General features: G+C 41.1%; 1 protein-coding gene across 1 annotated transcript; it reads right to left on the bottom strand.

Moving 5' to 3' along the window:
- Positions 1-43,059: 43,059 nt before the first annotated feature.
- si:dkey-87k14.1 (leucine-rich repeat transmembrane protein FLRT2) lies at positions 43,060-46,632 on the bottom strand. Its single transcript, XM_046413491.1, has one exon. It carries the CDS (start codon positions 46,264-46,266, stop codon positions 44,227-44,229), a length of 2,040 nt encoding a protein of 679 aa, XP_046269447.1. The 5' UTR covers positions 46,267-46,632; the 3' UTR covers positions 43,060-44,226.
- Between the last annotated feature and the right edge of the window lie 25,457 nt (positions 46,633-72,089).

Raw genomic sequence — 72,089 nt, 5'->3', positions numbered from 1 at the left:
TTCTTCCCCATGAACCTTTGCGTAGCCACATCAGGCAATGAACTAGCTCCATGGCTCTGCTCCAGTTACCTCTGTCCCAGGAGCAAGACACTATTGCCTCTCATTTTTCACTCTACTCAGGAATGATGAGGGAAAAATGGATAAGGGTGGAGGATTAAACATGCACTTTCTTATGTCCATAGTGTCACATACTAATAAAAATGGATATTCATTAAACAGATAAATGTTTATGTTGTTTCTCTGATAAGATATAGAGCAGTATACCAAAATTGCAGTTGGTTTAAGATTTGTACTTAGAATTTTGATCCAAACATCAAAAATGTCATTGTCTGCCCTGTGTGTGACCTTAATAATAACAGTATGTATCTAAATAAGGTATAAATAATTGATTGATTTGCAGTTTAGTTAAAATAATTAGGTGTTTTCAATTGATACGAAAGTGTTGAAGTCCCTGCATAAAATCAAGGCAAGCTCTAACCAAATACATTTTGTAGCATAAAATGGGTGTCACATGGTGTGTCACTATTATCTATATTTTGAACAGGCAATCACACGGAGACCATCAAGATGAAGAGGTCCATGCTCAACCAGAAAGCTGCAATAACATCTCTGGAGTGGTCTATAATGTCAAGAGGTAATTTCTGTCTTTTTGATTTTCAGTTAAAAAGTTGTGTCACTGACATCACCAATAATGATCAGTGTTTTGTATCTTATGGTGTGCCATTATTTGCATAAATATTTTTTTCCACAAATCTCACTTATTAATTCTTAAAAATCATTTCTTCCATGTGGCTAATTACATGGCAAATACAGGCAAGCTACTCTTAATCAGCCAGGAAATTTGCTTAACTGAACAAAACATCATTGAAGTATGTCCATGGAAGTGGAGATCTTCAGACACCTAGAGATCTGCTCAATTATCTTTGCGGTAACACAGACAAGGTCATTGTCAAATGGGTTGAAGAAGATAAAATCTCTGATATGGATAGCTTGCTTCCTCCAACAGTGTGCCCTGTGGTTGGAATAATTAATACACACCAAGTGCTCTCCTTTTCACCTGCGGAAATACAATACAGATGCCTTAGCTGCTTTTGCCAGCACCCAGACATGTGTCCCTGCTATCAGCTAAAGAAACTGCAGTTTAATATCACTGCTTATCACTCTGAAACCAGCATGGAACAGTAAAGTGCATCTCCCATGATTTCCCCTGTGTTCAGTCACAAGAAGCAACCCACCCTGTTGAACCAGAATGTGACACCAGTTCTGATGATGATGCCAACTACTCCATAGGGAAGTTTGTCATTATGAAGTATGATGACATGCCATATGTGGGACAGTTCTAAAATATCTTTAAAATCTGAAAAGAGATGTCCTGCTTTGTGAGATCATTTAGAATAATCATGCAAAATGTAGCAAACTTGCACAAGGAAATGTCATATATCTAAATAGCAATGATTAAAATGCATAGTGAAGTGAGTTGCTTAAGAAGAATATCTAATTTGGTGAATAAATTCAGATTTCAATAAAAATTTGAAAAACCACATATATATTTGGAATTTCTAAAGTCAATATGATACAAATCAATACTTTTCAGGGATAATATTTTAAGTTAAAAAGAAAAACAACAAAAAACCTTTTTTCAAGCTTGTATGTTAACCACCCATAAAAGGTCTGCCATCGTCAGAGAGGAAGGGATGAAGAGGGAGAGATGTCAGCTGCAAGGGACCATGGGAGAAGCTCTCTTTATGGGCATTTTTAATGGTCAGATTTTATATGTGGATGCACCTCATACACTCTATTGAGAAGTGGCTTTTAAAAAGACAGGGAGTCAAAGTATTAAAGTAGAGGATGATGAAACTGAATTCATCATTATGGCCACAATGATCTGGTAATAACATGCTAACAGTTCTGTGATCCCTTGAGTGGAGTCAAAATTTTGCTTACACTCTTGTGAGGGGATAGAGACATTTGAGGGGAAACATCTCTTGTGTACTATTACTGCTTTGTCACGTGACAAGTTGTACAAAGCAGTAAACAGTGAATTGTCCATAAGAGTAGCAACACTGAAGATTCCATTCTCTGCACAAAGTGCTGGTATGAGTATACTTTAAGTAATTATGACATAATGGGTCATGAATAACTGATTTTTCTTTCAACTAGCTCTTCTTAAAAATGTAAAGCACTGAACGCACTGCACAGAGACCTGCCATCTTCAGAAATTTTCTGATGACTCTGCAGTGGTTGGGTGTATCACTGGGGGGGATGAGAGAGAGTACAGGACGGTAGTGGACAACTTTGTCACATGGAGCGGGAAAAACCACCTACAGCTCAATGTGACAAAGACCAAGGAACTGGTGGTGGACCTGAGGAGGACTAAGGCTCCAGTGACCCCTATCAACATCAAAGGGGACACTGTGGAGGTGGTGGAGGAGTACAAATACCTGGGGGTGTACTTAGACCACAAACTGGACTGGTGCAAGAACGTGGACATGGTCTACAGAAAGGGCCAGAGCCGCCTCTACTTTCTGAGGCGGCTGAGGTCCTTCAACATCTGCAGGACGATGCTGAGGATGTTCTATGAGTCGGTGGTGTCCAGTGCCATCACTTATGCTGTTGCCTGCTGGGGCAGCTGCCTGAGGGTGAGGGACACTAACAGACTCAATAGAATCATCAAGAAGGCCAGCCATGTTGTGGGAGAGGAACTGGACTCTCTGACAGTGGTGTCTGAGAGGAGGATGTTGTCCAAAATAAGAACTATACTGGACTTTCCCTCTCACCCTCTCCACGATGTGCTGATCGGCTACAGGAGCTCGTTGAGCAACAGACTCATACTGCCACGATGCACCACAGAGCGACACAGGAAATCATTCCTGCCTGTCGCCATCAAACTGTTAAACTCAGCACTGTGACGGACACACATACTTTATATATACAATGTATATATTGGTTTTCTACACATGTACATACCTGCATTTTAAATTTTCTTAAAAAAATTGAATACATTTTTTGTAAATACCTGTACTTTGAGATTTTAGTTTTTGTTTATCCTATCTTTATTGTTTATCCTATTTTTTATACTCCGCACTTTTCTCCTTTCTTGGTTGGGAATACTGCATGTGCAATGTCTGTAAGAACAAGAATTTCCCTTCAGGGATAAATAAAGGAATTCTAATTCTGATTCTGATTCTAAAGTATATAGACTAAAGGCATTGGGACAACGGACCATTAGTTTGGTGACATCGCATTCTAAGTGCATGGAGTTCATCCACCCTTTGTGGCTGTGGCAGCTTCTGCTCTTCTGGAAAGGTTTTCTACAAGATTTTTTGTTTCTGTTGTTTTTTTTTTGCCCATTCATGCTGTGGAGCATTTGTGGGATTAGGCACTGATGTTGGACAGGGAGACTTGATTAGTGGTCTCCCTTGAGGTTCATTCAAGGTGTGTTTGATTGGATGAGGTCGGGGCTCTGTGCGGGCCAGTTAGGTTCTTCCACACCAGACTCATTTGGCCATGTCTTTGTGGACCTTGCTTTGTGCCCTGTGGTGCAGTTATGCTGGTGTGGAGGGGTGGGAGGCACACATTGTCCAAAATGTCTTGATATGCTGAAGCCCTTCGACCCTCACATCGACTAAGGAAAAACTCCCAGAAAAACCTTTAACAGGAAAAAATGGAAGGGTGAGCAACAGAGGAGGGATCCCTCACCCAGGACGGGCAGACGTGCAATGGATGTTGTACAGGCAGGAAAGCAGTTAACAACATGAGAACAACATTACTAAAAAAAGACAAATAAAACAAAATCTCAATTCCTAAAAATTTATTTTCATTTAAGACATTCCTTCACTGGAAGTAATGGGCCCAGCCCAATTCCTGAAAAACAAGCTATACCACACCTTAATTAAATAATGTATAGCTATGCCCCAATACCTTTGTTTATATAGTGTGTCTCCTCTTTCTACTGCAACATTTTTACGGTGGAAATGAATATTATTTATGCAAACTCAGGTAATATGCAAACCTCAGTTTCATACCATGGTGCTAGTCTCTTTTGCTTTATGTGTTTCTTTTTTAGCGGGGCGAGAGTCCGCCAATTATCTAGAAAGCCCATATTGTATATGTACTGCCGACATGTATTACTGTTTTACTGTATTTACACTTATCCTTAGCCAACAGTTTTAGATATGATTCAGTGTTGCCCACTCTGGCCCAGGAATGCATTAGACTGTGGTCGCTGTTGTCGCTAACTTCACGTTTCTGACTACAGAGCTGCCAATTACAACAGCTGGTTTCTCAGTGGGTGTGTTGCTGAGTGGGGAGAACCTGTTGGAAACATGAACAGGTAGTGGGTAAACCCTCCCCACCTGTACCTGGATTAAAAACTTCCTGTTGAGCCACCCACAGTCTGTGAGACTCGAACCCCACCACTCCTCAACACTCACAGTCAGCACCGGTTCCCCTCAAGGCTGCGTCTTTAGCCCTCTACTGTATGCCCTGTACACTTATGACTGTTCTCCAACCCACCCAACCAACCACATCATAAAATATGCTGATGACACCACTGTGGTTGGACTCTGCGATGAGGACGCGACAGCATACAGGGCCGAGATAGAGAAACTGTTGCCCTGGTGCTCAGAAAACAACCTGACTCTGAAAGTCCATAAGACAAAGGAAGTTATTATGGACTTCAGGAAGCACAGACAGGGCCACACCCCTCTCCTCATAAATGGAGAACAGGTGGAAACTGTCAGCACCTTCAGGTTTCTGGGCATCCTTATTTCTGCAGACCACTCCTGGACCTACAACATCAGGGCTCTGGTTAAGAAGAATATTTCCTGCATGTCCTCAGGAAGAACAGCCTAAACACGAAGCTGCTGCTGGCCTTCTATCACTCCTCTGTGGAGAACGTGCCAACATACTGCCTGGGTGTGTGGTATGCAGGCTACACAGCTGAGGACAGGAAAGCAGTGCAGAGGGTCATAAACACTGCCCAAAAGATCATCGGCTGCCCTCTGCCCACCCTGGAACACATCTCCAGATCCTGCTGCCTCAGGAAAACCATCATGGGAGACCCCTCACACCCTACCCACCCCGTTTGATCTGTTACTCTCTGGGAGGCGTTTCAGGTCAATAAAGTCCTACACCAGCAGGCTGAAAAACAGCTTCTTCCCCTTCCCCATGCGGACTGCTAACACCCCATGGGCCCATGCATGTTTTTGGTATTATGGAAGGAAGCCTGAAGTACCCAGACAAAACCCACACAGGTACAGTGAGAAAATTCAAACTCTGCACAGAAGGGCCCATACCGTGATTTGAACCTGGAACCCCATGCTGTGAAACGACAGCACTAACTGCCGTGCTTCCCCCTCCATGTACTTAGCTGTTATTTGCATAATACACGGTGGCTGGGGATTGAATGACATTGTGGATAAAGTGGATGTCTGGTTTCAACAACGGCAGGGGCACCGCTTTATGTTTTTGCTGGTGGGGGCTTGCCTTGCTTACATGATGATTGCTATTTTGACACGAGTGCACACACACACGCACACAGTCTTTCACAAACACACACAGTCTACACACTGGTGTTGTCAATGCAACCAAACAGCTCAGGTGAAAAAAAATAAAATAAAATCCGCAATTCAACACCACAGCCTGGACTGAATAGAATACCTTAACCGTGTAGGTCTAGTGTGACTGGAATGGCCGCTGTGTTGGCTAAATCAACCACTGCCATCCAGCCTTTTTGGCAGTTTATCACAATGTAATACGTTGATAGGTGGCGGGGACTGGTCATTAGCAAATCAATGAAGTGAAGGCTGGCACACGTGGGTGCTCGGCAATCATCGGAATTGGTGCCTATGGCTACAATTACCAGCCAGAGTTGAGGGGAAGCACCGGGGACTTGTAGAGGGGTGTGCTTCTCCAACCTCTAGGCCACGGCTGCACCCCTCTTGCAGCACCATTGTTGCTTATTTTAACAGACTAGTGAATCAACATTTTACTACTACTACTTATCCTGGCTGTTTTCTGTCCTCCGTGCATGTGTTCTGGAGTGACTGAGGTCCACTTCGGCCCAGTTGAAGAGTGGGACAGACCTGAGACTGTGTGGGCGCTCAGTAGAGACTTTTGGGCCGGTTTTATTAATTTTGTTTATGTTATTATAATAAATCTTGTGTAAAGTTCAATTTGACTTGTGATTTCTTAACTCTGCTCAACCCTGATTTTTAATAAGGACCTGTGGTTTGTTTAAACAGCTTTTTATTCAATACATTTACCTAAATTCTATTTTTAATTACAAATTTTCCAACCCCGCCACATATACGGTATATATTTCTATCTTTGTGTACACACAGTTTAAATAGTGAATTTGAATCAGAGTTTTCTGTAACTGGCCCCAACTCTGTAGGTTACTTCATACACTGATGTGAGAACTGATAGTAATCTCACTCACTGAAAAGAGCAAATTGGTTCCTAAAATCTAGCTATACTCTTTTAAACCAGGAAATTTATAGTGCTGTGTGCAGTAACTGTAAATCATGCTGTTGGGGGAAAAAACAGCTTACAGATGAAATGTTGCTCAAAGGAAAAACTTATTTCTTTGTACAACCTTGACTGTCTAAAATATTCTCTTCCTAAGTCATATCTGGGAAAAATGTGTTCATGCTGCCTGTCACTCCATTCCTGTGGTATCTGCAAGTGTAATGGAAGCTTGACATTTTTACTGACTTTGTAGCACAATTCATTTACAATTGCAGGAACTCATTGTTCATGAGTTCTATTTTTCAGTCATCCTAACTGCCATGAAAACTGCTGTCAGGCACTGCATCACTATGAGCAAATTTAATTTACACATGAAGTAAAAGTGTCAGTTACAATTATATTCACATCACTTTGTGATGAGATTCAAAACTCATTAAATGCTCCTCTGGCTAGAAATAGCTTGTTGATTCATTTCCTTAGTATCCTAATGAGGCAGAACCACGATTCCCTTGTACCTTCTGCCTTCTAGAACTTGCAGCGATTGTCTCAGGTGTGCATGTCGGTGGAAAGTGACATGATTACATTCAACTTGACACTGGGCTATTTTTTCCAGCAGGTTCCTGTGGAGTAATGAGTCTCCAAGGTTCCTCTGTGGCTTTTTATTCCCCAGACCACCCGTGTAATCACTCTGTGGCTTCTGATTAGTGAACACACCAATCACAGAACACGGGGGTCAAGCAGATGCACCCCTGCAGGGGTAAACCATCCAATCAAGACTGTTCCTTTGGGCATGTGAAGATGTGTGGGCTCTCACACAGATAGGAGGAGTAAAATTCACAATTAGATTTAAAATCCATTTATAATGAAGTTTTCAAAGTTTCTATTAAATCTGAGAATGCCTCTGTTCTTTAGCTCTTTCCCCTTGTTCAGTGTATGAGTGGAGCAGCTGATGGATTGCCCTATTCTGACACACAGTGGGTGGTGTGAGAGGCTCTGATTGCATCTGTATGGTGGTGAACAGGCATATGGATTTTTCACAGCTTTTTTTTTTTAACACACACACATATTTAATTTTGTACAGAAATGGTTAATAATTGAATACAAATTTGCAGGTGCTTTAAAAATCTAAATATTCAACCATAGTTGCATGTTATGTCCACTTTAGAGCAACCTACAATGTAACTAATGGAATCATGCAGCTATTAGCACCGCTAGATTTATCATGAAATCAAACTTTATGTCTTAAGGCCAATGTTTATGATGGCTTAGAGAGCTCACACACAGCTGACACACAAAGACAGACAACCACATACTCTCACACTCACACCTAGGGGCAATGCAGAGTAGCCAGTTAACCTAACATTAATGATTTTGGTATTGTGGGAGGAAGCCGGAGTACCCGGAGAAAACCCACGCAAGCACAGGGAGAACATGCAAACTCCACATAGAAGGGCCTAGGCTGTCATTTGAACCTGGAACCCAATTTCTGTAATGCATGTTAACCACTGCACCACCGTGCCACCCTTAGGACACAGTTCAGTGCTCGGGCCCATCCTGTTCACCTTATACATGCTCCTTCTAGGAAATATTATTCAGAAACATGGCATAAACTTTCATTGTTATGCTGATAACATTGTTATTACACATTGTCACATTGTGTCAACATTGTTATGCTGACACCCAGCTGTACTTATCCTTAAAGCCTGACGATACAGAGCCGTTAACCAGGCTCCAGGCGTGTCCAGTTTTTTATTATTAAACTTATTATTACTAAATTTATTATTATAATTGTCATTGTTTGTCATAATGTCATTTATCCATCACATTAAACAGACCTCTAAGACCGCCTTCTTTCACCTCCGTAATATTGCTAAGATTAGGAGCGTCCTCTCTCAGAGTGATGCTGAAAAACTTGTCCATGCTTTCGTTACTTCTAGGCTGGACTACTGCAACTCACTATTGTCAGGATGTCCAAATTATTCTATTAATAACCTGCAGCTGATCCAGAATGCAGCAGCTATAGAGTTTTAACAGGAATCAGTAAAAGGGATCACATCTCCCCCATCTTAGCTTCTCTTCACTGGCTTCCGGTAAAATTAAGAATAGACTTTAAAATTCTCCTACTTACACATAAGGCCCTAAATGGACCCGCCCCATCATACCTGCAGGATCTAATAGTCCCATATATTCCCAATAGATCACTCAGATCACAGAGTGCAGGTGTACTTGCAGTTCCCAGAGTTCATAAAAGTAGAACGGGAGGACGAGCCTTTAGCTATCAGGCACCCCTGCTGTGGAACCAGTTGCCAATCTGGGTTCGACAGGCAGACACCACCTCCACTTTTAAGACTAAAATTAAAACCTTTCTGTTTAGTAAAGCATATAGTTAGCACCAAATAAAGTGTGTAGGGCTGCTACACTGCTACAGGCCGATGCTGCCGGGGGACACAAACATGATCCACCGAGCAGTTCCCCCACGTCCTCAACACCACCACCATCTCTACTCCCCCACCTCCTATGTTCTTTTTCCTCTCCCCTCCTCTCCTCTCATCAGGTCAACTTATGATTCATTATTTTATGTTACTAACTGTGTGTCCAGCTCTCCTCGTAGTTTTGTGTCTCTCCCTCCCTTTCTTTCTCTCTCTGTATCTCTCTGCAGGTCTCTCTCCATCCAGATCTACATGTTGAACTGATTCCGGCCCTCTGACAAACCCAACATCTACTGTCAACATCTGCCCATGTCTTCTATCCGACTATCAGCAGGATAGTTCTCCCTTGTGAGCAGGGTCCTGCTCAAGGTTTCTTCCTGTTAAAAGGGAGTTTTTCCTTGCCACTGTCTGCTTGCTCGGGGGTTCAGGCTCTGGGTTTCTGTAAAGCACCTAGAGACAATTTTGATTGCATAAGGTGCTACATAAATAAAACTGAATTGAATTGAAGTGTGTTGTGAGCTTACTGATAATGATGTTTTCTTAATGTTGTGAATAGTCTATTTGCACATCTGTTATTAAGTTGTAGCGCACTGAGCTTTTTCATGTGGTGTAGAATGTGAAATATGTATGGGCTCGCTCAAATATAGAAAACTAGGAAGCTTTGAAAACCTGGTACAAACACATGGAAAGCATAACTTGCTAGTTGTGAAAGCTGATTGGCTGCTGTATAGTGACCATAAATTAAATTGGTGATTGCTCACAGCCTTGTTGATAATGTTGTTCACAGTAGGAGAGTGTGCTTAATACTCCTAAAGCTGAATATTACACAATGTCCCCATTGTCTCAAGCCAACTTTGTACAGAAGTTAAAATGAAGTGGAAACTTTTATGTGAACTGTGGCATGATAGAGATTCTTTTTGCTCAAAGGCCAAGATAGCAATCAGCTAGCTCTAAAAGGTCCCTGCTGGACTACACCATAATCTTTGAGGAAGACTTCTATCAGCCATAAAATCTTAATAGCTTATAAAAATCAGCTGTGCGACCTTCACAGAGATTACTGGAGATGAGATGTGCTAGTGTTTGTTCAACCCACTTTCCCAGTAAAAAAAGAATCAGTTGGTTGATGTTTTTCTCATTCCATCACACACGCTAAATATCATAATTAAAATGGCTTTTATATAGCTATACACGAAAGGTCAGCAGGCCTCTGAGGCCAGTCTGGACAGCAAAGTTTTAATTGAAAGATTTTGTGTACATGTCACACGGCCTATGACAAGTGATCAGTCTCAGCCTGTTTTTTCTAAAGGGACATGCAGAAGGAGCAGCAGGTGCACAGTTTATGCAGGTGGCAAAGGGGCTTGCATAAGAGCAGTTACCAGGAGACATTTTCAAATACAAATTTTGTTGTTAGCTTCTAGACTAAAGGTGTTTAAATGAGCACACAAACAAAGACTGTAGTAAAATATAAGTCTTTACTGAGGTAATTCTATTGGTAACAAACAGACATGAACAATCGGTGCATGAAAAATATCCATAAACAGATAAATCAAGAGTTCAGTCCACAAATACAAACAAAGGATTTCAATCCAAGGATGAATCAGGAGTCCGGAGACAGAGCAGGCAGAGACAGGCAGGTGGACCTGGACACAAACAAAACTGTTGCAAGAGGCCAGAAACATTAAAGTATCAAAGATGAAGAGCCTGAATGAATACCACTTCTGGAGACAGTATAATCTGGTGAAGGTGGAATGGAAGAGTCAGTCTTTAAAATGAAGTGGCGCTGCGGAGAAGACTCTCACAGATGAGAGTCAGGTGTGCAGGCAGGAGGCTGATCAGAGTCCAGATTGGACCAGGTAAGCACATTCAAACCACAACAACAAATTACTGAGCAACAGGAAGGAAACAAAGACAACCACAGAACAAAGAACCACAACAACCACTAGATAGCAGTCCTGACATGTGTCCTACTTTAAGGACAAGGTGTAAAGCATTTTATCCATATTTTTACTGAAAGAAATACTCCTGACTTCACTGATATTTAAGAGAGTTTATACATCCTAATTTGCCCATATTGAACTTTTATTTGACCACAGTCATGCCCCCCCTGAATATCACCTGCCTAACTGCAATGAAGTTCAGGTTAATCACAATAGGTATCCAACAGAGGTTGTCATGATGTTTCATATAATGTCTTGTGCTGCCATTATGTGTTATAATGTTTTCCCTTCCATGAAATAAATAAATAGTTTAAGACATGCACATGTTGTTACAGTGCATGAAGCAGTTTTTAGAAAAAAAATAGGCTTTCTCCATCTGTATAAGTTAACAGTGGGTGTAGCTGAAAGGGATGAAATGTAAGTGGTATGCTTACAACCTACAATGTGAATCACATACTGGAAAGTCATCAATTAGTTACACTGGTTGTCAGTGTAGTTTCTCCATTGTTTATTTGCAGAAAATGTTAGAAATGAGTAAATTACATCTTCTCATAATATTTGACAAATCGGTCATTTGCTCAACAGGAAATCCGCTCATATATATCTACAGGCCACAATCAACAACCTGATCAATACATATGCCAGTGCTATATGTCACACATTGCATGAAGAAAATGATAGTCACACCAGATAATAAAAACCAACAAACCCCATTTGTGACTCTAGTTATGTGAGTTTGTGTGTGAAGAGAAATAAGATCTTTCAATTTACCCCATGAAAGTGGAAAGTGGAAAAAAAGCTTGTGTTTATACTTTGTTGGGTATATCAGTCTGGTCCTATGGATGTTTGTGTGTCTTTGAGAAATAAATAATGAAGCTTGACACAGAACAGAGGGGAAAAGAAAGCGAAAAAGAAAAGCTGTTCGTTTCATGAAAGAAGCTTTATTACATCTATGGGGAAATTAGTGAGCTCTTTGATTGATGGCATGCTCAAGTCATGGTGAATTATAGTGCAGCTAAAGCATAACGCAGTCATTGGTTACAGTAGGACACGTGTGCATGAGTATCAATCACAAAGCCATGAGAGCACAATCAAGAAATCTGTCACACGGATGCTGTGGTTAACCTTCAGGATTAATGGCTTATCATATTCAAAAGGTCACAAGCTTGGGTCATAAATCAGTTACGACGTGTAAAATCCAATATATCACCTTTGTGAAAAGTTAAGTTAATGGCTGATATAATTAGATGTTTCCAAATAAACTTAGATAGTTATATAACATTCAGCAGCATCAGGGTATCATGTTGGAGCCTGTTAAATGAAAAAATGTATCCCATTCCAAGAAACACAGTATTGAGGAGGATAAACCCAAATAAGACCCTATTGATAGAATATTCACACTGCACATTACAGAATCACACAAGAGCCACTTCTATCAAAAGTTTATCAATTATGAATGGCACCATATGGGTTCCATTTCCCTTGTTTTAATTATGTGAAAGTCAAGAAAAATTCAATTTACTATTTTACATTATTAAGTAACATCATCTACGCACAGTGTTTGGGAAGTCAAATTCTGCCTGAAATTATTTGTCTGCAGAAGTCTTTATCACTGTTTAATATTCAAAAGTGATTTTTTTATGCATCTGTGATTGTTTGAAAGCTGCCTGTCCAAGATTAGTGTTTACTGCAGGAACAATGCAGTGTGATCCAGCCCTGAGGAAGGGAGTTATGAGTGTAATGGCTCAAGCTGAGCAGTGATGGTAAGTAAGGTGGCTCATGATCTTGCCTGACGGAGAAGGAGGGCCAGTCATTAGTGCATTATGAATCATTACTAATAATGACATCAAAATGCTGGTACACAGCATTTCAGTGTTTGAGGTTAGAAATTAGAACATAAATGACATCACCATAATCTAGTACAGAGAAAAAGGAAATGGAAACAGGACCTGTTCTTGTTCAAAATTCAATTTGCTTCCTTAATTTTTCGATATATATTCACTGTGAAATTACAGTAACTTATTGGTTAATAATTTAAAAAAAATTGCTGTAAATATTTTCACAGCAATTTGCTGTAATGAATTCACAGCATGTTACTCTAATTATTTCACAGTAATTTACGATAAAACAACAACTTTACTGTAAATTCATGGTTGCCATACCCAAGGAATTGTCGTGCTATAGCACTAATTAGCTGTGGACTTACTGTAAACTGTGAAATAAATACAGTAAACTGCTGTGAAAATATTTCCGTTGAATTACTGTAAAAGTAATGCAATTATTAACCAATAATTTACTGTAAATTTACAATTTAACTAACAGCGTAATATATTGTAAAATCCATTTTTAATTGAAATTTTACTGCACCCTCTCGCTTTATGCTCAAAAAAGAAACAGAGTAAAGTAAATATGCCCCCAGCATATTCAGAACAAATCGCAAGCATGCCAACAGTTTTAAAAACAACGTATAAAAGTATAAAATATCCAACAGCAAAATTGTGCAACTGTCCAAATATGCAACAGTAAAACCACTCACAGGAAATAGTAGAAATAGTTTTTTTTTTGGGCTCTTACATGAAATCAAAATGGCTGCAAATGGAATCGAGGGGCCATGACAAATGGGACACCCTTTACAAACTGCTTTAAAAATGTACGATTTCAAATGTGCAAAAATGTACAACATTACAACCACTACAACTCAGGCATGTATGGATAGTTCAACATTTTGGGATACTCTCAAGTTGTTAAAAAAAAATTCCTTCTACATTGCCTGCCACTCAAAATCTACCAGTTTGCGCATTAGAGTGCTTACATGTGCATTGATGTCTCCACGCTTCCTCTTTGTCTTGGATCCAGTTTCTCGACTGATACCCAGGAAGCATCTGTAAATCGACAAAAATAGTATTAATATCAGGTGATCTTTTATGTTACTTCAACCCTCTGGACATTTTTGTCCATTGAGGGAAATTTTCACTTGTTTTTTGGCCATATTTTTACTGAATCACCTCTGGCTGGGAAGTTTAATTTTATGTTACTTGTCAAAATATGGTTTTACAATTCTTCCAAGGTCAAAAATATACTGTGTGCAAAAAATGCATACACTTATACCCTTAAAGGATCTATCACCTGTTGTTTATATCTGTTTTAGATGTTCAAAATAACTGAAAATGGCTGATTTTCAATATAATCAATATAGTCTTGGATAAGTCAAAGATAACAAAACAAAGCATGATGTGCATGTGAACCTTGATGAGGATGAGGACAGTGAGAGGTCAGAGTCTGAGTCACAGACACAAAACCAGAGGAAGAACCAGAGGAAGCAGGTCAAGGTGTTTGATAGTCAGAGAGAGAGAGAGAGACTTGGAAAGGATGTGTGTGTTAGATTTATATTTTTGAGTGAAAAGAGGTGTCAACTGAGGATCCAATAAAATGCTAATTTTGAAATTACTATACTGTACCTCTGAATAAACTCAGAAAGTGCAGGAGCTGTCTTCAGGGTACTGAAGATTCAGATTGTAGAAACTGGCAAAAAGCGCAGCCAACCCGTTCAAGATGTTGCTGTGTGGTCCCATCACCACTCGTTCCTCAATCGACAACATCCACGCCCTTGGCTTCATCAGGTCACCTGAAATGAGCAGATGTGTGCTGTCATAAAGATGTGAAATGCTGAATGTGTCACTAAGATTGACAAAAAATTGAGCAAAACAATATAGTAGTGGGGACCCTAAGAGTGCCACCACTAAGACAAACAATTCACATCTTAGTTTGTTTCTAGTTGCAATACTTTTGTTCATTAATCAAGGATAGGAGTCATCTCAATAACTCAAAAATAAATATGCCAATTTATCGAGCTTCAACTGTACTATGAAAATAGAGATTTAGCCATACATTTGTTCCACTCCCATGACTTTTAGACTGTAAACACACTGTGTGTCATACTGGCTTTGGCTCCAACTGTAAGACAGACACTTTGAACTACAGCTCAACAAAATATGTTTTATATTTCTATTAGCATGTCTGCTAAGTGCCTTCCAAAAATGTTTAAGTACAAGTTATATTAAATAAATGGCAACTTTGTGGTAAGTTATGAATATAACAAAAATAATTTAGTTTGATTCTCCACCAAATGCCTCATCAAATTATGCACCATACACTTGCAGAAGTTGGTGTCTCTCAGCCATGGTTTTGCAAATACTTTGAAGTTATGTAATTTTCTGACACATTGCTCCGTTTTTTAGAATTTTCAAAAAACATTTTTTTTTATTCTATTCACTTCAGGTGATGTGAATCAATTGACCGAGTTTTCAACAGGAGATATCGGTTATTGCACTACGTTTATTGCAACGGATTTGGGCTTTGAAAACAGAGCTATGCAAAGAGTAAATTACGAGCCTCAACTCATTTTTTTCCAAAATGGCATTTATCTGTTTTTGTAAATTACGCCGCGACACCGTGGTTACAAGCCTTTGATAAAGAAATTCTTGAAAAAAAGCCCTTTATTTTAGCCTACGTGCTACTGAGAATTTTACACATGAAAGAGAAACGTCAGCGTGGGTGTTTTGTACCGCGTTAAACCAACTATATAACTTGCTAACGTCACCGCAGCCACAGCCTCAAATCAAAATGTGGAGCAAAGATTCACTCTGCCGTGACACAAAACGTGCCTTGAGCTCACACAAACAGCTAATGAAACCAACTGACCGTGTTAATCCTCCGTGTGGTTGCCACTTCGGTGAGGTGGTGGGTGTCACTTGGTGTGACTGTGTAGAAACAAAGGGCCAGAGAATAAACAATAATGAATATGACGATCATCACACTTGTTTAAAATGTCAATATGGAGTGAATGCAAAGGTTCAAAACGAGAGGAAATTACCTTCACAATAATTTCTGTCTTGTTCTCCTCCGGGCGGGTAGCATCAAGTCCATGTACTGCAAACAGTTAATATTTGAAAATAAACAGCGGCAAGTCCCACAATTCAGTGCCGTTTATGTAATTTGCTGTGTTTTTGCCTGGGACATCACGCAAAGACACCAGGGTCTTGGATCTTGGTAATAATCAAAGTCATCATCTTAGTCTGTCATATAATTTTCAGTATTCGTCGCCAAGAATCCGTGTTCATGGTTACAACAACGTCGCCCTAAATCATTTAATTATTCATTGTTTCCCTGATGATGGCCCACTTCAGCATACTTTAAAGGGATTGGAGACATAGCTAGTTATCTAACTAATAGCAGGCAGCTAGCTAAAAAACGAATGCTTAGATGGCAATCTACGATGGTCTATTAGCCTCGATTACATTCGCATCACGTTGAAACAACAATCTGTGTTGATGAACACATTTTTGGTCAACAAGAAACCTTTTAATCATGTAAATGTTTTCACGCTACTTACTCTTACTCTTACTTACATTACTGCTTCGCTGTAATGGAAACGGCCTGTTATACAGTATTTTGTGGTGAAATAACACAATAAAATACTGTGAAATCCTGGTAATAATTAAAACAACAAATAATACAATAGTTTACTGTGATGGCACTGTTTTTATAGTAAACTTTGAAAGTACAGTCACATACTGTGAACATTAAAGTCAAATCCTGTAAAGTGACAATACGGCAATTTAGTGTGAACTTTTACAGCTGAATGTTGTGAAATCATGGTAATTATTTACTGTGTTGTTTCTATGATTTAAGTTCATGTCATGAATGCAGATTCAAGGATTCATTCTGGACAGATGCCTATAGTATAATTTATAATGATGAACTTCCTGTGTTCTAGTCATTTGAAGTGCTGAAAATATTTCTGGAAAGAGGGAGTAAGTAGACCTTACAATAAGTCAAGTCTATACTACAGTATTTTATTATTTAATTAGTCAAATGTAAAAATCCAGATTTTGACATAACTTAAATTTAATTATTATAATGTGCAGTATGCAAAAGCATAAAGCACTAATCTTAAAATGTCCATCTGCATGTTCCGTACATGTGAAATGTGTATGCTCCAATCATACCCATATACATACTTTACATAATCTGCACTTTATACTGTGATCACAGACCATCATGGATCACCTCGGACAATGATTAATTAATGGTTAATGTTTTGCAACATTATCATTTCATATCAAGAGTACTTCTGAAATGTGCAAGTAACACTAAAAGAGAGCTCCAGTGGGCTGCTGCTTTAAAAGAGTTAAAAGTGATCCTCTGTCATAATGGGACTGATGCCTTAAAACTACTCAGTTTCATAAAGTCTTCAGAACAGTGTCTTACAGATGAAAATCAAGAATGATAATCAGTTGTCAAGTAATGATGCAGCAAGGATCCAGCTCTTTTTCTCAGATTAGTTCAGTTGAATTCAATTTACACTGTGTAGACTGGGGTACTGGGGCACCTGACCAATATACCAGTTGGGACTTAAATGACATTGAATTCTAAATACATAGACAACTTCACAGGTGTAAAAGCTTCCATTTTTCGGGGAAGGTTTTCCACAAGATTTTGGCGTGTTTCTGTAATAATTTTGGCCCATTCATGCAGTATAGGTATCATGATGTTGGACGAAAAGACTTGGCTCACAATCTCCATTCCAGTTCATCCCAAAGGTGGGGTTGAGGTCAGGGCTCTGTGCGAGACAGTCAAGTTCTCGTACGCTAAATTCATTCAACCATGTCTTGCTTTGTGCAGTGGGGCATAGTCATGCCAAAGTTGAAAGCATAGCAAATACAAGCAAATTGAAATATAACTAGCAATAATAGTAGCAGTGGAGGACAGGCAGGTCGGACTACAATTCATGGGAACCTGTAAGCACAAAGACTCATCTGATGTTAGGTAGAAGTTGGTGTCAAGCAGACCTACAGCAGGAGGTTCCATGGAACTTGTGGGAAAAAAAGCACTCAGAAGCTAAGTTAATAATTAGCATTAAGCATTAATGGGACATGAATGTGTACAGAAGAGAAGGAAAGAGAAGCTCAGTGTATCATATGTTCCCCAGCAGTCTAGGCCTAAAGTAGCATAACTAGGGGCTATCCCAGGCCAACCATAACTATAAAAGGAACGTTTTCTTCCCCAATAAATGGTTTCCATATCTTTACTGAGTATTTCCCAGTGTTTATGAGATCTTAAAATAGCATGTGGTAAAAATCTTTTCCCCAACCTACTTTCCATAAGGGATTGTTTAAATAATTCACTTGATGAATTTGTTTGGTTAGGATTATATGGGGGTGGCTGCTGTAGACTGCCTATATAAACAGGACAATTAGCTCATGTGGCAGCACTGCAAGTTACAATTCTCAAAAGCCCCCAAGTCTCCAGTCAACAATTTACCATCTTCAATTAGCACAAAATTTGCCCCACTTCTTAAAAGTATGAACATAATAACAACAAATTGCTGAGAGACCACAAGGCAATATACAAATGACAAAACAATGAGTTTGAAGTACTGTGGTCCTGTGACGAAAAGAAAAATCAGTGCAGCTCTCTCTGCATGCCTCTTGGAAGTTACTGCCAAACATATCTCCAAGACAGCTATTACCTCTATTCAGCTGCATACAATTTATGTGGCATTCCCTGGGGAAATTAACTTCGTAGTGACAACTCACAAGATCAACAATTCTGAAAGGAATTCGGGCTATTCCTCTGCAGAAAAGAATAGTATAATTACAGACCATGAACTCCAGCACTGCCTCTCTTCCGAAGAGGTATTTGCTTTTTTTTTTTTTTTTTAAGGAAAAAAAAACCCCCACAATCTCACCATTTTGCAGACCGTGGAGAGTTAAGAGCGGTTTGAGGGGAATACGTGGATTTATTATATGACTGACTTGTTTCATTGTACTGTTAGCATAGAATTTTTAATGTCAATGTGATGGTTAGTTCTGTGTTTCTAGTATGGTTAGCAATGTTAGACAGTTGCTAGCTTGTTGGATTCTTTTCCGATTTTAGTAGTTGTAGCTTAGATTTAGCTCGTAGGTTTTCGAGCTCTCGGACTGTAAAGTTTTAGCATTGTTCTTAATTTTGCTGGAGATTCCCCCCATTTAAAGAAAGGACACTGCCCCGAATCAGTTATTATTCCTATCTGGTTCTTGTGCAATTAATGTTTTCTGTGTAACTCTGGTATTGCAAATAAAAGAGAACTACCATTGCCCCTGTTTTTGGAATTGTGGGAGGAAGCTGGAGTTGAAACAAAAACACCCCAAAAACATTTAATAGATAACATCTCAGGTAATCAGCTTCATTGCAACTGTGTGGGTGTGATTTCATCACATCTGATTAACAAACAAAAGCAACCTCACAACTGTTGCTACATTTTAATTTATATGTTACTTCTGATCAATGCACCAGAGAGGTAAGACAAGCAAGGAAAAAACAAAGACAGAACATGTGTTTAATGTTCTAAATGCAAGGTCCATTTAATTAGCTATTCCTGGAGCTTCCAACAGTATTCTGTGGCCCTCCTCAGATACAGATAATGCTGAGAGGTCTGAGAAGCAGAAGCAGAGCCTAGCAAAATAGGAAGCTGATACTGAAAATACATTAAAAACATCCCTTGTAGACAGGGAATGTTTATCAATGGGTATATGATCTTTTGTTTGCATCTTATATCTCTGATGATGTTGTCTAAGACGCAAAAAAACCCAACTTTTTTGTACTTTTGCAGTCTCAGACCATTGTATGTATGTGTTTGTGTTTGCTTGTGTCCATGGAGTTTATCCTGTAAACCTCTAACCATACTGTTAGGGTTTAGAGCTAAAGGGTACTCCAAATAAACAGACTAATGAAGATAAGTTAGACAAGGGCTTTACTAATTTTCCTCCAAAACTCAAGCAATACTCTTACAGAGTCCAACAAAAAACAACCTGAGTCCGGGTGACAGAAAAATGCAAAAAAATTGATCCAAAAAAAAAAAAGAAAAAAAAAAGAAGATTAAATAAGCACAGTCCAGAAGTCCAAACAGAAAATCCTTATGCAGATGTCACAGGTGGGAATAAGTTTTTTTCGTCTGATCCAGTTTTTTGTTTATGAGTTGATGTGCCTTTATATTACATTTACCTTTATTACTTATGATGTGTTGGTGCCTGGCTTGTGTTTGTTTTTTTTGTTTTTTTGGAGGCTGCTGAGACTCCCCTGCTGGTCCTGCGTGCTGCCAATGGCTTGGAGATTCCTTATGTGGGCTATGCTTTGGTTGACTGTATGGTAGGAAGCATCCATGTTCCTGAAAAGGAGTGATAATTGTCAATGATGAATGTCTAGGACCAAATAAAGGCATACTTGGCATGAACATCATTCAACCTGTATGGTCTGCTCTTACCGAAGGAAATCATCCCGGGCTGGCAGCTTTCAAAACCACCATGTCTCCTGCAGCAGGTCAGGTATGGGACCGAGCATTCACAGTGTGTCAGCGAGTTACCACCGTGGCTCCTCTTCCACCCTACCAGGGTGTGGCAAAGTTGTCACGTCCACAGCCGGCTATCATCCCACCTCACTCAGAGATGATCTTGTGGACACAGGTATCTGGAGGTGCAGCTAATCCCTCCTGTACTGTACTGATAGAGGCCCTCTCCAACAGCGACACAGAGTGGTGTGTGGGCCGGACCCTGGCCACATTAAACAGAGGTCAAGTACCCTGTCGGATCTGCAACCCCAACCCTTACCCAGTGGAGGTCCCTCAGCGTCAACCTCTGGCCCAGGTGACAGAAGTGACCCCAGCAGACATACAAGGGGACCGAGAGCTGGTCCTCAATAGTGTAGCGCCGGATGTTGTGGAAGTGGCGGTAAGGCGGGTGGGGGTTTCAGATGTAACCAATGATGAGTCTTGCCCTGTGCTGTCCTTACAGGGAGATGGCCTGACCCCCGACCAACAGGGGGAGATGAGTAATCTGCTACAGAAGTGGAAAAAAGTGTTTTCAAGTCACGATGAGGATTTTGGCTGCACTGGTGTTGTGAAACACCAGACACCAACTGGAACTGCGCCACCAAGTCGAGAGAGATATAGACCTGTTCCTCCAAGCTTGTACACTGAACTACGGACCCTACTGCGGAATATGCTGGACAGCGGTGTGGTAAGAGAGAGTAATAGCCCTTGGGCAGCCCCTATTGTCCTAGTAAAGAAAAAGGATGGAAGCACAAGGTTCTGTGTGGACTATAGGAGGCTGAATGCAGTTACGCATAAGGACGCCTACCCTCTACCCCGCATCGAAGAATCATTGACAGGACTCAAAGCGGCCCGATGGTATTCCACGCTGGACCTAGCCAGTGGTTACTGGCAGGTGGAAATGGACCCCGCTGATAGAGAAAAGACTGCATTTACCACCCCTTTCGGCCTGTATGAATTTGAGCGTATGCCATTTGGCCTGTGCAACGCTCCGGCCACATTTCAAAGGCTGATGCAACGCTGCTTGGGTAACCTGGTAAATGACTCGTTATTGATCTATTTGGATGATGTTGTTGTGTTCTCCCCTGATTTTGACAGTCACCTGCGCCACCTGGAGGAAGTATTCCAGCGGCTCCACCAGCATGGATTGAAGCTTCAGCCCAGAAAATGCCATCTGTTCCAACGCAAGGTAAACTACCTGGGACATGTCATCAGTGAGGAGGGGGTTGCGACAGATCCAGCTAAAACAGCAGCAGGAAACACCCACACGCACAGTACATCGTAATAACCTTCGACCATGTCCTTTAAATGTGTTACAGGACAGTGATGAGCCAGCAGGAACCCTATGTCCTCCAGTAGTGGAACAGCCAAACCAGTTGCCCCCTCCCACTTGGTGGCTTCCTGCTTTACATCTGAATTCTGCCCACCCATTGGCCACAGAGACAATTGACCCAGCTCAATCCACCTGACCCTCTGGAGGGGTCAACAGCCCCCTGCAGCGAATCAGAACACTTAACTGTACGCCGCTCACAACGAGCTAATTTTGGATTGCCTCCAATAAGGTATCGGACTGAGTAAGTGGTCGAGACGACCAGTATTAAAGAAGGGGGGAAATGTCACAGGTGGGAATAAGTTTTTTCGTCTGATCCAGTTTTTTGTTTATGAGTTGATGTGTCTTTATATTACATTTACCTTTATTACTTATGATGTGTTGGTGCCTGGCTTGTGTTTGATTTTTTTTTTTTTGCTTCTCTTTTTTACCTATAGCTGGATCATGTCAATCAGACACCTGTGACAGATTACCTGGGAGATTTGGGAGGAGCCCACAGCAGAGAGCTGGATTGATCAAGAGACAGGTGTGGGCAGCAGAACGAGGAGGGAGACAAAAGAAAAGTGAGTGTGACAGGACAGAGGGAGCAGGAGCTGCTGGAGATAAGGCACGAGAGGTGACGGAAGGACGATACAAGGAACAGGAGGAAAAGGCTGGATTTGACTCTTTCTCAATGGTTACTGGCTGGTATAAAAGAACCATATATTGTTGTGTGACACAGAGACAAACCAGAGATCCAGAACCCAGACATGAAGTGGGCAGAAGCAGTCAGGAGCACCTGAACACAGAGAACAGGCGGTAATTCCAGAGAACATAGAACAGGCATGTCAAACATACGGCCCGCGGGCCGGACCCGGCCCGTTGGATAATTTCATCCGGCCCGGCATAAATTTCTGAGTATGTCAAAAAAAGAAGCTAGTCTCTAGCTCATTTCTATCAAAAGTTGTGATTTTTAAAAATAAATACAAACCAAATGCTCCCTCCGGCCGCTAGAGGGCAGTAAATGTGTAAAAGCGCTCACGTCCAGCATGTGGCACTGACACGAGTTAGTCACAGGAAATAAACATTCGCAACGTGATGTGTCCAAGTAAAAATAAACCGGCAATCTTGCTTCACCATTCACCACTACTAAACAAGTTATCGGTCAACACGAGATGAAGATGAAGCTGTCACTGTGGGAGTCGCAGCTATCTAACGGTGACACCGCGCATTTCTCTTGTCTCACAGCTGTGCGCCCGAAGGCACCGGACCGTCCCGATAATGATTTGGATAAACATAAAGACAACATAACAGATTTGCTGCGAGAGTTTGAGTAGAGGTTTCAGGTATTCAGTGAACTTGAGAACAAGTTTGCCTTGTTTCGCTCGCCATTTACAGTGAAGCCTTCTGATATGCCATCTGACATTCGACTCGAGCTTATTGACTTGCAGTGCGATTCCGCTATGAAGGATAAATTTGGGTCCGTGGGATTGGATACGTTTTATCAATATCTCGTGCCAGGTTACCCCAAATTAACAGCCATGGCTGCAAAGGTTCTATCCATGTTTGGGACTACTTATCTTTGTGAACAGGTGTGCTCCGTAATGAACAATAATAAAACAAAGCAGCGCTCAAGGTTAACAAATAAACACTTGAATGACATTGTTAAATGTGCTGCTACTCAGGATTTGACACCTAATATCTGCCATGCCTGGTTTTTGGTTATGCTTTGTCTTTTGATTTCAGTCCATGTGCCATGTTTCATGTTTGTCTTGTCATGTGTGTCCATGTATTATGTTCAAGGTTTTTGTCATGTCCTGTTTTATTTTGAAAACTGGGCTTATACTGGGACCGGGGAAACTAATTTCGTTCCACTCATGTTTTACGTGTGTGAAATGACAATAAAGCTCCTTGAATCCTTGAATCCTTGAAAAGCATCACTTCCCCTGTGTGTCCTGTTTTCTTGTAACTTTGCTTTTGGTTTTCCTGATTACTTTCTCCCTCCTGATGTGTGTCACCTGTGTCTCGTTATCATGTCTATTTAGTCCTTGTCTTCCCAGTCACCTTTGTCTGAGCGTCTGTGTTTTTTTTTTTTTGCCCATGTCATGCCAGGTTTCCTTAGCCATGTCAAGTTTTGCCAGGCGTTTTAGCCATAGTTCTTTGTTGTTCCCAGGCCACTGTAAGTGTGAGCTTTTTAAGTTTGCCGTTTAATTAAAGACTTATGCTTGGACCTCTGCCTCGCCTGCCTGCGCCTTTTTGACTCTGCACCGGGTTCAGTATTTTTCTGCGTTAGCAACATGGACCCATTCTGACAGTATCGATGCACTTGTGAAGGCAAAAAGATGCCAAGTTTCAGGAGCCAGCAGCAGCAAGTAGACTGCAGGAGTGCAGTGAGAGAGAGAAAAAAAGTGTGATGACACGAAATTTGTTTGCACTCATGAATACAGATCATTAAAAATAAGATTAATCTGGTTTCATATTAAAGACAATTAATATTGTGCAGTATATTCTCAGCTTCAGTAGGCCCAGCCTAGTAGTTTGATCTGATGTAGTCTAATCTTATTGCCGATGCACTGCTATAACTTTTTATTTTATTTATTTATTTATTTTATTTTATTTTGTATTACTTTTTTTATTTATTTCAAAGCAGTATGACAATTAAGGCGAAAATATTTTTTTCATAGCTCCCACTTGAGTTTGTTTAGTGTGGTGAGTTGGTTCAGGTGTAAAACTGCATTCATTCAACTGTTAAAATAAACCAGTTGTTAACACATTCACCGCCAAACATGAAAATCTTTTTTTTTTCCATTGTTTGTGAATAAATGTGTTGTGCTTAGAAAAGATCCCTTGTCATCCGTGATTATAATATGTAGGGTAGGCTACAAATGTAGGCTGAATGATAAAGCATAGTACTGAAAAACAAAGCTAAGTATTTGGAGTTGACATTCTTTTACTGATCCGGCCCACCTGAGAACAGAAAGTCTGGATCAGAGCCAAACTGAGTTTGACATGCCTGACATAGAAGTATAAGGGAAGCTACAGAAAGCCTGACTGAGTACCACTTTATGAGAAAGTATAATCTAGCAAAGGTGGAGTGGAGGTGGAGAGCCGGTCTAGGAGTGCAGAGGATATTTGGTTGATGATGAGAAGCAGGTATGTGTGGATAATCTGCCTGCTCTGCCTTGCTTCACTGGACAACTCGAAAACACAGATGAGCCACTGGGACACCAGGAAAAAAGAAAAACACAACACAAAGAGCAACACAGGATAGTAATCTAACACATACATCGACAAAATGGTATAAAATTAGTAACCATACCAAATTACATTATCAAATTGTATTTATATGCAGTCATTTTACATGAGTGAATGCAGTTTGCATTGCATTTCTTCAGCATTTGGCTGCTTGCATATACTGAAAGTATATGGACCATATAAACCCTGTCACACGTCACAGACACCTTTCTTTAACAGGTTAATTCACCCAGGACATCCCGGCACCTCAGATTCAGACTTTACAGACACCACTCATTCACAAGCTAACACTCAGACCAGCTACTCCCCATTCAGAATACACAAGCACTTCTCTCTCCCACAGATACCTCTCATCCTCAGGCTCACACAGAGACATAAATACATCTTGCTCTCAGTTGCTCTTGGTCAGTCAGTTTGAAAGTGTTGGCCCTCCTGCAGGAGTGTGACTCTGTGTTACTCTGCAGAAAACATTAAAGCAACTAAAATATTTTCTTTGTCTCAGTTGTTTCATTTCACCAGACTAAAGGAGATCTATTTTTTTTCGTGATAATGTCCAATAGTTTTTTTTTTTTTTGTTACTAAATATCTGAATATCTCACTACTGCTTCCATTCCAATCTATAGTATATGGTATTTACAAGCAGACAGATCTGGCATTTTCTGATTTTAAATAGACCTGTCTGAAGAACTGTACTCTGAACATTTCACTGTACCAAACCTAACCTAAAATTTAAATGGCTCCATGTTTTTCCTAGTTATATAAATATAAAGAAATCACCTCGTGGGATGTCCATGAAGCCTCAGTGTTGTCTGATAAAACTCCTATAACCAGTAGGGGACAGAGTGTCACAGCAATAAGATCACAAAAAGCACATATAAACTCAAGGTCCATACAATCTTATTTTAACCAAGAAATCTATCGGTTATTTAGACTTCCCTTGTCAGTGATACTAACACTGGTCCCATGATTATAAATTTCAGCTCAAAGTCAAAATAGTGTTCAGTTATTTGTATTTAACTGTTTACTTGACCACCCATGAACACCAGAGAAGAATGAGTTTGTGAATAGCAAATAGATCGATACTTGATTGTGCACACTCTGTTATCTACACCTACCTGCTCATCCAGTGAAAAATTCCTCTGTGTTCAGTCAAGGCCTGTGATGAATAAAATCTGCACACTGTGTTCTTAAGGCGAACATCCATTAGGAGGTACCCCACTGCTTTGATATCTTATTTTGTTAAAGTGTACTGACAGTAAATAGATTCAGTCAATCCATATTTCATTTCATGTGCTTTCAGCAGGCAGCCTTCCCCTGTCCTTGTCAAGCGGGTAGCATTGTCAGTCCCAGACAAAGCACAGCCAGCCTCCAGAGGCCTCACAAATACATCTTCCCTTCCCCAAAAAAGGGGACACAGTAAGGGGTCTGTGAGGGTCTTGAAATGGGACAAAACAAGGAGCTCAAAAGACTTAATGTGATCCTTGGTTTTTTGGGGACAGGGATGATGGTGGAGTTTTTAAATAAGGCTAGCAAATGGCATGTCTCCAGTGACATGTTTAAGATGTTTATGAACACTGAAGACAGCTGATTAATATTCAGATTGCAAACTCCAAATTATTGGAAAAGGTCACAATGACACAAAAATAAGATCAGGTTTGAGGGTCAAAAAGCATTCTCAACTGGAAAGCTTTATTGACTTTAATGACCTTTTTTTAAGGACCCTTTTGGAGTGTTATGTGAGGCAATTCCTGACTGAGACTGAGAGAAGCTTATTGCATCATAGGAAGTCCCATGGCAGTCCAAGTTTGTAGCAGAACAACTAGGAGCTATTTTAGGCCAACCCTAACTATAAGATTTATCAAAAAGTTTTAAGCCTACTCTCACACGTAGAGTATCTGCCTCTTGGATTGAGACTGGGAGATGATTCCCCAGGAGAGCAGCTTGATCACTGAAAGGTCTGTCTCCCATTCTACTTGTAATTGTAGGAACAATTGGTACCAGTACATTGTGACAATTCAGATATGATGGTGCTGAGAGTCAAATTATTTTCGTGTCCCTTCACCCTTTGCCTTACACTTGAACTGGAAGCACAAAAAGATCTCTAGTTCTCCAGTAGCCAAACTTCTACAGTGCTACTAACTCACTACTCACTAGTGCATGTATGAATACGTCAACAAACCACGAACTAGGTCGCACTTTTGAGACTTTGACGATGATAATGATAACACAAATGATGAAGTGTACACAGATGATTTTATGAACAATCTGGTCATGTTTTATCTCCGAATGCGGGCTAAAATGCTGTTACCAGCCAGTACAATTCAGACCTTAATAGAGGAAATACAAGAGGTGCACAACACTGGTTTGACTCATCTTTTGTCTAGGATGCATGAAGAGTTAACAAAGCTGAATGTGCATAAAAGGGATATTAAGAGGCTCCTTAATGATCTTTCAAAAGATAACCTTCTGAAAATGTGCAGCGAAGGAGTGTTTAGAACAGACAAACCTGTCAAACCTTCTTTAAGGACAGATACGTTGAGCCAGCTAAGACTTATCTGGCCATTGATGCTACAGGCAAAGAGAGGTTCTATCAGTATGTGTCCATCAAGGATACAATAAAATCGCTCCTCACTCAGAACTTTGTTAAAGAGCAGTATGTCCAAGCTAAAGCTGATACAAAAACAACTCCTGAAATTCCTGTTCTGAAAGATGTGAGAAATGGTGGAAACATTAAGAATATACTTTTACAAGATTCACCATACTTTTACGAGATTCACCATACTTTTACGAGATTCACCATACTTTTACGAGAGTCACCATCTTCATTGTCTGTAATCTTGTATCAGGATTCATTTGAAGTTGCGAACCCACTGGGCTTAGACAGAAAAAAACACAAAGTACTGGCTATGTACATGACACTTGCAGAGATTGTGCCACACAACAAGTCTTCCATTGATCCAGTGCAACTTGTTATGTTATGCAGAGAGGAGGATTTCCAATTTTTTGGACAAAAAAAAGTGTTCTCTACTTTAATCAGTGACTTAAAACAAATGGAAGAAATGGAATTGAATATAGTGCTGAGGAGAAGGTAAAAGGCTCTGTGACTGCCATTGCTGGAGATAATCTAGGGTCACACAGTATTGGTGGGTTTAATGAAAACTTCAGTAAAAGCACACATTTTTGCCGGTACTGTGTCATAAACAGAGTCTTTTCAAAGAGATCCCACCAAATCTGGTCCTAAAAGAACCATAGAGAGTTACAAAAACAATGTGGCACCGGTAGCGCAAAACCAGGAAATGACCAGTGGAACAAGGTTTGACTCAGTTTTCAATCAGCTGAAATATTATCATATTTGCCAGTCAGGACTACCACCATGCCTGGGCCATGACCTGTTTGAAGGGGTTGTTTCAGTTGATCTTATTAAGCACAGTGGGCAAACACTTCACCTATGGTCAACTGACTCAGACTATATCACAGTTCACATACCTATTAGCACACCTATTAACATATTAGTTGAGCTGCAATCATTCATTTATCATTTTGAAAGAAAAACAAGTCCAAATCAGTTTATTATTTCAGCTTTTGTGCTTTGTTTTTTTTGTTTTGTTTTTTTTCTGTTTTTACAAATTTGCAAATTTACAAAAATTCTGAAAATAATTGAATATTTGGTCGTTATGATTAGGACTGGAGTTGATTCAAAGATTTATGGAAACACACACTGAGTGTGACTATTTTGCTACAAAGTGTAAAAAAGTGGAATATAGGGTTTGGCTTTGAAATTTCAAAGTAAGTAAAAAAAATATACACCTTTGCCAAATATCATGGCTAAAAACATAGCCACTGTAAAGATATCAAGAAAATAATACTTGCAAAGGACTCTTTTGTCCTTAATGGGGCACAAGGGTTAAAGAACCACACATCCTCATCCGCTTATCCAGAATCGGGTTGCGGGAGCCAGCAGCTTCAGCAGGGGGCCCCAAACTACTCTTTCTCAGGCCACATTGGCCAACTCTGGGGGAAATGTAATCCTTCCACCTATTCCTGGTTCTTCTCCGGGGCCTGCTCCCAGTTGGACGTGCCTGAAACACCTTCCTAGGGATGCGCCCAGGGGGCCTCCTTCCCAGATGCCCAAACCACCTCAACTGGCTCCTTTTGACACAAAGAATCAAAAATTCTTCTCTGAGTTCCTCGCAGATCACTTTACTCCTCACACTGTCCTTAATGGAGGTGCCAGTCACCCTCCTGAGAAAACCCATTTCAGCCACTTGTACCCGCGATAGCAGATGAAACAGAAGGGAGTGGTTGTGAGCTAAAAGTTGTGAAGAAGGGGTTGGGGATGGGATGGGACAGTATGCTGGAAACATAGGGTAGGGTTGGTGACTGATTAAACCTGTTGAAGAAAAGGTTCAGATCATTTACCCACTGCCGGTCCCCAACGGCCTGGTTATCAGTGTCCTTGTGGCTTCAGATAGGTTTTGTTCTTTTCCAGGCTCAGCTGATGCTGTTCTGCTACAGCTGCTCCTCCAAATTCTTCCTGTAGCAAGCCTTTCCCTCCCTGATTTTCTACCTCAGCTCCCTCTGAACAGCCTTCAGCTCCTGATTGTTTCATGATTTAAAGGCCCTCCTTTTCTCCTTAAGTAGGGTCTTTATGTCAGGGTTGTTTAGTTTATTGATGGAGAAACATCACACTATCCTGGTTAGTACGGTGTTATCCACACAGAAGTTGATATAGTCTGTTATGCATTGTGTGAGACTGTCGATGTCCTCCCAATGAGGATCACACAGTACCCCCATCTAGGGAATTTTATTCTCTGACACTTTTTAACAATTTTATCCCCCTAAGGTCTCGAGGTCTCCTTTAAAGGCTTGCCCATCCATCCATCCATTTTCTATACCGCTTATCCGTCAGGGTCGCAGGGGAGTTGGAGCTGACTACGGGCGAGAGGTGGGGTACACCCTGGACTGGTCACCACTCAATCGCAGGGCCAACACACAAAGACAGACAACCACACACTCTCACACTCACACCTAGGGGCAATTTAGAGTAGCCAATTAACCTAATGTGCATGTTTTTGGTATTGTGGGAGGAAGCCAGAGTAACCGGATGGAGAACATGGGAGAACATGCAAACTCCACATAGAAAGGCCTAGACCGGGATTCCAACCTGGAACCTCTTGCTATGAGGCGACAGTGCTAACCACTGCACCACCATACCATTAAAGTCTTGTCCACACTGCAAAAATCTTGTTGTTACAGAGCAAGATGGCCTTTTTTATGCCTAAAAACCATTAAGTTCAGTAGCATTTATTGTAAATCAAACTAAACAGATTAAAGTCATCAAAACCCATTATGTGTAAGTTGTGTAACTACAAAATGTGAAGTTACACAAGTTTCGAAGTTTTATTCATTAAAATCCGTAATTTCAATCAGCCAGAATGCAGTCAGTCAGTTATATTATTGTTATTTTCTAGTCATATTTGCTTTTTTAAAAATTACAATTATTATTATTACTTTGTGATATGAAGCTGATTATGTTCTCCTGAGGATGACACACTACAATAAGGATAGTGAAAGTTATAATGAAAGACCAAAAACATTTTACTAAAGAGAATATTTCCAGTTTCAAACTTGCCGTTTGACCATATTATATAAAAATGTAATTTGAACTTGTGAGAAGGTAAGATCTTTCTCTCTTTACTTTTTGTTTTTGATTTTCTTTTCCAGATTCATTATGCAGCTAATAGGTAACTCAGTACAGCATTTATTTGATGAGTGATACTGCTCACTTAAACAGTCTTGTCTATAGAGAGTGGGAACTAAACTTCTGAGATTGAATAGAATGATTCAGCTTTTCTCATTGAAATATCACATAACCCTTTCACAATTAGCATGTGGCTGCAGGGTATTCAAACATGAAAAATAAAAGGCCTGTCTTTGTGTGGTACATTCCAAATAAATCTTGTCAGCACCAAGATTATCTTGGTGAACACACAGAGAGAAAACACATTTGATGTCCACAGAGATCAAACAGTGAGAAAGCCATCTGAAGGTAGATGTGCTCCCTTGCTCTGTTTGTATTTAATTTTAGATTATTGCACAGATATGTGGTGTGATCATCACAGAGCAATGCCAAATGCCTTTCACCCTGTTTGCACAGGGCTCCTCTCCTTGGCAAGGCAATCACTAATGAATATTTAAAGCTCCCACTAACAGAAATAGGTTGCCTGGGTCATATGAGGTGTCTGCACAAAGTGTCCCCCAACCTGTTTTGATGACCACACTCAAGGACCCTCAAAAGCTCATCCAATAACTGAAGGCTGACATGCCAGACTGAGGCCAGCTAAAACAGGAAGCAATCATTTTTCACAGCAATGCAGCTGTAACACTCGACAGCTTGGCCAAGTGTGGATGATCAACAAGCCTCAATGTAGTATAATGACATTTTACTTAACAACCACTGGTTTGCACTACTGAAGCTGTTTCTATCATCTATCTTGTTTTCAGACCCGTGGAATATGTGAAAGAGTACTTTTCATTATCCTTGCTCCCTTCCTGGCAGCCGTGGCCTAGAGGTTGGAGAAGTGGCTTGTGAGGGTCGCCGGTTCGATTCCCCCACCGGACGGGTAGGAAAAATTTGGGTGTGGTGGAGTGATTAATGCAAAAAAATTGCTCCCCCACTCCATTAGCCAGCTGATGTGCCCTTGAGCAAGGCACTTAACCCCCAATATGCTCCCCGGGCGCTTGATGCTGCCCACTACTCCTGTGTGTGTTTCACTGCAGGTAATTTGCTGGGTGTTGCGTGTGTGTTCAACTAAGAATGGGTCAAATGCAGGAGACGAATTCAGTGTTTGTATGTAAAAATATATATTCTGCCAGTAAAGTGATTCTTCTTCTTCTTCTTCTTCTTCTACCCGTGAGCCAGTAGTAGAGTCTCTGGCATCATGGAAGATCTTCCAGTTCCTTAAATGTCTCTCAAGGATAGAGGTGAAGAGTGATTTCTGGACTTCCTATGTGTAAGTCATTTATCAAGTGATATATTAAATGCCACCAATTCAGACAGGGTACACAGTATGGTGAGAAAATATAACGCGCCGCTACCTTGTGTTTGATATTTGAATTTAATCCCCGGGCGCCTGAAATGGCAAGCCCCCTGCTCCTGTGTGTTTCACTGCATGATGCATGCTGCATGTGTGCGTGTTTCAATCAGTGATGGGTTAAATGTAGAGAAGTAATCTCCCAGCTTGGGATTAATAAAGTATATTAAAATATTGCCAGCAAGTTCAACTTCTTTCATCTTTCACTATAAACCCAATAACACTTTAAGACAGAAACTGATACATCCTAAGGACAAAACTCCTAACTCTTAAAGAGTTAATAGTACCCTATTATCCCACCAGAACTTTGCGTTCCCAAAATGCAGGGCTACTTGTGGTTCCTAGAGTCCTCAAAAGTAGATTGGGAACCAGAGCCTTTAGTTATCAAGCTCCTCTACTATGGAACCATCTTCCGGTTTCGGTCCGGGAGGCGGACACCCTCTCTATATTTAAGAGTAGACTAAAAACTTTCCTCTTTGATAAAGCTTATAGTTAGGGCTGGCCTAGGCCGGCCCCTAGTTATGCTGCTATAGGCTTAGACTGCCGGGGGCCCTCCCATGACGCACTGAGCTCTTTCTTCCTCTCCCTCTCCTTCTGCACACATTCCCATTAATGCATATTACTAACTCAACTTCTTCCCTGGAGTCCCTGTGCTTTCTTGTCCCGCAGATTCCTATCGATCATGACTGGATCTCCTGCTGCGGTCCTGCTGTCGTCCTGCTCAAAACCTACTGCAATTACTACTGTTTAGTCATAATCTGATTTAAATCTGTTACGACTCTGTACAGCTACTACCATTATTGTTACTACTATTGTTATCAAAATCACCATAACACCTTCTGTATACTTCAATGTCATTATCATTATCTACATTTCCGATACTTCTGGTATTATTACTGCTTCTATGCATCTCTGCTTGTGTGCTCCTTCTCTCACACCCCACCCCCCCCCCCCCTCTCTCTCTCTCTCTTGCTCTCTTGCTCTCTGTCTGTCTCTCTCTCTCTCTCTCTCTCTCTCTCAACCCAACCGGTCAAGGCAGATGGCCGCCCATCTTGAGCCGGGGTCTGCTCCGAGGTTTCTGCCTTCTAAAAGGCAGTTTTTCCTCGCCACTGTCGCCAAGTGCTTGCTCAAGGGGGAATGTTGGGCTCTCTCTATTTACAATTTAATTAAAGAGTTTGGTCTAGACCTGCTCAAATTGGAAAGTGTCATGAGATAACTTTTGTTGTGAATTGGTGCTATATAAATAAACTGAATTGAAATAGATAGCGTGGTATATGCAGTGCAGTGCAGTGGGGAATGCGCTGACTTATACATTGGGGAAACCAAACAACCACTCCACAGACGTATGACACAACAAAGGCGAGCCAACACCTCCGGACAGGACTCAGCAGTCCAACTGCACCTCAAAGCCAAGGGACACTCCTTGACAAGGTTCATATTCTAGCCAGGGAAGACAGATGGTTTGAGAGAGGAGTGAAAGAAACCATTTTTGTTAACCTGGAAAAGCCTTCACTCAGAGGATTTGGGCTCCGCCACAACCTGTCCCCCACTTACAGGGCCCTCCTGGCATCTCTGTCCAGGAGTTTCACAGCACAGTCTCATTCAAATGACTACTACTAGTATACACTATAATTGTCACACCGCGGTGAGGTCTTGTCTTGTTTTGGGTTTATGTCTTGTCATTTCCTGTTTTAATTTGAAAAGTAACTCTCCTCTCATTTCAGGTCACCTACCCTTCCTCAGTCTGATTGTCTCCCCGATTACCTGATTGTATCCACCTGTTCCCCATTACCTCCATGTGTTCAAATAGTGTGCGTTCCCCTTATCTTGTGCCAGTGTGTTTCGTCAGTGTACATTCACTCTAGCCTTGTCTTTGCCATAGCCTCAATTTTCTAATTTGTTTTTTATTTCTCTGTAGGAGTGATTATTTGTTTCTTCTTAGGTTCTTTTAGGTAGTTTCTCCTTGTAGAGTTCCCTTTCTTTAGTTTTTGCCTCCTGTTTGAGTTATGATGGGAGAAAACACAATATTTACTATATGCAGCAACAACATTAACAGATGCCAGTACTCATTGTCTCTCTGCACTAGATTACCATATATCAATGGCATATCTCGCAGTAAACACCAGGACTGAATGGACCGAGTGTTTAATAAGAAATGGACAACCAAATATCGTTTCACTGAAGTCCAGTCAAAGGTTGCATGTCCTATTTGCGGTTTTAAAGGAATACATCAACCGTCACTTTTCCACCAAGCGTGCTAATTACACTAACAACCAGTCAACACAAGAACAGGCGGCTACCGCTCAGAGGCTGGCAGCTAGTTTGCAGGCTCAGCAAAACACCTTTATCTGACAAACTGCCATCCAAGAATCAAGCACGAAGGCAAGTTATTTGCTGGCATTCAAATTAGCACAGACCAGCAAACCTTTCTCTGAAGGAGAGTTTCTCAAAGACTGCATGGTAGAGACAGCAGGTATCTTGTGTCCTGAGAGCAAGAACAAATTTGAAAAAATTAGCTAATCACGCAGGACAGTGACCCATCATGTCAACCTAATTGACAAAGATTTAGTTAGCAAGCTAAACAAAAATCATTTACATTATATTCCTTGACACTGGACGAAAGTAATAACATAAAGGACACCGCCCAGCTTTTATCAGTTTGCATCCGAGTGCGAAGCAGCTGGGATGAGAATCAGAACCTCTAAATCCGAGGCCATGGTTCTCGACCAGAAAAAGGTGGTCTGTATCTCGGGGTCTTGCTCACGAGTGAGGGAAGATGGGAGCGTGAGATTGACAGGCGGATCGGTGCAGCGACAGCAGTAATGCGGTCGTTGTATTGATCCGTCGAGGTAAAGAGGGGGCTGAGCCGTAACGTGAAGGTTTCAATTTACCAGTCAATCTACATTCCTACCCTCACCTATGGTCATGAACTTTGGGTCATGACCAAAAGAACGAGATCTTGGATACAAGCGTCTGAAATGAGCTTCCTTCGCAGGGTGGCAGGGCGCTCCCTTAGGCATAGGGTGAGGAGCTCTGTCACCCGGGAGGAGCTCAGAGTAGAGCCGCTGCTCCTCCACATCGAAAGGAGCCATTTGAGGTGGTTCGGGCATGTTTCGGATGCCCCCTGGACGCCTTACTGGGGAGGTGTTCTGGGCACGCCACACCGGGAGGAGGCCCAGAGGAAGACCCAGGACACACTGGAGGAACTATGTCACCCGGAAGAGCTGGAGGAAGTGTCTGGGGAGAGGGAAGTCTGGGCATCCCTGCTCAAGCTGCTGCCCCCGCGACCCGGTCCCGGATGAAGCGGAAGAAGATGGATGGATGTAAGTTATCTTGTTCAATTTTACTCTGTCCATTGTTGGAAGAACTCTAAGAAAAATTAAAATACTTTTTCACACTGCATTATTTACACTGGCAAATTTACTGTCCATGCATCATCAACACTTTGCTTAGCCATTACTGATAATTGGCCTACAGAAGTTTTGTAAGCTACTGCTGGGGATTACTGAGCAGGAGAATCCGAGTAGTACTACAGTTACATCTGTCATGATGACTGTGGGCTTGACAAGCAGAAACAGTGTTGTCTACATTAATCACAAAGCAGCTTGAAAGGGAATTACTCGTTGCTGATCTTTCCAGTCTAGAAACCTGCATGGTCATTTTAACAGGCAGCACAGCCATTGAAATGGGCTGGATGCTCAATACAATAACAATTGCACAACTGTCGCCATATAACATTAGCTTTGCTCTGAGGCTGTCTGGGCTACAAAAGAAACAAATGCATCTCCGTACATACGTACACTCTTATAGCTGTCTGATAAATGCACAAATTAACGTAAAGCACATTTCCGTTATTAACTCTTGATAAACTGAATACAACTAGCTGGCCATAACTTGACTGCAGGCCTGCTAAAGATCCATATAAGACGGGGGGCAGAGGGTGAAATGGCCTCTGCAATTCATTGCAGCCCTAAAACTTACTGTGAATTTCAATAAAGTCACTTGCAAAGACTTTAGAGACAAGTGGATATTGATACCACCCTAACTTGCAACCATGTTCTCATTTTAATTTCACGTTATTTAATATTGTCGACAGGATAAAAGTCAATTTAACTTCAATTGACAAACATAACATGGAGGGTGTAGATAATAATACAGATAACTTTACCGTATTTTTCGGACTATAAGTCGCACTTTTTTTCATGGTTTGGCTGGTCCTGCGACTTATACTCAGGTGCGACTTATATAATAAAATATATACGGTAATTTCACATGTTCACGCTGACAGTCGCGAGGGGGCGCTCTAGGCTGGTGTGCCAGTATCTGCTACGCTCCTGTACCACCAAAAAATTTAAATTTAAACATAAACACAAATGCCTCAAAAAGAAAATCATACCCTGCAGATTACAAGCTGCAAGTAGTGAAATATGCAGCCAAAAACGGTAATGGAGCAGCTGAAAGAAAGTTTGTAGTTAACGAGAAACTTGTGAGGGACTGGCGAAAAGCGGAGGATACTCTAACTGCAATGAAGAAAACCAAAAAAGCTAATCGCGGGCTAAAAGCTAGATGGCCACAGCTAGAGGAACAGGGTTTGGTAAACTTATGTAGTTTATGTTATAGTTATCTGAATATCTGTTATTGTGTTACATTAACATACCAGGCACGCATTCAGCCCGTTGTTCTCTAATCTATTGTTATTACTATAATTTACCGTTCAAGATGTAATGTCTGTTCTTGATCTCTGATTTTATAAAATAAATTTCCCCCCAAAAATGCGACTTATAGTCCAGTGCAACTTATATGTTTTTTTCTTCTTCATTATGCATTTTTTGGCTGGTGCGACTTATACTCCGGAGCGACTTATAGTCCGAAAAATACGGTACATGTGATTTTCACTTCAGCTATTGGCACAATTGTTTTGTTTTTTTTAAAATTACATGTCCTTCATCTGCACTTTTGCCATGGACCGTTGGCACAGATCCCTCTTTCAAACAAAGTTTGTGAGCTCATCCTGTGTTGAGCTGACTGAGGTTATGCAAATAGGATTATGCAAATAAGCCTTCCCTCTTGACATCAAGATGGGAGCAAAATCAAAACTGATCGAAAAATCCCACGTTCTGATCTAAGCTACTCACACAAAAGTCACAGAGCTGTCATATTTTACATTTTTTGAGTGGTCTTGTGGCAGTTCATATGTATAGCTGGTCTGACATAATGTGAATACAACACAGTCTTGATATGAAGAGAGAAACAAATAGGAGACTGACTTCATCTCAAATCTCATCTTTGTTGCGCTCTGTTTAAACCACATGTTGCTAGAAACGGGGCTGACAGGGCTGAATGGTTTTGTCAGTTTTTTCTCAATACTGTCAGTCTGCTGCCATGCAACAACTAAAGCTGTGCAGAGATATCATGAAAGAGAGTGAGGTTACAGGTCTGGTGTCAGCACTGTAATATAGCCTACCAGCCTAATATGTTGGTTATAACAGCATTTGAGCCCGAAAGACTGCATGCTATAACTCACCTGTCTGTGCCAGGACTCACATGACTGCATGTACACACGCACTCTCTCTCTCTCTCTCTCTCTCTCTCTCTCTCTCTCTCTCTCTCTCACACACACACACACACACACACACACACACACACACAAATATTTCCATCACATTTGGGGACATTACATAAACTTACATTCATTTCCTGGAGGCTTGACCACCACCTAACAATCACAATAAACATAACTTGCCTAATCCTAACCCTTACCTTAACCTAACCCTAAACCAAGCCTTCATCCTAATATTTAATGATTTACATAATGAGGACTTGCATTTTGTCCCCATAAGTAAGGCAGCTCCTCACAGTGTGACTGTGTAAACAGATTTTTGTCGCAACTAGAATACACATCCACCCTCCCACACACACACAGACACACACACACACACACACACTAGGACGAGGCTCTGCAGGAGTGAGTTGGACTCTAAAGAGCTGTTTCAAGGTCGAAGAAAGTGAGCCAGACCACCAACTCTTAACAGCTGTTTGCTCAGTACAGTACATACAGACCATGTTAGCTAAGTAACAGATACTGATAAACTTAACTTTCTGAAAAACAAAAAGTCAGAAGTAGCAAGACAAGGTTTGATGAACTTGTTTCTAATTTTGTCCCAGTTATATGCTCAATGATAGTAAGTAGGCAGGTTTTTTCCACAACATAATTTGGGACAATTTTGACCTTAACTCGTTTCGTTTTTCGTTTTAGTTATGCCAGTGACAACAACTCCTTGATGACATTCAAGGCCTCAAGAGGATGAATTCCTCTTACTTTGGTGATAGAGTCACCATGAAGCTGACATTTTTGATTTTAAGCAAGAGGTCACATTTGGAGTTTGTCATAAAATTTGCTCCAGATATCCAGGGAACCCAGAGCGTGCCTAGTGCCACCATCAGGTTAAAATAACAGTAAACATTGTAATATCTCAACATACGCTTAACATATTGGTACATAATTTCATTCAGACATTCATGGCTCTCAGATAATCAATTCCAATGACTTTCAACCTGACTGATGTACCTTAGATTCCAAGTTGGCATCTGATGTGTGGGCCCAAGTGAACTTGACTGCATCTCTGTATCTATAGAACCTGGCTTTCTATACACATGGCTCCCTTTCACTGCACTGTGGTGACACTGATAAAATTAAAGAATTAAATTAATACAAACATGCAAACATTTACTATAACTTTGATTACCCGATAGCTCTATGAGCCAGGATGTGGGGCTGTAACACCAACAAATGACCGTCCACTATGTAATCCATCTTTCATTTCAAGCATAAATTACCCCTTTATATCTCTGTTTCAACAGTTAATCAATTTGAGAAGATATACGGACAGACTGGGACAGCATTTTACTACTGATTTCCCTGTGCACACATTTTCTACTCAAGAGCAAGGCGGTGGAGGGAGGCAGTCTATCTCAGGTGAAGTGTCATTAAGGTTGGTAGCTATTTTTCATAATCCAGTGGAGCTCCAGAGATCAATATGTGTGTGTGTGTGGGTGAGTGTGTGTAGGTGGGGGTGGTAGATTTGTGTGTGAGGAGGGAATTGAGGCCGTTAGTGGCTTTCAAATGTAAGCTAACCACAGTAATTACCAGCGGAAATTGAAGGCAAACATTCCTGAGGATAGTGGGTTATTGTTCTTCCATTATGAACTAAAGAGAAAAAGGCACTTAATTTAGTCCACAACTGCTATTGATTTAAAAACACTTACAACATTAAACAGGCTGAATTCCTTGGGAAAGTGCAATAGTTTGGTGAAGAAACTACATGTGGCATTTCTAACCTTAGGTATATTACTTTACAATAATCTGTGAAACCCTGAAGTAATTACCTTGAGTTAAAAGGTTAATGGAGATTACATTTCCCAGAAATTACATTTCCCCATTTTTCTCTTATTCATCTCTCTGTTCTATTTCAGTTGTATCTGTGATTATTCATCCAAAAGGGAACATGAATGTCTGCAGCAAACCTCATTGCAATCCAGTTAACAGCTGTTGAATTTCACTCGAAATCACAACATGTCAAACTGCTGGTGGTGTTACACAAATTTTTAGGGGCTAAACTAAAGTCATTGAAATTGTACATTACAGGGTCTTTGTGAATATTCTGAATTTTGAATGCAAGGATCTTATGTGGATACTGATACCACCCCATGTTGTTTAAATAGGGGCTCTGTTATGAGATAATTCCCATATTTTTGATATCCTTACATTTTGATAATGAAGTTATTCATTTGTGTTATTGCAAGATATTAGTCCATATACTCTGTACAGCTGCTACCATTTTTATTGTTACAACCATTGTTATCATTATCACCATAGTACCTTCTGTATACTTCATCATTATCATTATCGACAGTTCCAATACTTCTGGTATTATTGCAGCTGCTACGCATACTGTTACTCTGTGTGCTCCTTCTCTCACGCCTCCCCACCCCTCCCCTGCTCTCACTGCTTCTCTCTCTCTCTCTCTCTCTCTCTCTCTCTCTCTCTCTCTCCCTCTCTCTCAACCCAACCGGTCAAGGCAGATGGCCGCCCATCTTGAGCCGGGGTCTGCTCCGAGGTTTCTGCCTTCTAAAAGGCAGTTTTTCCTCGCCACTGTCGCCAAGTGCTTGCTCAAGGGGGAATGTTGGGATCTCTGTATTACAATTTAATTAAAGAGTTTGGTCTAGACCTGCTCTAATTGGAAAGTGCCATGAGATAACCTACCTATATAAATTGGATATAAACTGAATTGAATTGGTGCAATATGATTTTATTGATGTTTTTTTTCTGAGATTCAGTCACTCAGAAAGGCTCACTATAGTTAAGATTCTTCAGTAGGATTGAGTTTATTTGTTTTTACTGTAGCTTGTGGCTATGGAGAACCAGACTGGAGCACAGTTCATTTGTGACTGACAACCAAACATCACAGGCCTCAGCAGGATTAACACACCTGGCTGCTTGGATCATTCCACTACAAGTATAATTTTCACCGATGGAGGATCAATCTTTTCAGCTGACTAACTTTATTCAGCTGCATTACCTTTCTCAACATTTACTGAAAAAGCTGAATAACATTCTTCGTTTTAAAGATCTGGCTGACACTGATGAAACAATTGACATAACTGTGCTGCGTTCGACTGAAGCTGTCAGAACGCTGTAAAATGTGAGCACATTAACCAAATCTGAATATAATATTTCATGATTTCAGGCATAGATATACAGTGCCTATAAAATTATTCACCTCGCCTGATGTTTTTCCCATTTGTTGCTTTTATAAAAGGAATCATAGTCAATATAATTTGGCTTTTTTGAGAGAGTAGTGTCAATTAATTAAAACTGTATAATATAAAATAGGTGATTGCATAAATATCCACCCGCTTCAAGTAAGTTTTTAGTAGATTTGTATTTAACACATTTGGCAGCAATCATAGCACTGAGTCTGTGTAGCTAGGTTTCAGTAAGGCTTGCACATCTGGACACTCCAATTTCCCATCTCAGCTTCTTAAGCTTTAAACTCCTTTAGAGTAATCACAAGTGTCTTGGTGGCCTCCCTCAATAGTCTCCTTTTTAAACTGTCACTCTGTTCCCTCACTGTTTGTGAGGATGGCCTGCTCTAGGAAGATTTACACATGTGCCATATTCCTTCCATGTATTAATGATGGATTTAACTGAACAGTGACTTGGAAATTTTTTTGTATCCATTTTCTGACTTATACTTCAATAACCTTTTCTCAGAGTGGCTGGGAGTGTAATTTTGTTTTCACTCTGTAACTGTGGCCAGGAATACTGATTAACCAGTGACTGGACATTTTAGACACAGTTGTCTCCATTTCACTAATTGTAAGACTGCTAGCACCTACTGGCGGGACCTCTGCTGAATTAGGTCAGTCAATTCAAAGAGGGTGAATATTTATGCAATCACTTATTTTACATCATATATTTTCAATTAACTGACATTACTTTGTAGAAATCTGTTTTCACTTTTGACATTTAAGAATGTTTTTTTTGTCTCAAAAAAAGCGAAAAACAAATTACATTGTCCATGATTGCCTTGGTTTCATTGAGCTGACACGATGCAGCCTGTCCCAGCTGACTGCCAGCTGGGACAGGCTGCATAGTGTCTGACAGCTGACAACCACACATGCACACATACGCACCTAGGGACAATGTAGATTAGCCAGTCAACCTAATGTCTGTGTTTTTTGGATTGTGGGAGGAAGCCGGAGTACCAGGAGAAAACCACAGGCACAGGGAGAACATGCAAACTCAGCACAGAAGGGCCCAGACCGGGATTCAAACCTGGAACCCGCGACAGTGCTAACCACTGCACCTCACAGTGCACGTGTCCATAAAATTACCGTTTGCTCCTATGAAGTCTCTCCTAACTGCTGGGTCCTGCTCAAGGTTTCTTCCTGTTAAAAGGGAGTTTTTCCTTGCCACTGTCTGCTTGCTCAGGAGTTCAGGCTCTGGGTCTCTGTAAAGCATCTAGAGACAATTTTGATTGTCTAAGATGAATAACTTGAAAAATAAAAATTGAAAAAAAAATAACTGAAATGAAACTTAGCAATCAATCAGAAAGACTATCCTTACATTCCTCATTCCTATTCAGCCCCCCTTTTGCTTCAGTGTATCAGTGGATTAGAGACATTTACTCCTTCACCATGACCTCTAAGAATCAGTCTTTGCTGTTCTCTTTTCTGTTGCTGTGAGCTGTCATTTCAGTCTGTGAGTTATGCTTTAACACATATATAATTGCGATCAGGTTAAAACCTTTATGGGTGTATTTGTGCTGTAATATCAGTAGCCCTATATCTTTTGTGATTGGACATTGAAACAAGGCACATAGCAGCATGGTGCTATCAGAATACATTGTTAATTCCAATGTGTGACATATTTTAAGAGTTATTTAACAGTGTCACTTATTGTTTCTACTGGCAGCACTAAAATATGGTGCAAATTCAGTGAAATCACGTTTAAATTAAGTGAAATTAGTGTCTCATTGTTCAGTAAACAAATAAGATGTCTGAATGACATTTTATTGTGTGAGTGTGTGTCTGTGTGTGTGTGAGTGTGTGTATTTGTGCGTGTGGGACTTGGGGAAAATGAATGAATATAATTGACCTCTGTCCTCCTGAGTGTCTGGCCCTTTCTTAACAAGAAAATTCCAGATATGCTCCTGAAACCTGCTCTTAAGATTGCCTGGATCAGGTGTAGCCTGTTCTCACAGGCTCTGTTGTTGTTTCCACTCTACTCTCTGCACACTGGAGGAGAGTTGCTTATCCTGAATTTGGGCACTTCTTAAGAGGTGATGCTTAATTCAAGTTCCAGGGCCTCTCAAGGGAAAGGAAAGCAACAGCTGGTTTGCAGCACAACAGTTAATAATGTCTGTCTCGTGCACTCATTTTTACCTCAACTGTGTTGACCCCAAGGTCTGCTAATTTGGTAGAAATTAGCTAATGGTTTTCTTGTTTACACATTCCCATGTGTAAATGTGAAAAAAACCGTATAAATCCAACTGTATTTGTGCTACTTGTGTTACTACTTCATTTCCGTCTGTTCAACAGCTGAACTGCACTGTGCATACCTACCAAACACTTAATATAAATGGCTACATTTGCTCTGCTGTTATCATACAGTGACATCTTCTTGATGACAGCTGCACACAGTTAGCAGTGAGGGTGCTTTAATATGGTTTGTGTTAAGTAGACTTTAAGTGCAATCTGTTTTGAATTGTGAGCCTGCAGTAGTCATACCTCAATGGACCCTCCCTCTAGAAACAGACCTCTTCTGCTATCACTTTGCTCTTCCACATGGGCATTGCTTGAAGACTGAGACTGAAAAAGAAGAAGTTAACTTTGGAGATATGTTTTTAATTAAATATGTCATGATGTAAATAAATAATCAAGAGGAACAGTTTTCCTCAATATCAATTCAACTGAATGTATATACAGCACACTCTTTGTGCAAAAACATGGATTCAAAAGACATTGTAAGCTAATAACTTCAAGGCACATACGAATATATACTGTTTTGTCACAACATTATTTTGTTGAACAAAGGGGAAAAAGTTGCTTCTTAATGAGTTAAACATACAGTAGATGAGAGATGTGCTTTTTTTGCTGCTTACACTGACAATAAAACACAGCTGGCACTAACAACATAACCACTTAACTTTGATAATGTATTAATATTGAAAAGCAGATGAAAGCACTGCGGTCTGCTTTTCTGTAAATGTTTAATGAGTGTGACCTTTAAATTTCGCTTGAAACAGAGAAAAAATGCACATTTGCATAAAAATATGCCCTCTTCCTAGAAAAGGAGTCTAGTAATTTGCATTCTACTGAATGCAGTGGCAATTAAATATTACTTGGATTCCTTGATTAAAAACTGTAATAGACAAGGGTGGTGGATTGTGTGGCATTTGATTTGTGTCTTTTTTTTGTCACACGCTGAATTATTCCAGCTGGTGTCAGCAATTTTGTGATGCAAAGCAGCTAACGTATGAATTCTGAATCTGTATATAGTATACAATGACTTCAAAATAATTCACTATTACGGAAAATCAAAATGAAACCCATCCTTAATATTTATAATAAATGAATTCTGATTGTACATGTGTGTATGCACAGAACTCAAACACCACAATTCTGGAAACCAGAAACCAACTTAGAAACAAACGTTAAATCAAGAAATATTGTCCAGTTAATTGTATAAAATACATTTCTTGAAGACATGGGGTTTCAAATGATATTAGCACTGTACAGTGTCCAGTAAAGAGTGGGTCCTTAATAATAATAAAAATTCTCCTGATGCACTTCAAAATCATCATGTGCAAGAAAAGCTTGCATCCTGAACATTGTTCTTGCAGTAGACCGTGCTGTTGTTCCCCAGGGGGCAGTCTTGGAAGCTGATGCCCCCATTAGGGGTGAAAATAGGCTGAATGCAGAAATCTCCCTTGAAGAGCTGCTCGTTGTTGAGTGAAACTATCTGGAAACTGATTTCAGTCATTTCCAAGATTGAATTATCTTTCTTGGTGCCTGCCTCGCAATAGTTGTTTTTTCTTCGACCCCGGTTGTATTTCCATTTGGTGAATGACTTGGAATGACTCTTCTTGTACATGTGCCAGCAGAAGATGCTGAGGAGTACCACCAGCACCACAATTACAGCCCCACCGATCAGCCCTGCCAGCAAGAGAGGTGAGCTGGGTTCCTGCTGTGTGGCCTGCTCGGGCCCTGATGGTCTTTTATTGTTATCAGGACTGAAAGATGCTGATGTGGTCATGACCTCAGTGCACGCAGTATCATTTTTGGGCTGGTAATTATTGAGTGCATCCAAAGGAATAACACAAATCCGATAGGTGGACTTTGGCTCAAGATTAGCCAGTCGAATCCCACGGTGATCCCCACCCACTATCTTCTCCCTGACAGTGTCCCCTCTCAGACTGGGACCCATCCTTGCCCAGGTCAACTTGTAGGCAATGACTGGAAAAGCTGCCACCCAGCTGACATGGATTTCTGAGTCATTCAGTATGGCAAATGTGACCTGCAAAGTCTCCCTCTGGTGGTCCATATGTTGCTTAGTCCTTAACCCCCCCTCTTTGGTTGAATAGGTGGGGTAGAGGGAGGGTAATGTCGTGTAGGGTTGCCTGGAGGAGGAGGAAACGTACTGAGTGACCATTTGGGATTTTGTGGATGAAGACAGGGATGGGATCAGAGTAGTGTTAGCTGATGAGGTAGGCAGGGGTGCCGTTGTTGTGCTCAGCAGACACTGAACCAGCTCATCACTCAGCTCCCTGATAACCATGCCCCGGAACTTTTCAGGTTTATGGCACATGAAGCCTCGCACATTGATAGAAGCTGGTAGAGATTTAAGCCATGACACCACCCATTTGATGCTGCAGTCACAAAGCCAAAAGTTGTTCCGAACAGTGAGTTGTCTGAGACTGATGAGATCATCAAAGACCCCCTGTGTCAGTGACTGCAGCTGGTTGTTAGAAATATCCAGCCTCTCCAGTTTGTGCAACCCTGCAAATGCCCTGACAGGGACATGGTTTATCTGATTTTCCTGAAAGTTTAATTTGACAAGCATCTTCCCTGGGAGGAATGGGGGCGGGTATGTAAGTGAGTTACGGGCCAAAGACAGCTCCCTCAGGGTGACCAGGTCTTGAAAGGTCCCTGGTGCAATCCCTTCATCTGTCAACAAGTTTCCATCCAACAGGAGGCGCTGCAGGTGCGTGACATTCCTAAATGCTTCCTCTGCAATAACTGCAATCCGGTTCTCATCCAAACGCAACTCTTTTAAATCATCTGGAAGACCAATAGGCACACTGCTCAGATGGTTTTTAGTGAGGAAGAGCATTTTCAGGCTCACTGCCTCATGAAAGGCCCCTTCCTCCACCCCCACTGTAGAAATGGAGTTATCATCCAAATGTAGCTCCTCAAGCCAAAGAAGCTGAGCCAGAGCCATTCTAGAAATGGTCTGAATGTTGTTCTCTTGCAGATGAAGAATCTTTACATTTTTGGGCAAGTTGATGGGGAACTCATCCAGCTGGTTGCCATAGAGATAAACAGTTTCCACAGAAGCCACATGGTGGAGCTCCAAAGGAAACCCAGCGTTATTGATATGGTTGTTGTGAAGGTAAAGGGTCTTATAACCCTCACCAATTCCCAGAGGCACTGAGGTTAGGCTTCGCTCATTGCAGTAAACAAAGGTGCGATCACAACGGCACTCCTCTGGACAGTTGGAGGCCTGGGAGAACTGGAGGTGAAGGCCCAACAGTATAGCTACCCATGGCCTTATAAAGGAGCCCCAGTCCTTATTCCATAAACGCCACTGTACCTCCATTTCAAACGCATCAGAAAACATCCAGACACCAAATGAGAAAACATTTACATTTTGAAAAATCCCACATAATAGTCATTAGATTTTGGCTCTTAGCTTAATATCATCACCATGTCCAGTCTGGTGCTGAATATGGTCTTAGGTTAATCCTTGGTAATTTGTTTAAATCCTAAAATTCCCAGCAGAAGAACAATAGTCTCATTAAGAAATATGACTCCTTCACAGAGAGTCCTTCACACTGTCCGTGGTTAAGCTGGGAAACATTAATAAAGTTCATCACATTTTCATCCTCTCTTCTACCATTGGGTAGAGCTCTCTGTACAGCACTAAGCACTGACGCAGCCATGTACAACAGACTGGAGGGTTATCATTTGACATCCTCTTCCTAGCTTCCTCTCCATCTCATGGTCACACACTGCTGGTTCCTCAGACTAGACATCTGGATCCAGAAACCTGTTGTAAAATGAGAACAATGGGCAAATCAGTCTTTGTTTTTCTCCTCAAAATCGATTCTTTTCATTAAATGCAAAAGGATTTCTTTTCCCTTTCGATCCCACAAATGCAAAGTGAGACATTGTAAATTGGGAGAGCAAAGCAACAAGCATACAGATGACTTAAAGGTGTGTTACATATTCCTCAGACACACAGATAAAAGAAAATGACTTTTGAAAAGGATGAATGTGTGGTACAATGTTGGGAAAAACAAGTTTATTGAGGGTGTCTACAGTATGAGCCCCTGTCTCAAATAAAACTACACTGAATGGATTCAAACTTTGTTTTTCTTCCCCAGTTGATAACCATGAATGTAAACGAACAGAGCATTTAAAAATGGTTAAAATTCACAGGCTTAACGCATTGGAAGACAAAGCATTTTGTGAGCAATTAGTTATGAAATGAGCAAATGAAGGAGAAGACTGGCTTGTTGATGAACACAGTGCCTGGCGTTAGGTTAAATATAGGTGTCAGATGAAGTTACAGGTATTACAGGACTTTCATAAATACAGATATGTTCTCCTGATTATTGCTAAATTACACTTACGCATCACTCTCTTCATTTGATTCATTACGTTTAGCCATCCTGTTGGAAAGGAGGACTGCTGTGTAGTGATGAATGCAGCCTGTCAGCAGAGATAAGATGAGACAAATTTTTTTGTGTGGGAACAAAACTAAGATCAATGTGGACCTCCTACAGTGAGGGAAGGTGCTAGAGTGTGCACAAGGTCATAGGATTACATTAAGTGGAGAGATTTCCTAGCCAACCACATCTGTATCAGTTGGCTTTCAAACAAAAGTTGAATTCAAGAAAAAAAATATCAATAAAACACCTACTACACTTACGAAATATAAATGTAGTGCCTGGAAAGGAAGGGATAATAATGCATTTGCGGTTGTTAGCTGGGTGGTAGCAATGATCAATAAAATAGCAGCAGCAACCAATTGACAGATTGCGGTGATTTGTGGTCATGGGGGGCAAACAGGGCAACTGAGTCCAAAAGTGGTGACCTGACCTCACCGCAGTTATTGTTATTATTATTATTATTATTATTATTATTATTATCAGCAAGGTCTTTGTCATCCTCCCCTAAACCTACACTCAAGTGCCCCGCCAAATACTAGACTGTATTACCGAAGCCTACCTTGTTTAACAGCCCTGTCCCAGTTTGGAGAATAAACTGGTAGTTTATTTCAATTGCTTCTTGAGAAAGAGCATGCAGTGTAGTTCAAGTATAATCCATAAGGATCTTCCTCACACCTTTCCATTTTTGTTTGTTTGTTGTGCTTTCACGATTAATTAAAAAGAAGTGCATGACGATATTAATCGAAGAATTGTATGCAATTATTAAAATGCAATAAATACTATAATAGGTGGGCACTTTGACGTTTATTCCTGCTGTTACCGATTATTCTGACAGTTATTTTGAGAGGAGTGAGCCTACCTTTTTGATATTTCCAGCATATTTGAACATATATGGGAATAAAAGTTCTAAGAAGAAGAAATACAATATTGTTAGACCATGCTGCATTCATTTCTATTTGTCTATTTATTTATTTACCTTCAGAACAGCAGTAGTGTTGCTACTGCGCATCCAACCGGGCAGCTCGATCTCTCCGCAGCTGCGCTTCGAGCGGGCGCAAAGTCCGCATCGTGGCCGCTGCGTCCGCTCACAGCTCCCGCTCCTGCTGCAGCTCCGGGACGGTCTTACTTGGGAGACAATTTGGCCATTATGCTGAGCGCGCAAAGTCCTGAGCGAAGCAACCAGGAAGGAGGTAATGTCAGGTCACCAGCGGTCTGCTCTGCATCTTTTCCCCGCCTCCCTCAAATGCACAATCTGAGACTCTCGGTCATCCGCTGCTGGAGAAGTGCCTGCGCGGCTTCGCGGGAGGAGGAGGGCACATGAAGCTGAGAGGCTCCCAGCCTGACACACTCCACTACGCCGACAGCAAACCGGAATATGAAGTTCATAGTCTGTTGAGACTGTTTCGGAGACTGCCTGGTCCCTCCTGGAGCCCCGAGACTCATTCTGTCTCTGTGAGAGAATGCGCTCTCTCTCTCTCTCTCCCTCCCTCCCTCTCTCTCTCTCTCTCTCTCTCTCTCTCTCGCACACACACACACACACACACACACACACACACATAACTCATACACCCCTTTCCTTCCCTCTTCCTCCTTTACCTCCCATCCTCACTCGCTCATTCCGTGAAGGTATGTGGGCTATGTGTTTTTAAACAGTAAAGACATTTTTTTAGACTTTTAAAAAACAAACAAACAAAAAATAAATAAATTTTAGATATTGCTTGTTGCAAATTACAAATGGGTAAGGGTTAAAATAGAAAAAAAAAATAGAGGAAATGATCAGCAGTGATATTCAAGCTCCCAGTCCTCATCAGTCTATCTACCAGTGAACACACCCTTATCACGTTGTTAATCCTCATTCCAGCTGTCATTTTTCATGTGTACAGGCTTATGCTTTAAACTAACAACATTATTCAACTGGAAGGTACATACATTAGAATAATTACAAGAGAACACAGCTGGATTTAACCCTTCAAGGTGCCCTGGGGCAAAAATAAATAAATAAATAAATAAATAAGAGCTGTGGGCCCCAGTTGAACCCCTGACACATGTTCCCTCAACACATTTTCTTGAAGTCCCAGAAAACAACCAGAATTCACATGCTGGAAGAACGTCAAGATGAGCAAAAACGGCAAGAGGCACCTTAAGTCAATTACCTTTTCTATTTTTATTGTACAGTTAGCCATTGTGGTGATTACCCCAAGAGGGGAGTATTTCCCTACTTATATTAAATACCATGGTAATACTGGCTGAGAAATACATTCCTCTGGTGTGGTCGGAACAACCTGGAGCTAAACCTGCTCAAGACTGTGGAGATGACAGTGGACTTTAGAAAGAACCCAACCACCTTACGTGCCCCCCCCCCCAGGATCTCAAGTGGAAGTCCCACGTAGACCTAATCAGGAAAAAGGCCCAGCAGAGGTTGTATTTTCTGCGACAGCTGAAGAAGTTCAACCTGCCTCAGGAGCTGCTGACCATCTTCTACACCTCCATCGTCCAGTCTGTTCTCTGCACTTCCATCACTGTCTGGTTTGGATCGGCCACCAAACAGGACAGAAACAGACTGCAACGGACAATCAGGTCTGCAGAAAAAATCATCAGGACTATCCCTCCATCCAGGACTTATACCAGTCCAGGGTCAAAAAACGGGCAGGAAGCATCACTGCAGACCCCTCACACCCGGCACACAAACTATTTGATCTGCTTCCCTCTGGTAGGCGTTACAGAGCTCTGTATGCCAAGACCACCAGACACAAAAACAGTTTCTTCCCCCAGGCTGTCTCCCTGATCTCCCCGTAAACCACCTGCCATTGTGTGAACCATCACACTGTTTGCACTACCTCATTCCACTGTTTGCACTACATGTATATATATATTTATCTCGTTTTTTTTCTCTTCTTGTAAATACTGTATTCTTCATTTTTTATTAATATTATTTGTTATTTTTGTATTTTGTATGGTGCACAGGAGAGAGGAAAATCCGGAGTCAAATTTCTTGTATGGTCACACATACTTGGCAAATAAAGCTGATTCTGATTCTGATTTTGAACATGAAAGACTGTTGTGGCACTTCTATCACTTGTCAAACACCAATCACTATTTATATAGTTATTAAAATGTATATTTTTCTTTTGCTTTCTATACTGTGTATGATGGAGTACAAGCTAACAAGACACCACCTTTTTTGACCAAGTAACTAAGTGTATATATTATCATTCAACATATATAACATATGGTTTCATATAAATTTGTTGACTGGGTGTCAAAAGATAAAATCAAAACTTAAATGTGTATTAGTTATATATTTTTTATTTTATCTCTTTTTTCTTTATTGTTGCATGACGTGCGTGATATGCTTTATATGTTTAAAAAAAAGGCATAAAAATATACAGCAATCACCAACCGACATTGTTGCTGCTGACAGGTGAAGTGATGAACATTATCTTGTTACAGTGATACCTGGCAGTGGGTGGGATAGAAAATTTAATCCTTGAAGTTGATGTGTTGGAAGCAGAAAAAAATGGGCAGGTGTAAGTGAGTGACAGCATAAGTGACTTTGACAAGGGTCAAATTGTGTTGCCTAGACAACTGGGTCAGAGCACCTCCAAAACTGCAGCTCTTGTGAGATGTTCCCAATTTGCAGTGGTCAGGACCTACCAAAAGTGGGCCAAGAAAGGAAAACTGGTGAACTGCAGACAGGGTCATGGGTGGCCAAGGCTTACTGATGCATGTGGGGAGTCTAGGCTGGCCCATGTGGTCCAATCCAGTAGAAGAGCTACTGTAACGCTCAAATTGCTAAAAAAGTGAATGCTGGTTCCAACAGAAAGGTGTCAGAACACACTGTGCATTGCAGTTTGTTGTGTATGGGGCTGCGTAGCCACAGACCAGTCAGGGTACCCATGCTCACCTGTGTCCACCACTGAACGCACCTAATGGGTATGTGAGTGACTTTGGACATTAGGTTTATTTCCCAGATATTGGGAGACATTATTTACATTTTTTTCCCCAGAAATGGCAATTAAAAAAAAAAAGACAGTTGAGAAGACTGACCTTTACACAATCTTGTTTGTCTTAGGAATATACATGATTTCACATGGTCAGTCACTGCTTTGCCCAGATGAGATCCACTTTCCCACCTTCAGACAAAACACGAAAACTACCACACACACATTTAGGCTTAACATACAAGTTGTGTTCAACACCTTTGATTCAGTTTGCACTCTATATGAAATGAAATTTCACACACATACACAGAGTCATGTTTCCATTGCATTTGGGGATATTACATAGACCTACATCTATTTTTTGGAGTCCTAACCACCACCCAACCACAATTATTATTGCCTAATCCCAACCCTTACCTTGACCTAACCTCAATCTAACCTTAAAGTAAGGCTTTCCCTCCCTAATATTTAAGGACTTGTGTTTTGTGTCCATAAGTAATGCAGGTCCTCACAATGTGACTGTATAAACAGATTTTTGTCCCCACAATGACAGGAATACACACGCACACTCTCACAGTCTGTGCTTTATTCAAATCCTTTATTCACAACTCTTTTGGAACGAACACTTGCTGCCAAATACCACATCTGCTGCTGCTTCTACTCCAATCTATTAAATTAAAATTCAGGCTCATCTGTGTGCAGCTCATCACATGAAGCCTGTGGTTAGCATAACGATGTTGATTTAGTCCAGCTTGTTTGTGTCATGTCACTGTAATCTGGCTGCTTGTGTGCACAAAGGCACAGTAACCTGGACAGCTGCTCGCAGGGCTTACTGCAGCGGTTGACGAGTAATGGATATGTGACCAGATTATGTGGATCTGTTTACAGAGCAAATAGTGAATGGGGACATATATGTTTTAGATGAAATAACTAAAACACATAGTTTGAATTATTTGTGAAAAAATAAATGGAAGTTGTATAAATAATTATATAAAGGTAACCATTTTCATATAGTGAAGTTGTTTAGGAAATCACAGAAAGAATGATACAAAAATGTTTTTACAGGGTCTACTCACCTCAAGCTGTGTACACATTCACATACGTCCATGCACAGATGTGGATGTGTGCTCATCTATCGTTTGCATTTTATAGTCCAGGCTGTCACAGTATAGCTCTTTATGAACAAGAATATGAACTAGCTGTTAAAATACTGTAAAGAAGCTAGTTTGAAGCACTAATAAATGAGCTCTTTTGATTGCATAAAGACAATGTTTTGATGTGTAGCAGCGAAAGCAACTATAAAACAATGATATTATAACAATATTTCAGACATAGCAATTTTAATATGGGGCAATACGTGGAATTTAAACACAGCTAATTTTACAAATGAAAGTTGTGTTTTGTACAGCATCAGATTTTAGGTTGTCAGATGATGGATGTCTGTTAACTTATGGCGTACAATCTAAATAGACAGACACTGACGCTCGTCATCCAGACTGCACAGCACAGACTGATAATCTGCAGCATTTTATCACAGTTGTTGGGTTAAAATTGGAATAACATGAACAACTGTAGCAATTGCTCTGAGAGTTTGAGATGCCAACTGAGAGGAGAAAAAAAGCATCAGTATTTGACAACATAGGAATGAGAACAGGTTGGACACTGATTCATTTTTCATCTTCAGGTCAAAGTATGAGCATATACTCCTCTACTGTTCCTTGTACTGCGAGCACACAGTGCCACTGCTTTTCCCCTGAATCTTTTACTATTAATGGGGTAACAGATTGCAGACAGACAGCAGATGCAGCAACAGAGAGGTTTTTGTAAGGACAGGGGTTGACAGGCGGCTCAATCAGTGTTGGGTTTCTTTTAATGAGGGTAAAGCTCAGTCAGGGGTGGATTAGTCAACAAGAAAAAAAGCCCTCAATCTTCCATCTGTTTGGGTAATTTTGTTCAGGGAGGAAACAGACAGAGGGATAGCAAAACGACACCTTTAGATTAAAACGTTTACTGTTTTTACAGGCTGAATTATTAAATGCAGCACATTTGATACGCTGACCTACTGATTGACAGCCAGTGGAAACCCAGACCAACAATAGCCTTTTTATACCATTTAGAAGCTTACATAACAGTAAGCATCTGACAAGTTTTAGAAATTGGTTTCAATCCAAATTCAAAGTATCGTCAGTCAAGTCAAGTTTTTCTAACCTGTCCTGATATTGGGTTTAATTTGAGCGTGGTTGTGCATTTACTTTTATTAAGAAAATCACAAAATTAATTAGACATTTTTTGCACATAAAGAATATCATCAGAAAAATAATTAATGAAGCAGTGCTAATTTTAAGCTATAAAACTCTTTGCAATGACACTGAGAACCCTGGCTATAGGATCAACATACCTCACTAACCCATTAACACGCTCAGGTGCAACAGAACCTCTCTTCTCCTACTCAGTCTGCCTTGGTACCTGTGCCTTAGTGCCTCGCTGCATCTAAGACAGCTCATCTCTATGTAGCCTTTTTCAATTATCTAGCTATGTATTGTCTATATATAGCTGTCTTTCTGCTCACACACTCCACTGTCACACTGTCAAGAATTATCATGGTTCCTGTTTTAGTCAGGTATTGTCACCTCTTGTATTACCTTTGTTTTACACTTATACATCTGTTTCTTGTTTGTGATTGCTAGCTTTTTTTGGACTACTGCTAGTTTTGTGGTTTGTGCTTTTCTTACCTTTTGGATTTGTTTGTCTGTATTTGACTGTCTCTCTGTGTACTGAACTCCTGCCATCCATTAAAGACTGAGAGTAATTTTGAAGTCCCGGTTCTGCATTTGTGTTCTGTGTGTTCTCTGAGCATCACCCAAGATGCAAGATGGCAGTGCTCTTATACAGGATATTGTGGCTTCATCAAAGTTGAAACATGTCATCCGTCCTTATACATATCAATGAATGGAACCAAGAAAGAGTAATAATAGCAACAATGGTAACGGCTACAGGTAACACACATTCTGCTTTTACATAGACTGCGTGGCAGTTGTGTCCATCCTGGATAAGCCCCATTTCCTGGAGTAAGAGCAGCTGAATGTAATGGATTATATCAAGTTTTTATTGTGGGATGAAAGTGTCAAAGAATTAGATCAGTTTCTGATTGAAATACACCCTATGCTGTTGGTTTTGGGTTGTGTGTAACAACATGAATGATAATTTGAGACTCTCAAGAGTTTGTTGAAGTCGGACTGATGCTTCACTTCAGCCAGTGTCTGGCTAGCATGGGTTAAGTATAAGCAATTGTATTTCTCCATGGAAACAAACATAGCAGTAGAAAGTGTTTTTTCAATGTGAAAAGCTCACCTCATGAGGGTGGTCAGCACTTGCATGATTTCCTTAGTCTTTTTTGTGTTCAGCGTCAGGTTGTTTTTTGAACACCATGTGATTAGTCTGAGGACCTCATCCCTGTAAACAGACTCGTCTCCCACTGAAATGAGTCCCACCATGGTTGTGTCATCAGTGAATTTGATGATGGTGTTACTTGGGTGGGCGGGACTGCAGTCATATGTGTAGAGAGAGTACAGGAGTGGGCTCAGCACCCAGCCTTGGGGAGATCCAATGCTAAGTGCATGGATGGAAGAGAGATGGGGGCCAAGTCTCACAGTTTGGGGGGCAGCTAGGAAGTCTTTGACTCAGGCACAAGTGAGTGAGGAAAGGCCTGAGGCTGACAGCTTGTTAACCTGAATTCCTGAGATGATAGTGTTGACATGGCTCATCAGCCCTGCCTCAGAGTGGATGATGCCATCATCTACCTGTTACCTTTTAATACTGAGCTTGATTCTTGAGTGCACCTGAAACAGGTGAATCTCGAGGTGCGCACCCACTGGAAAACCTGGGATCCAACAGAATGAGGAACAGATGTACATCAGTCTGCTTCAGAAAGTGTAATTACCTAATTTAATGATGATATTAAAGGAAATAGTTACACATTTGGCAAAGTGAATGTGCTATCTTTCCGAGAGTGAGAGTAGGAGTGATTTTAAATGTCTGTGTATGAGGTACAGAGCTAGGGTCAGGACATAGTTGACCTAGCATAGCATAAAGACTTTAGGGTGTTTAGTACTTAGTATTTAGTATATTTTTGTCTGAAGACAAGAAGGTAATATACTTCTGAAGCTCACCAATTAAATGCAGAAATGTCCTTGGCCCTTGACCCTGCTTTGACTCCCTCTCTATCTTCCTTCTAACTGGTAAGATGTTGATTTTTTATGTTCTAAGTGATAATTATAGTCAGAATTGTGATATTGATCTGGGTGAGCAGATTTACAGCAAATTTCATTCAACTGTTTCTGTACATACCTTGTTATAGACACAAGTACTGATCAAGTAGATATTTGGACAGGATGGCTGAACAAAAAAAACAGTCTGTCAAGCTGATTAAGTTTGCAGATGACACCATCCTCATCGGACTCATCTTGAACGGGAATGAGTCTGCCTACAGGAGGGAGGTGGAGGTCCTGGTGCGGCAACAACAACCTAGAGCTGAATGACAGTGGAGATGATCATAGACTTTCGGAAAGTGCCAACTGCATCGCTCATTCCACTCTCAGGCTGTCTTTTTTTTTTTTTTTTTTTTTTCCCATGGTTTATTTAAATTTTTTACAGTTATAAAATCGTTGCACAAATAGATTCAGCAATTACAATATGCATTAGGATACATCACAGATTCACGAGTCAGTCTTATACAATATAACACCCACAACCTCCCCTCCCTCCCGCCCAACCCCCCATCCTAGCTTAGGCTGTGCTAATCAATAAAGAAAACAGTAAGAGACAAAACAAATAAAACGAGCTAAAGTAAAACCAGACAACAACACCAAATCAGAAAGACTACACATACAAAAAAAAACAAAAAAAAACAAAAAAAAAACAAAAAAAAAAAAAAAAAAGAAAGAGGGAAGTATGGTCTTAGGTCAATGGTCAACTCCACCAGGCTCCTTGGCCATGGTGAATTACTGAATTACAAAGCCTCTGGAGGCTGTAGATCCAAGGAGTCAACATAAGTAAGAAAGGGTTGCCAGACTTTATCAAATTTCGACACAGCACCCCTCTTCAAGTGTCTAATCTTTTCAAGCTTTGAGAAAAATAGCACATCTCTTATCCATAACGAGTGCGATGGAGGATATTTAGCCTTCCAAAAAATCAAAATTAATCTCCTAGCTATGAGAAAAAGAAAAGCAGCAAAGTCTGATTTAGACCTTGATAGTTTGACGGTGTCAGGGAGTACCCCAAACAAGGCCGCAACTGAGCACGGCTCTAATTGTATCTCCAGCACATCAGAGACAGAGGAAAATACAGAACACCAGTATGTATATAGAGAGGGACATGTCCAAAACATATGCACCAGAGTACCACGGTGCTGACGGCACCTATCACAAATTGGGTCAGTGTTGGGATAAACACGGGACAGCCTAGCCTTAGTCCAATATACACGGTGTAGGAGCTTACACTGAATTACCCCATGCCTGGCACACACTGAAGATGAGTGAACGCGGCCAAGAATAGACCCCCAGGCCATCGTGAAGTCCATCCCCAGATCCTGGGACCAGAGGGTTAAAAGGGATTGATCCAGAGGCGAGGATAAAGATAGTACAACTCTATACAGGGTGGATACCATCCCCTTAATCAGGAGGGGCAACTTAAAAATCCTATCAATAGAAATATCTGCAGGCATATTAGGAAAATCTGTATATATCTTTCTATAAAAGTGTCGGACTTGTAAGTACTTGAAAAAATGAGTACGAGGAAGCTCAAACTTCTCAACTAGCTGTTCAAATGTAGCAAACACACCATCTACAAATAAATCTCTTACTGTGGTTAGGCCCTTCTGGTACCACAGCCCAAAGCTACCACGTTCCATAGAGGGTGGGAACAAGGGGTTGCAGTTAAGTGGCATATGGAGAGATGGAGCCTCAACTCTCAAATGCCCACAGAACTGTTTCCAGATACGCAATGTGGATGCGACAAGTGAGTTCTTTCCAGGCTTTTTTAATAGAGGGGAGCAAGTGACTAGAGCATATAGAGTGTCAGGTGCGTTTGAAAGGGCCTCCAACCAACACCAAGCAGGGGATTTCTCTGGATCTGCCCGCAGCCAGTACATCACTATCTGCAGGTTGGCTGCCCAGTAATAAAATAGAAAATTAGGTAAAGCCATCCCTCCATCATTTTTAGATTTTTGTAAGACTGTCTTGCGTAGCCTTGGGACCTTTTTATTCCAAATGAACTGTGATACTGCTACATCCAAACGGTGAAAGAAAGACTTAGGGATAAACACAGGGATGCACTGAAAAAGGTAAAGAAATTTGGGGAGGACATTCATTTTTACTGAGTTTATTCTACCAGCTAATGATAACGGTAGCAATGACCAGCGATTGAGGTCCTCCTTAACGCGTGAAAGTAAAGCCTCGAAGTTAGCCTTGAAGAGCTTGTTGAATTTAGGAGAGACTGCTACCCCCAGATATTTAAAGCCATCTGTCACCACTCTAAAGGGCAACTGTGACAGAGTGCTCAAAGCTGTAGTTTGACTAACAGGAAAGACTTCACTTTTGTCGAGATTGAGTTTATATCCTGATATAGCCCCAAAGCGTGTTAAGGTCTCAAGAATATGTGGCATAGACTCCACTGGATTAGAAATATATAAAAGGAGGTCATCTGCATATAATGACACTTTTTGTTGTATGCCATAACGGACGATACCTTTAAAAGACGTTAGGTTGCGGAGTGCAATAGCCAATGGTTCGATTGCCACTGCAAAGAGAAGGGGGGAAAGGGGACAGCCCTGTCTAGTGCCTCTATGGAGTGGAAAGCAGTCAGAGAAATTACTATTTGTGCGCACTGAGGCCAGAGGAGAAGAGTAAAGAAGCTGCACCCATGCAAGAAAGCCCTCCCCAAACCCAAATCTAGAAAGACAGGTAAAAAGATAACCCCACTCTACTCTATCGAACGCTTTCTCAGCATCCATAGAGACAACTACCTCAGAACACTGAGAGCTTTTGTTATCATATATAATATTAAAGAGACGTCGGATATTAAAAAAAGAGTGTCTGTTTTTGATAAACCCAGTTTGGTCTGGGTGTATAATAGAAGGGAGAACAACTTCCAATCTAAGAGACAGGGCTTTAGCAAGTATCTTTATATCTGCATTCAATAATGATATGGGGCGGTATGAAGAGCAGTAGTCTGGATCTTTATTCTTCTTTAATATTAAGGATATAGTGGCTTGTCGAAGAGAGGGGGGCAGTGTGCCAGAAGATAATGACTCATCAAACATATTTAATAGAAGAGGCGCAATTTGAGTAGAAAACTTTTTATAAAATTCTATTGGCAGTCCGTCAGGTCCAGGGGACTTTCCAGACTGCATAGAACAGATTGCCTTAATAATTTCATCTCCGTGAAGAGGTTGATCAAGGGTCTCCCTCTGGCTGGAAGTAATGGTGGGCATTTCTTTTTTAATTTTTTCAAAGAAGGATGTCAATGCATGAGGGTCAGTGTTGTGTTCGGATGTATAAAGGGCACTGTAAAAGTCTTTAAATGCTTTATTTATTTCTAAAGGATCAGTTACTATGCCAGATGGAGTAGTTGTTCTATGAATTAAATTGGATGTGGAGGCCTGTCGCAGTTGGTATGCCAACAGTTTGGATGGCTTATCCCCACACTCATACAGAGAATGCCTCAACTTTAATAGTCTAGCTTCTGCCCCCTCTGTAGCCAAAATATCAAACTCAGATTTTAAGGTAATAAGTCTTTTAAATGTCTCTGGTGTTGGGCTAAAAGCATAGTCATCATCAAGCTGGGCTATTTCAGCAAGAAGCTGAGCTTGACGTTCTCTACGTTGTTTCCCCTGGAACCCACAAAAAGCTATAATTTGTCCCCTAATAAATGCCTTGAAAGTCTCCCAAATAAGTGAAGCGGAGACCCCTGGAGAGATATTAGTAGATACAAAGATATCTATCTGGGCTGATATGAAGTTAACAAATGCCTCTTCTGAAAGCAAGAGTGAGTTGAAGCGCCAGGGAATGCGGGAGTTGGGCTTCTCAGGAAAAGAAAGCACTAAGGATACTGGAGCATGGTCAGAGATTACAATGGGGTTGTACGACACTGTACGTGTGTGAGAAAGGAGCCTATCATCCAAAAGAAAAAAGTCGATACGAGAGAAAGAATGATGCACTGGAGAGAAAAAAGAGAACTTTTTAGTTTGAGGATGTAAAAACCGCCAAGGATCGCTAACACCATATTCCTCCATAAATGATTTTATCACATGAGCTGATTTTGAGTCGCAAATAGCTCTAGTGGAAGACCGGTCCAGAGAAGTATGTAAACAACAATTAAAGTCACCACCTAATATTAAATAATGAGACTGAAGGTCAGGGATCGCTGAAAAAAGCTTCTCAAAAAATCTGTCATTATCCCAATTGGGAGCATATATACTGGCAAAAACCACTGGCGTGTTATATAAAGTGCCTGAAACAAAAACAAAACGCCCATTAGGGTCCGCAATAGTATGTAGCGCTTTAAATGGAAGAAAAAGTAGAATGATATAATTGCCCAACCCATTTACGTCTTAACTTGGTGTGCTCCAAGGCCCCTAAATGGGTTTCCTGTAGAAAGGCAACCGTTGCATGTAAGCTATGCAAATGATTTAATACCTTATTGCACTTGATTGGTGAATTCAAACCCTTTACATTCCAGCTCACAACAGAGAGTTCACCTCCCTGAGTAGAACATTTAGTTGCTGCCATACAATGCCAAGTCAGTCAATGTTGCAAAAAAAAAGAGTAGATAAAAAAAAAAAGAGGGCAGATGAGCTGGGGTATAATAGGAGACCATATAGAGGGAGTGGGACAAAAATATCCATACAAAAAACAAAGACAAAAGAAAAGAAAACCACACACACACACACACACACACACACAGAATAAACACAGTAATGATACACTCAGAGCATACAGAAAATGCAAGCACAATCAAAAGCCAGGTACAGGTAGCCAAACAAGCTGCAAGTGTGAACATTTTGGTATCTTCCAGAACTTCAAGAAGCTACTTGCTTCAATAGGAACATGTGATAGTAATAAAACAAATAGCAATGAAGGAGTACTAAAACAAATCCCAAGGTTAAGAGATCCACTAGGCAAACAGTAACAGTAGGCCACAGTAATATTAAACGGCCAAAATAGAACGCAGGCCAGTTCGCAGTTAAGAGTCAACATGTCCGCCATTTCAATCTAAATAAACTCTACTGTCAAACCCGGCCCACATTAGCCTACCTTCACAAATTATGTCACATCAGCAGAGTCATTAGTCCATTTCAGCACGATTATTAGAAGCGACGTTGTCATCCGGCTCGGCGGGGCTTTCTTGAGTCGATAGGTGTTGTTGGATAAAGCGTTCAGCCGCGGCTGGATCATCGAATCTGTGCTGCTGGCCATTCAGTAGAGTGACCCTCAGATGGCCCGGGTAGAAAAATCCATAGCCCTTGACCGCAGGATTCTCACGCAGCAGGCGTTTGACAGCAGTGAACTCCTCGCGTTTCTTGAACTGAGCGGCCGTGAGGTCAGGGAAAATATGCACACGTCTTCCATCATGTTGCAATGAGTCGCCCATCTCCCTGGCTTTGCGAAGTAGAACAGCCCTGTCCCTCTGATACAGCAGTCGTAAAATCACTGGCCGTGGTGCCTCACCATTCCTCGGTTTCGGACGTAAGGCTCTATGAGCACGATCGATGGCTGGTTCAAAGCTAAGATCGAGAGTGTCCTGCAACCATTTCGCTAGCCAGCTAGCTGACTGTGGACCCTCTGCGCCCTCTTTCAATCCAACCACTCTGATGTTATTCCGTCTAGATCTACTTTCTAGTTCTTCACATTTAGCTTTCAAGGACGATACCTCACTGGTCAGGGTGTTGACGGTGGTATGCAGGTCCCGTACAGAATCTCCACAAAACACAGCAGTGTTCTCAATTTCGACTAGCCGGTTAGCATGAGAGTCCAATGTAGCTCGGATAGCACAAGTAGTAGAGGTCAATTCTTCACGCACAGAGGAAATTTCTGTTCTCAATGATCCAACCACAGATTCGATCTTCCCAAAAAGATCAGTCTTCAATGTACTCAGTTGGTCAGTGAAAATCGCCACATTTAAAGGAGCACTGGACTGACTGTCCTGTGCAGATTGTTCACCTTCTTTAGCTAGCCGCTTAGAGTTAGCAGAGAGTTTAGCCTCTTGTTGCTTGGTAGGCATCGTGGCTGACCTTGATTGAAAAAGTTCGAAACGATGCAAACGTCCGATTAAATAACCAGTGGCCGGCGTAATAATACACACTAGATTAACCCAGCATGCAAATATTAAACTTTGAGGTAGTACTCATCTAAAAAAAATGACAATTCCCATCACATTTCCAAGGAGCTTGCTTAACCACGTCTGCTCAGCTCCATCACCGGAAGCCCCAGGCTGTCTTTATCATGCATTTGCCTTGCACCAGAAATCCACCAACATCTTGTTCATCTTGGAGGTGTTCGTCTGAAGATGGTTTGCCCTGCCCCGGGTCACAAAGTCCACCAGGCTCTTGTACTCCTCTCTTGTCCACCTCTTATACACCCCACTATTGCAGTGTCATCCAAGAGCTTCTGCATGTGGCATGACTCTGAGTTTTATTTGAAGTCTGAAAAGTACAGGGTGAACATAAAGATAGAGGATAGAGTATGGCATCCTTCACCCCACACCTTCTCTTGATAAACGAACTGCAGCGCGTCAAGTGCATAGAGAACCTGGGGTGTCAGGAGATGGAGCAGCAGCATTTCTGCTTCAAAGCCTCCACCATAGTTCCAGTCCCCAAGAAGCAGAGGATCACTGGACTTAATGATTACAGACCTGTGGCACTGACATCTGTAGTCATGAAGTCATTGAGCGCCTGGTTCTGTCCCACCTCAAGTCCATCACAACCCCCCTCCTGGACCCCCTGCAGTTTGCCTACAGAGCCAACAGGTCTGTAGATGATGCAGTCAACCTGACTCTACACTTCATCCTGTGGCATCTGGACCCCTAAGGAAACTACGTTAGGATCTTGTTTGTGGGCTTCAGCTTTGCCTTCAATACAATCCGCCCGGCTCTCCTCCAGAACAAGCTGTCCCTGCTGAACATGCCTGACCCCATCTGCCGGTGGATCACTGACTTCCTGACAGACAGGAAACAGCATGTGAGGCTGGGGAAGAATGTCTCGGACACCCACACCATCAGCACCGGTACCCCCCAGGGCTGTGTACTTTCCCCTCTGCTCTTCTCCATCTACACCAACTGCTGCACCTCCGGCCACCAGTCTGTCAAGCTGATGAAGTTTGCAGACGACACCACCCTCATCGGTCTCATCTCGGACGGGGATGAGTCTGCCTACAGGAGGGAGGTGGACCGTCTGGTGTCCTGGTGCGGCAACAACAACCTGGAGCCGAACGCCCAGAAGACAGTGGAGATGATCATTGACTTTCGGAAAGTGCCAGCTCCATCGCTCCCCCTCACCCTGACAGACACCTCCATCTCCATGGTGGTCTCCTTCCACTTCCTGGGTACCACCATCACCCGGGACCTCAAGTGGGAGCTGACCATCAGCTCCCTCATCAAAAGGGCCCAGCAGAAGATGTTCTTCCTGCGGCAGCTGAGGAAACTCAAGGTGCCAGCCAAGATGATGGTTCAGTTCTACACGGCCATCATTGAGTCCATCCTCACCTTCTCCATCACCGTGTGGTACGCTGGGGCCACTGCCAGGGACAAGCACAGACTGCAGCGTGCTGTGCGCTCTGCTGAGAAGGTGATCGGCTGCAGCCTTCCATCTCTCAGAGACCTGTACACCTCCAGGACTCTGAGGCATGCAGGTCGGATCACAGCTGACCCTTCTCACCCTGGACATGGACTCCCTTCAGGCAGGACGTTACGGTCCATTCAGACCAAAACGACCAAAAAAAGAACAGCTTCTTCCCCTTTGCTGTTGGTCTAATGACCACCAGCTGATTAAAATATCTGCACTTTAGCTACTTCAGTACAGTCACTGATCTATGCTCATTTTATGATCCACCTGCTGACTATTTGCACTGTTTACCTCACCTACTTGCACTACTTCCACTCTGCACTACCACACTTTTGTACTACCTCCAGAACCATATTTATTTTACTTATTTTATTTTGTTTTACCTTATTCTATTGTATTTTATTCTATTATTATATGTTACACATTCTTACATTCTATGTATGCACCAATCACTAAGACAAATTCCTAGTAATGTGAAACCTCTTCACTTACATGGCAATAAAGACAATTCTGATTCTGATTCTTTTGGCTTCATTATATGTCAGGGTCATTGGCCTGAAGTCATTCAGCCTACTGGGGTATGCTTTCGTGAGGACTGGGATGAGACTTGACTCTTCCACAGTGCAGTAATCTCCCCCAGCCACAGGCTCAGACTGAAAGCATGTTGGAGAGGCTCCCCTATTTTGGCAGGGCTGGCTTTGAGCATTCTTGGGCAAACCCTGTCTGGGCCCACTGCCTTGTTGGAACAGAGTCTCCTCTGTTTTCTGCTAACTTGATTTGCGGTGATGGCGGGAAAGGACTGTCATTGCCCACTGTTATGATGGTATGGGGAAAGAGACTGACCATGCTGATGATTGAGATGGGGAGGCTAATTTTTACTGAAGATGTTAAAGTTACTGGCCCTTTAAGTCATGCTATAAGCATGCCTCTAGAAACAGAAGTGTCTGTTAATCTGTGAGTCTATGACACTGTTCCAGGCTGAAATTTCTCAACATCTGCTAGATGGATTTATATGAAATTTTAAACAGACATTTGTGTTCCCCAGATGATGAATCCTACTGACTGTGATTTTCTGACATTTCATGGAAGATCAAAGACTGTACTGTGGACCAAGTTTCTGAATCTGAAAAGTGAAGCCAGTCATTTTATTTTTAAGCATTATTTTAATGGCCAACGAGAAGGCAGTCTACTGCTTTCAAGAAGAGGTCTTATTATTATTATTAAGCATATCTAAAAGTGACCTATAGTTACTTTTTACCCCACTGAGAAGTCACTTATTTTTCTTAAGCTACATCATCATGATAAGAACAATAGCATTATGACCACTGACAGGAGAAGTTAATAACATTGATTATCTTGCTACAATGGCACCTGGCAGTGGGAGGGACATATGAGGCAGCAAGTGAACATTTTGTCCTTGCAGTTTATGTGTTAGAAGAAGAAAAAATGGGAAGGGCGCAAGTGAGTGACAGCCAAAGTGACTTTGACAAGGTCACTGGCACTTTCAGTGCATCCTCAAAACTGTAGTTCTTGTGCAATGTTCTCAGTCTGCAGTGGTCAGGCTTACAAAAGTAGGGCACAAGCTGTCAGAACCAGCAACTGTCACAGCAGTATGCAAATAATCACAAACAGCAACCAGTTGAGCTATAACAAAATTTATTAACAGCCGTATTAATTTTCAGTCAACACCACTTCCAATCAATAAGTATCAATTATGGACTACAACAATAAACACAAGCAACTACATAACAGCAAAGCAAAAGCACGCATGTGGTGGGTGTGTGCGTGTGTGAGTGTGTGTGCGAAAGAGTGAGCAAAGATGGTGGATGAGGTCACATGAGTGAAGTGTCTCACCGGGTTCAGTATGACGACTCAACCATGAGGGTTTTAATCAAGACAATGGGGAGCAAACCTGAGTTATGCTACCATGTGATCCCTGCACTCAGATGGTCGTGGATGTCTGAAGTGTGTGTAATAAGGCTAGGAAGAGAGGAAAACAAGAAGAGGAAGCAGATAAAACAGGGAGGATCCTAACTATCACTGGGGCATTATAAACTGGCTTATTTTACCACATGGTAACAAAACAAGTGAGCTATCATTCAGCTGGTAAAATATCAGTTTACTGGCTGTCGGCGATAGGCTCAACAACAAGCGAGCAAGAAGCAGATCAAATTAAATTTTGCAAATTTTAGCGAATTTTTTGGGAAAAGTTAAATTTAGGTCCGTCCAACAACAACAAAGCAGTTAGCAGCAAGACGTTAAGAACACGTTATGAATGTTCAACAACAAGGGACACAGCGGTCCTACAACAACAACACAGTTAACAGAAATTAACATACTAACTAATCTCTGCCCAGGCATAAGCCTCTTACGTTGCTTTGCTCCGAACTATGGTTTTGTCATTAGACCAGTGAGTTAAAGACTTGTGGCCTAAGTCTTAACACAAACGAATGTGAAAAAGTAAGCTTGGGGTGCTCCCTTCAGTGACCAGGACACCAAGGAAAGCCGCCTGCAGTAGCTCTCACTGTCACAAGGGCACAGGGGAAAAGGGGAAAAAGCATAGAGGTGCACAGCAAGAATACAGCAAGGGAACAGGGACCCCAGGGTATCCCAGTTTCTCATGTCCAATGAAGAGCCAGAGTTTAAATTTAAACTAATCCTAACAACTTGGTGTGAAGAGTTAGATTTTGGTGCTCATTCAAACAAAGGGTCATCAAACCCTGGCTTCAGGGACAGGCCTCTCTATTATTAATCTCAGTATATGGTCTGAGATCCCAACACCAGGAAAAACTGTGCAAGAATCCAAAGCAGAAGGAGGCCGACCTGATACCCCTAGTGGCAGAAACAATCTGGCGGTGATTCAGTGGAGAAACCAGTCTTTATAAATGAAGTGGGCAGTAATGATCAACACGTGTGCAGGTAAAGGTTCCAGAAGGCAGGAGGAGAAGGCCCTGCCCAGCTCAGCTCCAGATTGGCTTCAGGTAGTCAAACACATAGACCCACCACACACACACACACACACAGAAAAGGGGAATGGAAAAATACCACAAAAACCTGACATGCTAACATGCTGACCCGTGTCCACTGCCAAAAGTGCCACAATGGGCACATGAGCATCAGAGCTGGACCACAGAGCAACGGAAGAAGTTGACCAGGTCTGATCAGTCATGTTTTTTGTTCCATCATGGCTGAGTGCATATGCATCTCTTACCTGCACAAGACACACTATGGGAAGAAGTCAAGCTGTGATGCCTTGGGCATTGTTCTGTTGGGAAACTTTGGGTCCTGCCATTCATGGGGGTGTTACTTTGAAATGTACCACCCACCCAAATATTGTTGCTGACTACGTACATCCTTTCTTGACGTCCCTTCCCTTCTTGTGTTCCCTAATGGCAGTTGCTTCTCTCAGCAGGATGAGGCATTCTGCCACACCATACAAATGGGTCAAGAATGGTTTGAGGAATGCAGCAAGCTTGAGGTGCTGCTTTGGCCTCCAAATTCTCCAAATCTCAATCCAATCAAAGCATCTGTGGGATGTGCTAGAAAAATTAATCCAATCCATGGAGACCCCACCTCATAACTCACAGGACGTAAAAGATCTGCTACTGACGGTTTGGTGTCAGATACCACAGCGTACCTTTGGAAGTCTAGTGGAGTCCATGCCTTGACGGGTCAGGGCTGTTTTGAGTTTAACAAGGAGCTAAGCCTTCTCCATAGTGAGACCTGAGTTGGGGGCTTTTGAGGGGTTGGGGGGCTGCAGACTCCAGAACTGGCAGACTCCTATTAGTGTTCTCCCCACAGGAATCTGCAGTCCTTAAACAAGCTTAGGTATTGTATTTTGAGAAATTGGAGTGAAGGGGGAGTGATGTATGGATGGATGAGGAGTGTGTCTGTGTGTGTATGGAGGGCAGAAGGGGTGGTGAAGATGGTTGAAGAGATTGGAAGTGAAAATAACAGTGAGGTATTTTTAATCAAAGGCCCCACTGGCTGCAGAGTTAAATAATGGTGATCTCTTCTCACCATATCCATCTTTCAGCAACTTCCACTTATGAAGATTTTTTACCTGGCCACATGAAGTTATAAAATGTTGCCACACCAGGAAAAACATTCTGTTCATGCAACACCGGTACATGACTTCATACAGCTCTTCCTTTTATCACATACTGTAGGTTTCATAGTTCCCTGCTCCTTGTTGAAAAGAACACAAAAGCAAAAAGTCTTGAAAGAAACACACGTAAAGTATGTGTGCAAAGTAGGTCTAGAGTGGGAGTCAGGATATGGTTAGTTTTTGCACAGACTAAAATCAGGGAGAAACATTTTTCCAGCTCTATGCAAAGTAAAAACAATACACATGTCTAAGCTCACTAATGAGCATCTTGTATCTCATTTGTTTAATTTTTATACAGACAGAATGAGGGAGGAGAGTTACTGTATGTGCTGGAGATACTACTGACAATCTGTTCACTCAGTGCTTCTGCGCAGCATCTCCAGATACTGTGAAGCACATGTTTGGTTTGCTCTCTGTGCAGGAATAATAGTACCGAGCTTGGGAACCTCCTTGTGATGACAAGACTTCAGGAATGACAGTCATTGTTTGTCAAGAAAATTATTCAGCTCAAGCTGACAAGAAACATGTTTGAAAAATGCTCTGTATGGTTGTCATACTAATATACCAAACAAATCAAGAGAAATCTACATGGCTTTTATCACAAGCATAATATCAAATGAAAACTTGGCGAGATGAAATTTCTGCAAATTTCTGTTTTGTTTTTTTTTTGTTTTTTTTCAAATGAACTGATGAATTGAAAAAAAAACACAGACTTCATTGTGAAAACTGTGTAATAGAGGTAAAATAAAGGCACACAGCACAAAGACATACCTAACGCCGGGATAGATAGATAGATAGATAGATGAGCCCTAACTATAAGCTTTATCAAAAAGGAGTTTTGACTCTACTCTTGAACATAGAGAGGGTGTCTGCTTCTGGGACCGAAACTGGAAGATGATTCCATAGGAAAGGAGCTTGATAACTAAAGGCTCTGGTTCCCGTTCTACTTTTGCTGACTCTAGGAACCACAAGCAACCCTGCATCCCTGGGAGTGTAAAGTTCTAGTTGGCTAATAAGGTATTATGAGCTCTTTGAGATAAGACGGTGCCTGACCATTTAGGGCTTTGTATGTGAGAGGAACTCTAAACAGCCAGTCAGTGTAGAGAAGCCAATACAGGAGAAATATGATGATCTAATACAAGTTTTTTGTCGGTACATGAACAGCAACATTGTTGATTAGTTGCAGAGTCTTTAGGGACTTATTGGGGCCTGATAACAGTGAGTTGCAATAGTGTAGCCTGAAGGTAACAAATGGATGGATTAGTTTTTTGCATCTGTTTGAGGCAGAATGTCCCTAATTTTTTGCAATGTTGCGAAGGTGAAAAAAGGCAGTCCTTGAAATGTGTGTGATGTGTGTGAGTTAAAAAACATATTATGATCAAAAATAACTCCCAGGTGTCTTACAGTGAGGCTGGACGTCAAGGTAATGCCATCCAGGGCAACTATGTCACAAGATAATTTGTTGTGTTAAGTGTTAATATTTACAGTTAAAGAGGAGTCCAAATAAGCACACAAACAAAGACTGGAAAAAGTTTAACAAAGTCTTTAGTAAATTTGCTCACAAAATACAACACTCTTTCAGAGTCCATCAAAAAGCAACCTGAGACTGGGTGACAGAAAAATGCAAAAACTGATCCAAAAACAATTAAACAAGCACAGTCTAGAAACAAAAAATCCTTATCCAGAGAGAAACCAGAGATCCAGCACCTGGAGATGAAGTGGGCAGAAGCAGGCAGATGAACCTGAACACAGAGAACAAACGTCAGTTCCTGAGAACATATAAATAAAAGGGAAGGTGCAGAGAGTCCGACTTACCACTTCATGAGACGGTATAATCTGGCGAAGGTGAGAGCCAGTCTTAAGTAGCGTGAGAGATTTGGCTGATGATGAGAAACAGGTGTGTGGGTAATCTGCCTGCCCTCATCCTGCCTCACTCCAGTTGGACAGGCACTTGAATACACAGATGAGCCACTGGGAGACCAGGAATAAAGAAAAAAGGGAAACACAACACAAAGAGCAACACAACACAAGACAGTATTCCTAACAAGAAGGTGTTCAGGGCCCGGCATAATAACTGCAGTTTTGTCTGAATTTAGAAGTTGAAAATTGCCAGTCATCCAGGTTTTTATGTCTTTAAGACATGCCTGAAATTTTGATTCGCTGATTGGCTTCATTGAGTTTCATTGACAAATATAATTGTGTGTCATCTACGTAACAATGAAAATGAGCATTTCCTAACAATATCACTGATGGGGAGCAAATATAAGGTGAATAATACTGGTCCAAGCACAGAACCTTGGGGAACTCCGTGACTAATCTGTGTGAGCATGGACGATGTATCATTAACATGAACAAATTGAGATCAATCTGATAAATAAGACTGAAAACAGCTTAATGCATTTCCTTCAATGCAAATTAGTGTTCCACTGTGTGTCATGAAATATAATGGTCAATAGTATCAAATGCAGTACTAAGGTCTAACAGTACAAGTACCGAGGTGAAAGTCGTGATGCAAATAGATGATCATTTGTGACTTTGACCAATACCATCTCTTTGTTGTGATGAGCTCTTAAACCAGACTGGAAATCTTCAAATAAACTATTAGGTAGAAAGTCGCATAGCTGATTAGCGACTGCTTTCTCCAGAATCTTAGAGAGAAAGGGAAGATTAGATAACAGTCCATACTTGCCCAAAACATCTGGATCAAGATTAGGCATTTTAAGGAGAGGTTTGATGACAGCTACTTTAAAGGACTGTGGTATGTAGCTTGTTATTAGAGACAAATTCATCATATCTAGTAGGGAAGTGCTAAGTAGTGGTAAAACTTCGTTGAGCACCTTGTACTAAGAGGCAAGTTGTTGGTTTAGATGAAGAGATCAGATTTTAGTTGGTGAAGGTCAATGGGAGAACAGAAGTCAAGATAACTGTCTGGCTCAACAGTTGTTTCCAAGGCTTCTGTGTTTGAAGGAAGGTCAATACCAGTTGAGGTTAGGAGGTGATGGATTTTGCCCCTGATGAGTAATGTTTTATCATTGAAAAGGTCAAAAAATCATTACTACTCAAGGTTACAGGAATACAAGGCTTGATAGTGCTATGACTCTCTGTCAGCCTGGATACAGTGCTGAACAGAAACCTGAGGTTGTTCTTATTTTCTTCATTTAATGCTGAGTGATAGACTGCTCTGCTCCATAGGGCCTTTCTCTACAATTTGATACTATTGTGCCAAATCAGATGAGATTCTTCTGGTTTGGTGAAATGTCATTCGTTGCTTTACGTCATTTGTTACTATACAATGGTCGGATAAAAGATGATTTTGTGGAAAAACAGTAAATGATAAGTTTCAATGTTATATATCAGAACATGGTCGAGAGTATTATTAAAACAATGAGTGGGTTTATGTAAACACTGACAGAATGCTGTACAAAGGCTATCATTGTTATTGTTCACATGAGTATTAAACAATAATTCCTTTTTTGTTTTAAGAACTAGAATAAATTCTAAGAATTCCATATAACTCAGAGTATGGACCTGGAGTGCGGTATACTGTACTGTACTGGGTGTGTGTGTGTGTGTGTGTGTGTGTGTGTGTGTGTGTGTGTGTGTGTGTGTGTGTTTTCCTCAAGTGTGAGAGAGCAGGCCTTCTCTCCAAACAGTTGCTCTCCATGCTGGATGACACTGACCCTCAGTATGGTTTCTAACATGTCGAAGTTGGCCTTTTTAATCTCTCCACCAACAGATTAGAATTGATAGATCTACAATGCAAAAGACATTGCTTTTACTGTGTACACATTGCTCTCACGGATTTAAATTCTTAATATATTATGTTCTTCTTTGAAATGATTAAGTCTATGGACAAAAAAGTTTTTCTAAAATTTTTGAGAAGTTCTTGTCGCTAAGACGCTTATCTCCATTTTTGTGTATTGGTATGACATTTGCTCTTCTCATTTGGCTGGGAAATATGCCTTTTTGGAGTGACTTGTAGTAGATATGGATGATTGGTTTGGCTGTACCTGGCTAATATCATGTCAATTTCATTACAGTTAGTGGATGTTTTTATTCCTAAAATTGTTTACCACATCAGTTAGTTCCTTCTCAGTAATTTTTTTGGGAAAAATGGAATTGGAATTATTGCTAATTTATGTTTTATGTAACAGATTGAACTACACCCTTTCTCATTATTGGGTTTGCAATTTCTTTTGCTAAATTACAACCAAAGTTCATAAAGTATTCATTAAATTCATTGGAAGTCTGGTTTCTCTAACTTAATTTTATATTTTCAATAATTATTTTCAGATTCCTTTGTTTTAGATTTGAAGAACTGCTTATACTGTTAAGAACTGCTCCCGAGTTTAACATCAGCTTCCTTTTTATTATTGTTGGCATGCTGGCAGGCTTGCTAACCGCTGAACCTTTTGTGGCAAACGTAGCTACCTCTCCACACGCCACCTGACACTCACACAAAGAGTTGCTATTGTTGACTGTTCTCACTAGACTTAGCGACTTTTCAAACTCTCAGAATGATTTTATTTCCGTGAAAAACCTTCCATGCACCCAGATGATTGGTGTGAACATTGGGGAGCGCATGGACCTGCACGTTGCCAACAACAGCTTCAGAACAGCAACTGACAGTTCAACTAAACTCAGCAGGTACAATCAGTCCTTTTTAACTTCTCCTTTTTGATTTGTGTGTGTGTGTGAGTGAACAAGGTGAAGATCTGCTCATGTTTCTTCAGCTGTAGAGTAATTTTATTTTTGTTTAGCATGCATATCTTTTTTTTATTTTCCAGTTTCTGTTAGATTCACACATGCATTTCAGATGACCACACAAATATTTCTTCTTTTAAATGAATGTAGTAGAAATCCAATACAAGTGTTAGCAATTTT

The sequence above is a fragment of the Scatophagus argus genome, chromosome 15 (assembly GCF_020382885.2).
Source record: "Scatophagus argus isolate fScaArg1 chromosome 15, fScaArg1.pri, whole genome shotgun sequence".
Lineage (NCBI taxonomy): Eukaryota > Metazoa > Chordata > Actinopteri > Scatophagidae > Scatophagus > Scatophagus argus.
Note: the sequence above shows the minus strand (reverse complement) of the source record. Positions and strands in the feature narration are given on the sequence as shown.

Coding starts and splice junctions, on each gene's coding strand:
- si:dkey-87k14.1 (XM_046413491.1), bottom strand. CDS start 46,266: ATGTTTTCTGATGCGTTTGAAATGGAGGTACAGTGGCGTTTATGGAAT.